We start from the raw sequence: 72,089 nt of genomic DNA on the forward strand, positions 1-72,089 counted from the left end.
GGCCATCGCACCTGCACAAACCAGCCGCAAGTGTGATCACACCAGAACCAGCAGCTTAGCAAAAGTCAAAAAGGTAATTAAATGATCTGATTCTCGTTCGAAACTCACCCAAGCCCCTCGGGACCCCGTCCAAACATGCCAACAAGTTCCATAACACAATACGAACCTACTCAAGGCCTCAACACACACATAACAACATCAAAATGATGAATCGCACCTCAAATTGAAATTTATGAACTTTGAACTTTACAACTTCAATAACTCGTGCCGAAATATAGCAAACCAACCCGGAATGAACTCAAATTCTGTACACAGGTCCCAAATGAAAAAACGAAGCTATTCCATTTCCCGGAATCACAATCCAAATCCAATATCAAAAAGTCCACTCCCGGTCAAACTTTTCAAAAATCCAACTTCCGCCATTTCAAGCCAAAAAGTCCGCCATTTCCATTACGGACCTCCAAATCACAATCCGGACGCACTCCTAACTCCAAAATCACCCAACGGACCTACCAGAACCATCAAAACTCCGTTCCGGGTTCGAATTCATAAAAAGTCAAACTTAGTCAACTCTCCCAATTTAAAGCTTCAATAATAAAATCCATTCTTCCAATTCGATTCCGAATAACCTGAAAACCAAAACCGACGATTCACAAAAGTCATAATATATCATACGGAGCTACTCATGCTCGTAAACTACCGAGCAAAGTGCAAATTCTCAAAATGACCGGTTGGGTGATTACATTCTACCCCACTTAAACATACGTTCATCCTCGAATGTGTACAGAGTTGTTCTCAAAGCCATCAAACTACTGTATAACCTTACCATGCACATACCCGGGGGTGATCCCATGTCATCCTATCCCATATAGGTTTGATAACACAACATAACTGAAATTTCTCAATTCAACCTAGCCCACAAGACTTAGAATCCAATTTCCAACATCCGAAATTTCTTATAAGATCTGAATCTTGCAACCTACACACCGTATAAGTCTGAACAAGTTGTACAAACCCGCAACCATAACCCAAGTTACAATCACAGGATATACCACATAACTCAAATATCCCTAGCAAAATTTACGATCATAGTAGCTGCTCAAAATAACCCAATTACGGTAATAAACCTCATATCTAACAAAACCTCACTCTAAAACCTTCGTACACTGCCGATAATGAAAGAACACACAGAAACTCATAACCATTCATTAAATCACAAGCCATGGAGCTCCATTTCCTTCAACAAGAACTATAGTCAATTCCTAAGCCGACTTCCAATATTATCCTTCCAAATATACCGCAATCAAATCCGATAGCACCCATCCTAGATCCGACGACTTCATCTTATCGAATACAAACTAATATACTGACACACAACAACAATACTACCTAGAGCCACAAACTGTGCAATCCATGCACCAATAAGCAACAATCCAGATGTACTCAATCGCAAAAATGACTCAATCAAGAGAACCGTCCTGCAAGCTCAACGGGTACCACCACAACGCAATGCTAAGAACCTATCACACACAGTAGAACCAAAACACACGAATCAAACACAAGGGTTCATATCTCAACATAACTCCGCTGCAATGCGTGACCCCATCCAAACACTGATCCATATGAAATACCTCAGCCATCATGCTCAAAATCAATAACCGCGCGCAATCCGACATCAAGTACTCAAAGTGAATTACCTTAACCATGGAGAAGCAGATGACACAATACCACACAAAACCCGAAAGAACATAACCCATATGCCATCAACCATGCAGTACCCAATTACTCATCTACCTCAAATTTCGCTATAAAACCCAAATAGAACTGCACCAGGTGTGCTTATAACCAACGGATCACAACTCCTTTTAGCATAGAAGAGTAACTCACAGATCATTTCAGAACACGAATAAGCTCAACAACAGCCAAATGGTATATCCCTCAACAATAGCGGTATGGAGCCAACCAATCCGGCTTGGTATAGAATACACATCCTAATTAGGCCTACCAATGGACCCCCAAATCAACTCCGGCTACCCACAAGGTCGAGTTTTTTTATCAGTCGTTGAAGTCAACTTTGTGAAATATTAAACATAACTAATCTAAGATGAAGTTAAAGAGAAGAGAAAATGCGAGAGAAGTTGAAGAAGATAGACCAACAAGGTAACTACTTGGGGTGTTATAAGGATGGACAAGTATAATGGTGGGCATGCGCTATACTCAGTAAACTTGGTCAAGAATCTGTTAGCTTGGGACGTTAGGCCACGAGAGCATAGCGCATGCCTAGATTATTATTCGTACACTTGTTCTTCTTATTTTAGTAATTCAAATTGTATTTTGCGTTACATTGATTCCGGTTCCATCCGTGTCATGCTACAACCCATTTAACAAGACCTTCTAGATTATTATCATTACTAGCTTTACGCGCGTGCACCTATATTAATGAGTACATAATTTTTTAAAAATTATGTAAATATTATCAGACTATGTATTTGTCTAATATAAATTATATAATAAAAGTTAAAGAAATAATCTTGAAAATGACTAAGGTTGAATTAATATCATAAAAATTAATATTGACAATGTAAAATCTAAAAATTGAATTAATATCATACAATAAATAATGTAATGTAGTGCGGTATAGTCATTTGGTGGAGTAAATGGAAGGAAAATAATGACAACTTATTCAGTAAGTAACAATAATAACTAAGGAACTAAAGATAATGACGAGCTACACAATTATAGTTCATTTTTAGTAATTCCAGCAGAGAGTAGACATGCTATCAATTCCAGCAGTTTAAGTCAAATCAGTTTTATACAGTTCAAGTTCATGCAATCCGGATGTAAAATCTTTCAGAGAATTTCACAACAATGGCAGATAGCAACTAAGTGCAACAATAAATGAAAAGCAAGTACAGCCGCTCAGGGCAACAGTCATTCAACTCGTCATAACAGCTCAACCACTCGGCTCTTAGCCCTTAGCACTCACACTCAATGGGTACCCGCGCTCACTGGGAGTGTACAGACTTCGGAGGGACTCCTACAGCCCAAGCACTATAATTCTCACGGACAACTCACGTGCTGCATGGACAACTCACGTGCTATAGTATCAATATCTGGATCCACACGGATAACTCACGTGCTACAGTATAATATCTGGATCCGCATGGACAACTCACGTGCTGCACGGACAACTCACGTGCTATAGTATAATATCTCATAATCAGGCCCTCGGCCTCGCTCAGTCATAAATCTCTCCAGTCTCTAGGGCTCTCAACAATCATGAAATCATCCCAAACAACAATAATATGATGCATCAATAATGAAAAATAGAGACTGGGATAAAATAATCAAGTAAACTGTGAGTGAGTACAAAACAACAATTAAACAGATAGTTCAATATGTATACGACCTCTGTGGGTCCCAGCAGTACCAACATATAGCCTAAATATGGTTTCTAACATGACTTACAGTCAAATTTCCACAACACATAGAGAGCACATAGCTAACAACAAGTTATTTAACTTTACAGTTTCCACGGGACGGACCAAGTCATAATCCCCTCGGTGCACGCCCACACGCCCATCACCTAGCATGTGCGTCACCTCCAAACTAATCACATGATACTAAAATCCGGGGTTTCATACCCTCAGAACCAGATTTATAACTGTTAGTTATCTCAAACCGTGAAATTCTTATTCCGCTAAGCCTTTGCCTCGTGAATTGGCCTCCAAACGCCTCGAATCTAGCCACAAATAATTCGATTAAGTCAATAAAATTGATTGGAATTAATTCCATAAGAAAATGATAATGTCTCGGAACCCGACAAAAGTTTCAAAATCTGAAAGCCTATTTAACCACGAGTCTAACCATACCAATTTTACCAAAATCCGACCTCAACTCAACCTCCAAATCTTCAAATCTATTTTTCAAATTCCTAAGTTCAAATCCCCGATTTACACCTCAAAAACATGTAATCTAGTTGGATTATTCAATGATAATTCAATATTATGGAGTAGAAATGATCACAAGGGACTTACCTCAAGATTTCCCATGATTTCTCGCTCAAAAATCGCCTCAACCACTTTTGAAAATGTCAAAAATGACAAAAATCACGGACTCCTCTATTTTTAACATTCTGTCCAGGATTTTCGCGCCCGCGATGATTTCTTCGCACCTGCGGTCTTCGCACCCGTGGCAAAACTCTCGCGCCTGCGGTGTCCACGTCTGGGATGGATTTCTTTGCGCCTGCGGTCTTCGCACCCGCGGCAAAAATCTCGCACCTGCGATGTCCGTGCCTGCGATGGATTTCTTCGCGCCTGCGGTCTTCGCACCCGCAAAAGTTTTTTTGCACCCGCGGTGCCTGGCCAACCCATGCATTTTCGCTTTTGTGACTCATGCCTCGCTTCCGCGAGCTCGCACCTGTAGCCCTTTTTCGTGCAGGTGCGATCATACCAGATGCCCAGCTGCTTCAGCTCCTTCTCCAAATCCAAATTAGATCCGCTAAGCATCCGAACTCACCCGAGGCCCCCCCGAGACCCCAACCAAATTCACCAACAAGTCCTAAAACATCATACGAACTTAGTCGAAGCCTCAAATCACATCAAACAACGCTAAAACCACGAATCATGCCCCAGTTCGAGCTTAATAAAACTAAGAAATTCCAACTTCTATATGCGATGGCGAAACCTATCGAATCAAGTCCGATTGACCTCAAATTTTGTACACAAGTCATAATTGACATAATGAAGCTATTCCAATTTCCAGAATTGGATTCCGACCCGAATATCAAAAATTCAACTCCCCGGTCAAACTTTCTAAAAATTCATCTTTCGCCATTTCAAGCCTAATTCCACTACAGACCTCCAAATAATTTTTCGGACATGCTCCTAGCCAAAATCACCATACGGAGCTATTGGAATCATCAAGATTCAAATTCGAGGTCATTTACACATAAGTCCACATCCGGTCAACTTTTCTAACTTAAAATTTTTAATTATGAGACTAAGTGTCTCATTTCACTACGAATTCCCTCCGGACCTGAACCAACTAACTCGGTAAGTCTTAAAATGATTGTGAAGCATAAATTGAGCAGTAAATGGGGGAATGGGGCTGTAATAATCAAAACGACCGATCGGGTCGTTACAGAGTTTTTGCATGTTTCTTTCATCATTGGTAGTGTACGAAGGTTAAGAACAAGATTTTATTTGATATGAGATTTGTTACCGATGTCGGGTTAGTTATCGAGCAGTTATTGCGGTCGGAAGTTATTGCTATGAGTATTTGAGTTATGTGGTATATCATGTGATTATGTCTTGAGATATGGTTACGGATTGATACATCTTGTTCAGAGTTATACGATGCATAGATGCAAGAATCGGGTCATATAATGAGTTCCGGATGGTGGGGATTGGGTTTTAAGGTTTTTAGACTAAGGTTAAAGTAAGGATCCTCTGTTAGGTGGTTTTGTCGGACTTATATAGATTAGGGTGACATGGGATCACCCATGGTTATGAGTACGGTGAGGGTATATGGTGATTTGATGGCTTTGGAATGACTTTTGGCACGTTTGAGGACAAATGTATGTTTAAGTGGGATAGAATGTAACGACCCGACCGGTCGTTTTGAGCTTTAGCATTCAATTTGATGGTTTGAGACTTTGAGTAGCTTCATATTATGTATTATGACTTGTGTGTATGATTGGTTTTGATTTTCAAGCGGTTCAAGATTGATTTAGAAGAATGATTCTCATTTTAAAAGCTTTAAGTTGGAAGAGTTGACTAAGGTTTGACTTTTGGGTAAGCGAACTCGGAATCGGATTTTAATTATTTTAATAAGTTTGTATGATGATTTTGAAAATGTCCACAAAGTTTGGTTAAATTCCGACGAGTTTTGGATAAGTTTGGGTTGTATGGTGATTGTTTTCGGTTTCGACATCGATTTGAGCATAAAGGTTACCATATTGAGAAAACGACCTTTGATTCGTGTTTTGACTAAATAATTATATCCGTATCATAATTTCAAAACCATAGCAACTGAAATCATCAAGTTTCGACATCGTATAAGGAATTTATGGTCATTTTACTAAGAATTGGGTTGACAGATTTTTCAGACTAATTACGAAATTGCCACTGCATTCGTATTTAAAAATCTACATATTTACAAATATTAAAACCAACATATCCCCTTCATTATAAGGTCAAATGGAGTGATTCAAAAACCTTACTTTACTGGAATTTTACGAGGAATCTATTAGAGGTATCAAAAGCGAGTTTCGGGATCATTTGGCACAAGAAAGAAGACAGAACAACTGGGCATTTTTTGCTATTAATGTTGTTGGAGTTTTTCTCATCTTGAAATTTTTGGATTGGGAGAATTCAAGGATGTTATTCAAGTTTCTTCCATGGGGTAAGGTCTAAACCATAACCTAAGTATTTTCCTTTGATTCATTCCCTTGGTTTAAGCTTTAATCCATGATTTTAATTGAAAACCCATTTAATTCTTTAAATAAAGACCTAGGGTTATGTCCTAAATTTTAAAAATTGAAAACGAGTTAGAGGCATTTATTTATCGATTCCTTTTGGAGTTTTGTTCTCCTATATTAGGAAAACAACATACTCAAATTTGGAGTATTTCAAAAGATATGGGACCCAACTAGTGTGGGATGGACTCTTGGGTTTTAAACACCTAAGAGCGATGTTCGGACTCCGATTGAGTCGGTTTTCATTCTTCTGAGCTTGTATTGGTTCAGGCTTCGCTCGGGTAAGCTTGGATTTAGAATTAAAGGCGGGCCCGATGTTGACTTTTATGAGTTTTTAGTTGACTTTGGGCTTTTGATTAAAGATTCGACCTTTATCGATTGGATTTGTTTCCTTTGGAATTAGTTGATGTTCTTAAGTTGCTTTTGGCTAGTTTCGAGCCGTTCAGAGGTCGGTACGTGCGAGATGGCATTTCTAGAGTATTGTTTGCTTGGTATTGGATTCGGCTTGTTCGAGGTAAGTTACACTTCTAAACTTGGAGCTGAGGGTATGAATTCCTGAACATACGTGTTATCTGTTTGGTATTGAGGTGACGCACATTCTAGGTGACGGGCGTGTGGGAGTGCACCATGTGAATTATGACTCGGTCGATTTTGTGATACTATGTAGTTACCTAATCTTATTTCCATCCATAAATTTTCTACGTGTTAGAGTAATTGAGTTGTGAATCATGTTAAAAATTATGTGTTGGGCAATATGCTTATTTTGTTGGGACCTACTGAGGTCATCTTTGTTGTTGAATTATTTGCTTAAATTGCAATTACATACTCAGTCATATTTATTATTTGCATATCATATCTTAGTCTTTCTTATCATTTGTTGTCACATCATATTATCATTGTTTGGGCTGATTGGCATGAGATTTGTGATCCCGAGAGACTAGAGAGATCGATAACTGAGTTGGGGCTTGAGGGGCAGGATTGTGAGTGATATTGATGGGATCGGGCTGCACGCCGCAGTAGGTTTTATTGATTCATGATGGGATTAGGCTGAACAACGCAACATGTTTTATTGATTTATGATGCGACCGTTTCACGCCGCAATAAGTTTTATTGATTCATGATGGGATCGGGTTACACGTCGCATCAGGTTTTATTGATTTATGATGGGATCGGGTTGCACGCCGCAGCAGGCCATGTTGGCTTATATTAGCTCTTGGGCTGGATTCGCTCTGCCGGAGTCTGACATACCAGCAGTGAGCGCAGGTACCGAGTGCCGAGTGATTGAGTGTGAGTACATGAGTTCATCACTGTGATGCATTACATTTTACATGCATACTTGACATGTAAGTATAGAGATGCATTTCCTCATGCTAAATGGTATTGTGGCATTCATGACTTCACATGCATATTGACATGTAGGCATAAAGATGTACTTTCCTTATGCTATCTGATAATAAAATATCTTATCTGTTATTGAAAGTTTTTGAGAAAAATCATAGTTTTCTGATATACTCATATTTTGGTGATTTCGGTGAAAGACTTGAGTTTTACTGTTATACCTGAAAAATATGCCTATTTTCTGTAACTATGAACGAGTTGGGCATCATATCTTTGAGATATTACTTGTACTGCTTTTATTATATTATTACGAGTTATTCTTGGCTATTGGTGTTGAACTTTGACCATTGTCTAAGCTCGTCACTACTTTCAACCTAAGGTTATGTTTGTTACTTATTGAGTACACATGGTCGGTTGTACTCATACTACACTTCTGCACCTTGCGTTCATATTTTGGAACCGATTTTGCTGTGTATGGTGGGAGCTGACATTGAAGATGTACCTACGTTCCGGCTATAGATGCCTCTTGTTCTTGGTTGCTTTAGATTTTTAAATCTGTTCATATATATATTTCGAACAGATGATGTATTTATTTCATACTAGCTTTGTAAACTCTAAATCTTAGAAGGTCATGATTTGTATTACCAGTCCTTGGGGAGTTGTATAAAATTCAGTTATTTCATTTTTGACTCTTATCATTATCATTATATTGTGATTTATTATTATTTGGCTTGCCTAACGGGTTGGGTTAGGTGTCATCATGACTAGTGGATGCTGGGTCATGACATGATAGCTTCACTATATTTATTTTTATATTAAACTATTTATCATAAATATTAACTGAACCGTAATTATTTTTTATACTATGTAATTTTAAGTTCACAATTATTGAAGTCTCCTATACACCGTAAACCAACCCTATAAACATATTAGGACGAGTAAAAATATTATCTATAACTAAGTTTACAAATGACAAGAATACATTTGAAAATAATATAATTATAGTAATAATAACTATAATGTACTTAAAGGTTTTTGTCGAACTTTTAAATGTTGTACTCATACTACACCCTACACTTCGTGTGCAGATTCAGGTTTTTCCGGACATAGTGGGTGCTAATTCTCTCGCACAGTTTATTTTTCAAAGATTCAGAAGTAGTTGTCGGGTTTCACAAACCTTGCCTCTCCTTCCCTACCTTCTTATTTACTGCATTTAGTAACAGACTATTATGGACCGTATTTCTAGATTTGTATTCATATTAGATGCTCATGTACTTAGTGACACCAGGTTTTGGGAGTTTTTATATATGTGATTGTGAATTTTCTTCCGCTGAATTTAATCATTATGTTTTTAAACTTAAAAGCTATGGGAGTTTATTGAGATTGTAGACTTGCCTAGTATTGAGATAGGCGTTATCACGACAGGTAAGATGTTGGGTCGTGACAAACTCATAACCACCCATCAGATTAACAAGTTGTGGAGCTTTGTTGCCCGATAAGAATCATACCCAAAATCTGAGCCGACTAGTGACACAATTCTTGCAAACATACCTTAATCAAATCCAATGGCACTAATTCAGGCCCAATAACCTCACCCCATCCAGTACAAGCTACTCGACTGACCTGTCACACAAATCCTACTTAGATCCACATACCATTCAATCCGCGCACCAACGAACAGTAACTCAAATATACCCAATGATGGAAAGAGAATGAAAATGAAGAAACCATTCCGCCAGCTCAACATATACCACCATAAAGCGCAATGCTATCAATCCACCACACAAGGGGAAACATAACACACAAAATAAGCACAAAGTATCATATCCTAGCATAACGTCGCTGTGATGCATGACCCAATCCGAACACTGGTCCATATGAAATACCTCAAGCCACAATGCTCAAAATCAACAATCACACGCAATTCGACATCAAGTACACGAAGTGCATGACCATAACTATGGAGAAGTGAATAACACAATATACTACAGCCCGAAAAGACCATAACCAAGGCGCAATCAACCATTTAACACCCCAATAACAATTTCGCTCGAATTTCACTATGAGGCCCAAACAGAAAGTCATCGGGTGTGCATATAACTAACAAATCACAACCGCTCGTAGCATAGAAGACTAATACATAGAACATATCAGAACACGAACGAGCTCAACTCTAATCGAATGACATATTTTTCAACAATAACGATGTTGAGTCAACAAATCCGACCCGGTGTAGAATACACATCCTCATTAGGCCTACCAATGGGCCCCCATATCAACTCCGGTCATCCCAAATAGATAAATGACCCTCATAAAATCCACAATGACCTAACCATAGCGCGTACTACCATCTAGCTAACTTTGGCCATATCTTCACAGTCTGCAACCCCGAACTAATCTGCTTTTGAGAACTCTCAGTCTCCAAATCCATAGAGCACATGAATCACCATAGCTGATCCCAACTCCACCACTCGAATTACTAACACATCTCTCATACATAATCATCCCCACGAGAAATACCTTTATAATTCTTCTATGCCACAAAGCAAAATCTAAAAATCAATAGTCGATCAACTAGGCGAGTACAGCAATACCAATGAAGAATTCGTAAGTCAAAACACAATGCGCCTTCTAAAAGGCGCACCCTTCTCAAGCAATACCAAGTAGTTATATCATTCATCTAAACATCTGAAACCATCCATATTGTTTAAAATTCATGACCTTCCCTCCAAACCTAAACCACCACCTTGTACGTGTGAATCTCAATCCCACAGGACGCACTGCATCTATCATGCCATCATGTGAAAAGAACGAGAATCTCATTATCAACTCTGAGTCACAAGTAGGATACATACTCAATTAGCTAGGAACCTTTCACTTGATCCCATCCAGGAGGAAATCACAATAAAAACATGCTCCTCGCGCTGGTAGGGAATATCCATCTCAAATCATGGTAGAAACCATAGATAACTCTTCGAAATCCATTTGCCCATAACCAAGCCATCAGAACTGAATCTCTCTAACTCAACCAAGCCGTGTAGGTCGCCAATCCTAAGAGTATTGCCACAAAACACATGTAGAAACTCACCACATAGTAAGAACCAAAAAAACTGATTACCACCATTACCATGATGATCCGATCTACCACCAAGCTGTCCTATTTCTCTGAGTACCTTCCGAATTACCCTCAAGTTGACACTTCTCCTTGCCAGAACGCCACGATCATTACCCAAAGCTTACCACAAGATATCTTAACCTAAAATCACACCGCCCTAAGGCCCATAAGCTGTTGTATTCCCTCTTAAGCACCCCAAAATTACCACAACCGAGACACCCACTCTGAAGAGACCTTCTGTGAATTTTAAAGTCGTTTCCTTCACCTTCTTGATACTGAAATGTAGAATCCATAATTATATAGAAATATCGCGAGTCTCGACACTATCCAATGTAAATCTTAGATTCTAGCCATATACAAATCTGAAAAATGCTCAATTGCTACACATATATCTTGAATCCATTAGAACCTTCTCGAGAGTCATCCACTCTGCATAAATCTCAATTGCACCGCCCAAATGAGCCGAACAACCTGTGCCCCATTAGCACGGCAACACCCAAAGAAGTAACCCCACCTTAACGCAACCGAGCAAATTCCTACTCCATGTGCACTCCATCCTTCACAAATAATAACTCAATCATTCCATGATTCCCATATACCCATAAAGTGTAATACACCATGCATCCAAAACTTTCCTTTCTTAAGTCATCCTCAAAACCAGCCTCTATAAGTCATAACCGATCCATAAGTATGCCTCAGAACGAAACCAATACAACACGTAACCATGCAAATAAATTGTCGATAGCAGACTCCCCCACTTGGCTCAACGCCATAGATCAAAACACTCGATAACTCACAATTCCCATACTCTATTACTGTCATAATATCGTAGTGAGATTCAACTAAATCATTCATAAGCTCATGTAACACAAACCATATAATACCTCAAATTATCTGCTAAGCCCTTATTCATCCTCGTGACGGTCAGGCCAACTTTCTCAACCAATCCAAACTCAAATCACAACAACTATACCCACTGCTAGAAAAGAAAGCCTCCACATAACATCATAAGGATTGCACATTTGTAGATCACCCCGCAGGTGATAACCCACCTGCTTAGCCTCAAATTGATATCTCTCTATACCCTTTCACAACCACAACTTCTACGTAATCACTTAATCTTCATGAGTCTGAACTCATCAACAAGACATGAAAATCTTCTTTATTCACAAATGAAATAACACGAAAGAATATCTCAAAAACCTTCATAACTCAAGACGGTATGACACATCCACAAAAATCGAGCATCCAATAGTCTTTTTCACATCTCAAGCAAACTTTTCCTGTCACATTCAACCCATTTGAACACATCCCGCAATCACATCTTACTCATCATATAGCCATCTAATCACTTACCGAGCCACCAATCTCACTCATAGGGACACAACTGGACATAAAAGTCCAAAAGCACATGCTCACACAACTGAAACTATCGAGCCTAAGTTGTGGTCCTAATCGAGCATCAAGTCCTCCAGACTAGCTTATCACCAAAACACAAAAAACACATCTCGCACCTCATCCATGGAATCCACAAGACGTCGATGTACAGCTGATACTGAGTGCTCATATGCACATATGAGTGAGTGGAATGAATTCAAAGAGATACGCTTCAAGCTGAATCAATGCTGCACAATAAGGAAAGAAAGATGGTAAGTTTATCCTAAATGCCCTATAGTATCTCGAAGATAGGTATGGACGTCATCATACCAATCCGCAAGACTTTTCTAGACACTTGCTCATGAGTCGTAGAACCTATGAACCTAGCTCTGATACCAACTTCTCACGACCCAACATCTATTAGTCACGATGGCACCTAACTCAACCCGCTAGGTAAGCCAAATAACAATAAACCACAATATAATGATAATGATAAGAGTCAAAAATAAAATAACTGAATTTTATACAACTCGCCAAGGACTGGTAATACAAATCATGAGCTTCTAAGATTTAGAGTTTACAAAGCTAGTATGAAATAAATACATCATCTGTTCGAAATATACATGAACGGATTTATAAATCTAAAGCTACCAAGAACAAGAGGCATCTATAGCCGAAACGCAGGTACATAATCTATGCTAGCTCCCGTCATACACAATAACATCGGCTCCAAAATCTGCACGCAAGGTGCAGAAGTGTAGTATGAGTACAACCGACCCCGTGTACTCAATAAGTAACAAACCTAACCTTAGGTTGAAAGTAGTGAAGAGCTTGGACAACGGTCAAAGTCCAACACCAATAGCTAAGAACAACTCGTAACAATATAATAAAAGCAGTACAAGTAATAACTCAAAGATATGATGCTCAGCTTGTTCACAGTTACGGAAAATAGGCATGCTTTTCAGGTATAATAGTAAAACCCAAAATTTTCACCAAAATAATCAAAATATGAGTATATTAGAAAACTGTGATTTTTTCCCATAAACTTTCAACAACAGATAAGATATTTCATTCTCAAATAGCATGAGAAAAGTACATCTCTATGCCTACATGTCAATGTGCATGTAAAGTCATGAATGTCACAATGCCGTTTAGCATGAGAAAATGCCTCTCTATGCCTACATGCCAAGTATACATGTCAAATGTAATGCATCACAGTGATGAACTTATGTACTCACACTCTCAGAGTACTTAATCTTATCGTCTCACACTCAATAACTCGGTACACTTAATCAATTGGCACTCGACACTCGGCACTCGGTACCTGCGCTCACTACTGGTATGTCACACTCCAAAGGGCGGATCCTGCCCAAGAGCTTATATAAGCTAACATGGCCTACTGCAGTGTGCATCCCGATCCCATCATGAATCAATAAAACCTGCTACGACGTGCAGCCCGATCCCATCATGAATCAATAAAACATGGTACGGTGTGCAGCCCGATCCCATCAATATCACTCACAATCTGACCCTCAGGCCCTAACTCAGTTATCAATCTCTCCAGTCTCTCGGGATCACAAATCTCATGCCAATCAGCCCAAACAATGATAATATGATGTGACAACAAATGATAACAGAGATTGAGATATGATATGCGAATGAATAAATATGACTGAGTATGTAATTTCAATTTAAGCAAATAACTCAACAATAAAGATGACCTCAGTGGGTCCCAATAGAATACGCATATAGCCTAAACATGATTTCTAACATGATTCACAGCTCAATTATTTTAACACGTAGAAATTTTATGGATGAAAATAAGATTAGGTAACTACACAGTATCACAGAATCAACCAAGTCATAATTCACACGGTGCACACTCACACGCCCATCACCTAGCATGTGCATCACCTCAACACCAAACACATAACAGGTATGTTCCGGGATTCATACCCTCAGCACCAAGTTTAGAAGTGTTACTTACCTTGAACAAGCCGAATCCAATACCGAGCAAGCCAAACAATACTCTAGAAATGCCATCATGTACGTACCGACCTCAGAACGGCTCGAAACTAGCCAAAATCAACTTAAGAATATCAACTAACATCAAAGGAAACAAACTCAATCGATAAAGATTGAATCTTTAATCAAAAGCCCAAAGTCAACCAAAAAATCAACAAAAGTCAATGTCGGGCTCGCCTTGAATTTCAAATCTAAGCTTACCCGAGTGAAGCCCGAACTAATACAAGATCACATGAACAAAAACCGACTCAATCGGAGTCCGATAGCTCAACCAATTCGCCAAAATATCGCTCTTGGGTGTTCATAACCCAAAAGTCCAACCCACACTACTTGGGTCCCATATCTCCCGAAATACTTCTCCAAAACTGGCAAAATTCGAGTATGTTATTCTCCTAATATAGGAGAACAAAATCCCAAAAGGAATAGAGAAATAAATGCCTCTAACTCATTTTCAATTTTTAAAATTTAGGACACAACCTTAGGTCTTGATTTAAAATATTAAATGGGTTTTTAATTAAAATCATGGATTAAAGCTTAAACCAAGGGAATGAATCAAAGGAAAATACTTAGGTTATGGTTTAGACCTTACCCCATGGAAGAAACTTGAAGAACATCCTTGAATTCTCCCAATCCCAAATTTTCAAGATGAGAAAAACTCTAACAACATTAATAGCAAAAAACGCCTAGTTGTTCTGCCTCATTTCTTGTGCCAAACGAGCCCAAAACTCGCTGTTGATGCCTCGAATGGATTTTTCGTGAAATTCCAGTCAAGTTAGGCTTTTGAATCACTCCATTTGACCTTAGAAGATATGTTGGTTTTAATATTTGGAAATAGTGCAGATTTTTAAATGCGAATTCAGTGGCAGTTTCGTAATTAGACTGAAAAAACCTGGCAACCCAATTCTTAGTAAAATGACCATAAATTCCTCATATGATGTCGAAACTTGATGATTTCAGTTGTTATGGTTCCAAAATTATGATACGGATATAATGGTTTAGTCGAAACACGAATCAAAGGCCGTTTGCTCAATATGGTAATTTTTATGCTCAAATCAACGTCGAAACCGAAAAGAATCACCATACAACCCAAACTTATCCAAAACTCATCGGAATTTAACCAAACTTTGTAGACATGTCCAAAATTATTATACAAACTTATTGAAATAATTAAAACCCTATTCTGAGTCCGTTTACCCATAAGTCAAACCTTAGTTAACTCTTCCATCTTAAAACTTCTAAAACGAGAATCATTCTGCCAAATCAATCGTGAACCGCTCGAAAATCGAAACCAACCATACACGCAAGTCATAATACATAATATGAAGTTACTCAAAGTCTCTGAATAGAATGCTAAAGCTCAAAATGACTGATCGAGTCGTTACACATCATTAGTAGGACTGAATGCCAAAAAAGAGAAACATTAAAAATGACGACTTATTTATAATATATTATATTTTCTACTATTTCATACTTAAATTTCTTATAAAGAAATACGTGCAATTTATTACTATTAATTTGGATATATAAATTCGGTATCTTATTTATGCTTCAATTATCTAATTGGATTTGTGTTTTAAAATGTATAAGTTTAAAAAAAAATATAATACTTTTATTATTACTATAATATAATTATAATTATTTTAATAATTATAATCTTGTCCTTTGTAAACTTATTTATAGGTATTTTTATTAGGTTTATATATTTGATTTATGATGTATAGGAAACTTTAATAGTTTTGGATTTAAAATTAAATCTATTCTTTTATTGGTAAATTTTAATGCATGTGTCTCCTTTATTTATTTTAAGTTTTTTGTTGTTAAGTGGATAGCGGTAACCTTTGAAACATTCACACTACAAGAGTAACATCTTACATTTAAGAAAAAGAATAAGGAGTTCTAGCTGCCTGAGACTTTATTTGCTTCCTACTTATTCTCTTTCAATTATTTTTTATTTTATTTTACTAAAATAGTAAAATTCTAAAGAATTAACCGGCAGTAATTATATAACAAAGACAACATTCCTAAAGCTTATAGGAGTTCTAAATTTCTAAAAACACCCTAGTTTCCTACTTTGATTTTGCTAGTATTTATCTATATATATACTATATTAAAAGCACGAATGCCCTTAGCGAAATATCGTTCGCCTTTTTTACCCTTTAAAATAAAGTTCACACTACACAAAATAGTCATTTAATTATTATCCTAATATTTAGGACTTTAAAAGAAACTAAAATTTCGATTATTAGATTTTTTCTTATTGAATTAAGTAAGAAATCCTAATATTAAGTACTTTAAAATAGATACTATTTAAGAGAAGTAAGAGTATTACGTTTCTTTTCCTTATATATACTCACGGTAATTTTCATAGAAATATGTTCACATTGATCCCTCTTCTTAGGGAACCTATAATTCTAACATGTTTCTATATACTGTTAGCAAGAGGTTTGTACCTAATTAAATATTTATTCTAATTATTAAATGTAGTTTTCAACATTACATAAACCGATAAAGAGAATAATATTATCCTCGAGTACCAGAAAAGTTCGAAAATAATTTGTATCTTCTATAATATTATAAAAGTATGAAATCTCAATAAATGATTAAGTCTTTGAATTAATAAAGCAGCAAAAAATTTAATTCAATTTTGTTTCAAAATTATTATATAAGTAAACTTATTTGCCAAGTTGTGATGACCTAAAAGGTCATCTTATATTTTAGAACTCGAATCTGCACTCTGAAGCCTTAAAAATCTCATTTTTACCCTCCTCAATTTGCGTGCGCATTCTGGGCAGGTTTTCGAAAAGCATTTATGTTAAAAATTGATGAAAATAAGAATTTATGCCTTAAAAGTTGATTTTAATTGACTTCGGTCAATATTTTTGGTAAACGGGCCCGGATCCGTATTTTAACAATCCCGGTGGGTCCGTATCGAATTATGGGACCTGGGCGCATGTCCGGAATCGAATTCGGAGGTCCCTATCTCAAGTTATGAATTATTTATGCAAATTAAAAGTCTAAAAATTAATTATTTTTAAGAATTAATTGATGTTTGGCATTGTTAGTGTCGGGTTCGTATTCTAGTTACAGAGCCTGGTACAAGTTCATTATAATATTTAAGACTTGTCTGTGAAATTTGGTGAGAAATGGAATTGATTTGACATGATTCAGTCGTCCAGTTGAGAAGATATGAATTTTAAAGTGTTCTTGAGAATTTCATTTGATTTGGTACTAAATTCATAGTTCTAAGTGTTATTTTGGCGATTTGATCGCGCGAGCAAGTTCGTATGATATTTTTAGACTTGTGTGCATATTTGGTTTGGAGCCCTGTGGGCTCGGGTGAGTTTCGGATAGGTCACAGAATGTTTAGGACTTTGGAAATCTATTTTTTTCTGCAGAGTCTAGGTTCTGGCATGTCATTCTTCGCGTTCGCGAAGGTACTCTCGCAAACGCGAAGAGTAAACTGATGAGGCAGGGATTTCTTCTTCGCGAACGCGAAGGCTTGGTCGCGAACGCGAAGCGATGGGGGCGTTACCCTTCGCGAACGCGTAGTATTAGGCACTGGGGAGGGGGAGCCAGCCTTTTCTTCATCGCAAACGTGAACACTGTCTCGCGAACGCGAAGACCAGGGAAGGGTAGCCTACGCGAACGCGAGCACTGCCTCGCGAAGGCTTGGCAGCCTATACTCTTCGCGAACGCGATGAACACTGTCGCCCAGCATTTAACAGAATCCAAACATGGAATTTAGCAAAAAAATTCATTTTTCTCAAAAACCAAATGGTGTGAGGCGATTTTTCAAAAGTCATTTCTTCCCCAAAGTGTTGGCAAGTGATTCTAAACTATTTTCTTTCAATTACCCATTATATTTCTTGAATTTTCAACCTAAAATCTAGAGTTTTCATGGTAGAATTAGGGGTTATGGTAGAAACTAGGGATTTCGGGAATTTGGGGATTTAGACCTCAATTTAAGGTCGGATTCAAAAACCAATTATATATTCGGGCTCGAGGATGAATGGGTAAATGGATTTTGGTCCGAACCTCGGGTTTTGACCAAGCAGGCCCGGGGTCGATTTTTTGACTTTTTGGAGGAAATTTTGGAAAATTTAACTTATGCAATATAATTGATTCCTTTAGCAATATTTGATATTATTGAGTCATTTTTGAATAGATACGAGTGGTTTGGAGGTGAATTCCAAAGGAAAAGCTGTGATTGAGAATTAAGTGGCCTTCGGAGCGAGGTAAGTATCGTGTCTAACTTTGGCTTGAGAGAATAGGTATTATGTGTTTATTTGCAATGTGTTTGGTTGTTAAATGCGATGTATAGGTGAGGTGACGAGCATCTATGCATCGTGTCGAGTCATAGCATGCGAGTGAAATTCTATTCTTGTCTATTTATAGCCTTAAATTCTACTATCCATGCTTAGCGGGTTATTTGAAATGTCGGGTGACTTATATCTGGTTTTACTGAGATTTGGTAGCTTTCGAATATTGGTTCAAGGTTGAGGTTACATCGTGATATTGATTATGGGTAAAATACTGGTTTCTTTGTGATACTCCTATCTATCCGTTATTATTGATTCTGTGATTTGTGAGGAGGAGTGTAAAGTACGAAAGGTGATGTCATGCATGCATTATTCATATTGTAAGGAAGAGTATAAAGCACGAAGGGTGATGCCATGTATATTATGAGAGGTTTAATGCACGAAGGGTGATGCTGTGCCGCATTCTATTTATTTGTTTGGTGAGTTTGAGAGTAAAAGCACGAAGGGTGATGCCTTGCTGCGTTCTATTTATTTATTTGGTGAGGTTGAGAGTAAAAGCACGAAGGGTGATGCCGTGCAGTTTTCCTTTGCTGTTTTATTTGCTCAATTCGTTTAAGGATTTTCGGTTTAATTCTATCTTTTTATTATTCTCACTTTTTATATTGTATTCCCCCACTGTATGTCCCTTCCCATTATGCTTGCGTTATTTTCTTTATTTACTGTTGTTGCCACTAGTATGATTATACAGTTCAGGTTATATGTGGGTGTCTTGTCCTAGCCTCGTCACTACTTCGCCGAGGTTGGGCTCGACACTTACCAGTACATGGAGTCGGTTGTACTGATGCTGCACTTTGCACTTTCTGTATAGATTTTTGAACCGTCTCAGGTTGATCGAGATTTTGCTATTGGTCCGCTGTCCGGAGACTCAAGATAGATCTGTCGGCGTCCACAGACCTTGAAGTCCCCATCTATCGTTTATGTCATACTGTTTTCTTTCATTCAAACAGTTGTATTTCTTTCAGATTATTTCTTGTAGTAAATTCTAGAATGCTCGTGAATTGTGACTCCAGATCTGGGTGGTAGTAATTAATAAAGTTTTATAAAATTTCACACCTCTTATATTTCATCTTAGTTAATTATTGTTATTTACTGAATGGAAATAAGGAATTGGTTTAATAATTCTCTAACGTTAGCTTGCCTAGCAAGTAAAATGTTAGGCGCCATCACGGTGCCGTCGGTGGGATATTTCGGGTCGTGACAATTGGTATCAGAGCACTAGGTTGCCTAGGTCTCACGATTCACGAGAAAGCTTAGTAGAGTCTGGAGGATCGGTACGGAGACGTCTGTGCTTATCTTCCAGAGGCTATGAAGTTTAGGAACAAGTTTCACTTCTATTCTTCTCTGTCGTGCGAATTTTCTTTCTCATTACTGATTGAACTCTTATACTCTTATTCTCTCACAGATGGCGAGAACACGTACCGCTTCCTAAGCTAAGCAGTAGCTAGAGCCTCCAGTGACAGCTCCTACGCGGGGGCAGAGGTCTAGGCCGTGCTAGAGGCCGAGGTAAGGGCAGGGCTCAGCCTAGGGGCCGAGCATCAGCCCCAGCAGTGGAGCCTCAGATAGAGCTTGACGAGGAGGTTCCAGCCTAGACTGTTCCTGCCGGACTAGCTCAGGTTTCAAAGGGGTTCATTGCCACCCCAGTACTTTAGGACGCTTTGGTCTGTTTGTTGGGCCTTATGGAGAGTGTGGCCCAGACTGGCGCATTTCCCATGGCACCAGCAGTCTCTCACGCTGGAGGAGGAGTCCAGACTCCCACCACTCCTGCTCCGGAGCAGATAGCTCCACAGTATCAGGGTCCAGCAGCTCAGCCAGTCGGATTAGTTCAGCGGTTATTGCGGCACAGGTCGGAGATGGGCCAGCTATGTCTTCTGAGGCTTTATGAAGATTGGACATCTTTATCAAGCTCTTTCCTATACACTTCAGTGGTGCTCCTTCAGAGGATCCCCAGGAGTATCTTGACAATTGTCATGAGGGTCTACGGAACATGGGTATAGTGGAGACCAATGGGGTCAATTTTGCTGCATTTCAGATGACTGGTTCCGCCAAGAAATGGTGGAGAGATTACTTGTTGACCAGACCAGCTGGGCCGCCTGCTCTTACTTGGGACCAGTTCTCTCAGCTCTTCATAGAGAAGTTTCTACCTATCACATTGAGAGAGGAGTGTCGCCGTCAGTTTGAGCGTCTCCAGTAGAGCAGTATGATTGTTACTCAGTATGAGACCCGTTTTGTGGATTTGTCCCGTCATGCTATTCTTCTGCTTCCCACCGAGAGAGAGAGGGTGAGGAGTTTTATTGATGGACTTGCTCAGCCTATCAGATTGCAGATGGCTAAGGAGAGTGGGAGTGAGATTTCTTTTCAGGTGGCTGCTAATGTCTCTAGACGGGTCGAAATGGTTCTTACTCAGGGAGGTTAGGGGTCTGACAAGAGACCTCGTCATTCCGGTGAGTTCAGCGGTGCCTCACCTAGATGCAGGAGTACTTTTGGTAGAGGCCATCCTCCCAGGCCGTTTCATTCAACGCTCCAGGCATCATACAGTGTCTCATGTGGTTGTGGCTCTCAAATGCATTATTCCGACTAGCTAGCCTACAGTGCACCACCAGCTCCTATTAGTGCACCTCCACTCCAGAGTTATCAGGGTGGTTATTCAGGTCGACAGGGTCAGTTTCAGGGTCAGCAGTCACAACAGCCGAGGTTATGTTATACTTGTGGTGATCCGAGGCACATTGCTAGATTTTGCCCTCGGGCAACGGGAAGCTCACAACATTAGAGTTCTCGTGCCATGGTTCTGGCACCAGTTGTTGCAACACCTGCTCAGCCAGCCAGAGGCAGGGGTCAGGCAACTAGAGGTAGAGGCCAGACTGTTAGAGGTGGAGGTTAGGCCGTTAGAGGTGGAGACCAGCCAATTAGAGGCCGTCCCATGAACATAGTTCAGAGTGGTGGGGCCTAGCCCCGGTGTTATGCTTTCCCAGCCAGGCCTGAGGCTGAGTCATCTGACGTTGTTATCACAGGTACAGTTTCAGTTTGCAATAGAGATGCTTCAGTTCTATTTGATCCGAGATCTACTTACTCCTATGTGTCATCATATTTTGCTTCTTATTTGGTTGTGCCCCATGATTCTTTAAGTGCTCTTGTGTATGTGTCCACACCAGTGGGAGATGCTATTGTTGTAGATCGTGTTTATCGTTCGTGTGTGGTCACCATTGGGAGTCTTGAGACTCGTGTAGATCTTCTACTTCTTGACATGGTTGATTTTGATGTCATACTGGGTATGGATTGGCTGTCACCTTATCATGCTATATTAGATTGTTACTCCAAGATGGTGACCTTAGCCTTGCAGGGGTTGCCTCGATTAGAGTGGAGAGGGAATCTTGGCCATTCTACCGGCAGGGTTATCTCTTATGTGAAGGCTCGGCATATGGTCGAGAAGGAGTGTCTAGCTTATTTGGCTTATGTCCGCGATTCTAGTGCGGAGGATCCTTCCATAGATTCGGTGCCGGTTGTTCGTGAGTTTTCAGAGGTGTTTCCTGCAGACCTGCCGGGGATTCCACACGATAGGGATATTGATTTCTGCATTGATTTGGCTCTGGGCACTCAGCCCATTTCCATTCTACCATACCGCATGGCCCCGCCAGAGTTGAAAGAATTGAAGAAGCAGTTGCAAGATTTGCTTGATAAGGGCTTCATTAGACCTAGTGTCTCGCCATGGGGTGCACCTGTGTTGTTTGTGAAGAAGAAAGATGGATCAATGAGGATGTGTATAGATTATCGGTAGTTGAACAAAGTCACCATCAAGAACAAGTATCCATTGCCGAGGATTGATGATTTATTTGATCAGCTTCAGGATGCCAAGGTGCTTTCAAAGATTGATTTGAGATCTGGCTACCATCAGTTGAGGATTAGGGCATCCGATGTTCCTAAGATAGCTTTTCGGACTCGGTATGGGAATTATGAGTTTCTAGTGATGTCATTTGGGCTGACAAATTCCCCAGCAGCATTCATGGATTTGATAAACCGGGTGTTCAAACCCTACTTGGATTCCTTTGTGTTTATGTTTATTGATGATATCTTGATCTACTCCCGCAGTCGAGAGGAGTATGAGAAGCACCTTCGGATCGTTCTTCAGACTCTGAAAGACTGCCAGTTATATGCTAAGTTCTCAAAATACGAGTTTTGGTTGAGTTTAGTTGCTTTCTTGGGTCACATTGTATCAGCAGATGGTATTCAGGTGGATCCTAAGAAGATTGAGGCAGGTTAGAACTGGCCTAGACCCACATCAGCTACAAATATCCGTAGTTTACTTGGTTTGGCGGGCTATTACCGTCGATTTGTGGAGGGGTTTTCATCCATAGCAGCCCCGTTGACCAGATTGACCCAGAAGGATGCCCCATTCAGGTGGTCAGAGGAGTGTGAAGCGAGCTTTCAGAAGCTCAAGACTGCTTTGACCACAGCACCTGTATTGGTGTTACCCACAGGTTCAGGATCTTATACAGTATATTGTGATGCATCTCGTATTGGTCTGGGTTCGGTATTGATGCAGGGTGGTAAGGTTATTCCATATTCTTCGCGACAGCTGAAGGTTCACGAGAAGAATTACCATGTTCATGATCTAGAGATGGCAGGCATTGTTCACGCGCTGAAGATTTGGAGGCACTATCTTAACGGCGTGCCATGTGAGGTACTCACTGATCATCGGAGCTTGCAATATTTGTTCAAGCAGAAGGAACTCAATTTGAGGCAGAGGAGGTGGCTGGAGCTATTGAAAGACTATTATATCACCATATTGTATCATCCCAGGAAGGCCAATGTGGTGGACGAAGCCTTGAGCAGAAAGTTAGTCAGTATGGGTAGCCTTGCATATATTCCGGTTGGTGAGAGACCGCTTGCATTGGATGTTCAGACCTTGGACAACCAGTTCGTAAGGTTAGATTTTTCTAAGACCAGTCGTGTTCTAGCTTGTACAGTTACTAGGTCTTCTTTGTTTGAGCGCATCAGAGATCGGCAGGATGACGATCCTCATTTACTTATCCTTAGAGACACAGTGCGGCACGGTGGTGCCAAGTAGGTTACTGTTGGAGATGACAAAGTTTTGAGGATGCAGGGTCGTATTTGTGTGCATAATGTGGATGGACTTCATGAGTTGATCATTGAGGAGTCCCAAAGTTCCCTGTATTCTAATCATCCAGGCGCCGCCAAGATGTATCAGGACTTGAGGCAGCATTATTGGTGAAGGCGAATGAAGAAGGACATAGTTGCCTATGTAGCTCGGTGCCTAAATTGCCAGCAGGTAAAGTGTGAGCATCAGAGACCTGGTGGTTTACTTCAGAGGTTAGGTATTTCTGAGTGGAAGTGGGAGCGTATCACTATGAATTTTGTTGTTGGACTCCCACGGACTTAGAGGAAGTTCGATGCAGTTTGGGTTATTGTGGACTGGGTGACTAAGTCAGCGCATTTCATTCCTGTGGCAGTTACCTATTCCTCAGAGCGGTTGGTAGAGATTTACATTCGTGAGATCGTCCGTCTTCACGGTGTGCCCGTGTCTATCATTTCTGATCAAGGTACGCAGTTTACCTCGCACTTTTGGAGGGCAGTACAGCGTGAGTTGGGTACGCGGGTTGAGTTGAGCACAACATTCCATCCTCAGACGGACGGGCAGTCCGAGCGTACTATTCAGATCTTGAGGATATACTTCGCGCTTGTGTCATAGACTTTGGAGGTTCTTGGGATCAGTTCTTGCCCCTTGCAGAGTTCGCCTACAATAACAGTTACCAGTCGAGCATTCAGATGGCTCCCTATGAGGCATTATATGGTAGGCGGTGTCGGTCGCCAGTTAGGTTGTTCGATCCGGAAAAGGCTCGGTTATTGGGCACAGACTTAGTACAGGATGCCTTGGATAAGGTCAAGATTATTCAGGATCGACTTCGCACAGCTCAGTCCAGGCAAAAGAATTATGCCGACCGTAGAGTTCATGATGTTTCATTCATGGTCGGAGAGAGAGTGTTACTTCGGGTATCACCCATAAAGGGTGTAATGAGGTTCGAAAAGAAGGGCAAGTTGAGCCCTAGGTATATCGGACCTTTTGAGATTCTGGAGAGAGTGGGAGATGTGGCTTATAGGCTTGCGTTGCCACCTAGTTTAGCAGTTGTTCATCCGGTCTTCCATGTGTCTATGCTTCGAAAGTATCACGGTGATCCGTCCTATGAGTTAGATTTCAGATCTGTCCAGTTGGACAAGGATTTGACTTACGAGGAGAAGCCGGTGGCAATTCTAGCCCGGTAAGTTCGCCAGTTGAGATCAAAGAGTTACCCTTCAATTCGAGTACAGTAGAGAGGTCAGCCTATTGAGGCAACTACTTGGGAGTCCGGGTCCGATATGCAAAATAGATATCCCCACCTTTTCACCAGCCCAAGTACTTTTCTATGTCCATTCGAGGACGAACGGTTATTTTAGAGGTGGAGAATGTGATGACCAAAAAGGTTATCTTATATTTTAGAACTCGAATTTGCGCTCTTAAGACTTAAAAATCTCATTTTTACCCTTCTCGATTTGCGTGCGCAGTCCGAGAAGGTTTCCAGAAAGCTTTTATGTTGAAAATTGATAAACATAAGAATTTATGCCTTAAAAGTTAATTTTAGTTGACTTCGGTCAACATTTTTGGTAAACGGGTCCGGATCCGTGTTTTAACGGTCTCGGTGGGTCCGTATCGAATTATGGGACCTGGACGTATGCCCGGAATCGAATTCGAAAGTCCCTAGCTCAAGTTATGAATTTTTGATGAAAATAAAAAGTGTGAAAATTAATTATTTTTAAGAATTGATTAACGTTTGGCATTGTTAGTGCTGGGTCCATATTCTGGTTACGGAGCCCGGTACAAGTTCATTATGATATTTAAGACTTGTCTCTGAAATTTGGTGAGAAACGGAGTTGATTTGGCATGATTCAGACGTCCAGTTGAGAAGATATGAATTTTAAAGTGTTCTTGAGAATTTCATTTGATTTGGTGCTAAATTTGTAGTTCTAGGTGTTATTTTGGTGATTTGATCGCGCAAGCAAGTTCGTATGATGTTTTTAGACTTGTGTGCATGTTTGGTTTGGAACCCCGAGGGCTCGGGTGAGTTTCGGATAAGCCATAGGATGTTTTGGACTTTGGAAATCTGGTTTTTTCTGCATAGTCTGGGTTCTGGCATGTCCTTCTTCGCATTCGCGAAGGTCCTCTTGCGAATGCGAAGAGTAATCTGATGAGGCAGGGATTTCTTCTTCGCGAACACGAAGGCTTGGTCGCGAACGCGAAGCGATTGGAGCGTTACCCTTCGCGAGCGCGACAATCCCATCGCGAATGCGTAGTGTTAGGCACTGGGGATGGGGAGTCAGGCTTTTCTTCATCGCGAACACTGTCTCGCAAACGCGAAGACCAGGGAAAGGTAGCCTACGCGATCGCGAGCACTGTTTCGCGAACGCGAAGGCTTGATAGCCTATACTCTTCGCGAACGCGACAGTGCTCTCGCGAACGCGATGAACACTGTCGCCCAGCACTTAACAGAATCCAAACACGGGATTTAGCAAACAAATTCATTTTTCTCAAAAACTAAAAGGTGTGAGGCGATTTTTCAAGAGTCATTTCTTTCCCCAAAGTGTTGGTAAGTGATTCTAAACCATTTTCTTTCAATTACCCATTACATTTCTTGAATTATCAACCTAAAATCTAGAGTTTTCATGGTAGAATTAGGGGTTAGGGTAGAAACTAGGGATTTCGAGAATTTGGGGATTTAAACCTCAATTTGAGGTTGGATTCCAAAATCAATTATATATTCGGGCTCGGGGATGAATGGGTAAATGGATTTTGGTCCGAACTTCGGGTTTTGACCAATCGAGCTCGGGGTCGATTTTTTGACTTTTTGGAGGAAAATTTGGGAAATTTAACTTATGCAATATAATTGATTCCTTTAGCAATATTTGATATTATTAAGTCATTTTTGAATAGATACGAGTGGTTTGGAGGTAAATTCCAAAGGAAAAGCTGTGATTGAGAATTAAGTGGCCTTCGGAGAGAGGTAAGTGTCGTGTCAAACTTTGGCTTGAGGGAATAGGTATTATGTGTTTATTTGCTACGTGTTTGGTTGTTAAATATGATGTATAGGTGAGGTGACGAGCATCTATGCATCGTTTCGAGTCATAGCATGCGAGTGAAATTTTATTCTTGTCTATTTGTTGCCTTAAATTCTACTATCCATGCTTAGCGGGTTATTTGAAATGTCGGGTGACTTATATCTGGTTTCACTGAGATTTGGTAACTTTCAAATATTGGTTCAAGGTTGAGGTTACATCGTGCTATTGATTATGAGTAAAATATTGGTTTCTTTGTGATACTCCTATCTATCCGTTGTTATTGATTCTGTGATTTGTGAGGAGGAGTGTAAAGCACGAATGGTGATGCCGTGCATGCATTATTCATATTGTGAGGAAGGGTGTAAAGCACGAAGGGTGATGCCGTGTATATTATAAGAGGTTTAATGCACGAAGGGTGATGCCGTGTCGCGTTCTATTTATTTATTTGGTGAGGTTGAGAGTAAAAGCACGAAGGGTGATGTCGTGTCGCGTTCTATTTGTTTATCTGGTGAGGTTGAGAGTAAAAGAACGAAGGGTGATGCCGTTCAGTTTTCCTTTGCTGTTTTATTTGCTCAATTCATCTGAGGATTTTCAGCTTAATTCTATCTTTTCATTATTCTCACTCTTTATATTGTATTCCCCCACTGTGTGTCATCCTATGTGTCATCCTATTTTGCTTCTTATTTGGTTGTGCCTCGTGATTCTTTGAGTGCTCCTATGTATGTGTCCACACCAGTAGGAGATGTTATTGTTGTAGATCGTGTTTATCGTTTGTGTGTGGTCACCATTGGGAGTCTTGAGACTCGTGTAGATCTTCTACTTCTTGACATGATTGATTTTGATGTCATACTGGGTATGGATTGGTTGTCACCTTATCATGCTATATTAGATTGTCACGCTAAGACGGTGACCTTAGCCTTGTAAGGGTTGCCTTGATTAGAGTGGAGAGGGAATCTTTGCCATTCTGCCAGCAGGGTTATCTCTTATGTGAAGGCTCGGCATATGGTCGAGAAGGGGTGTCTAGCTTATTTGGCTTATGTCCGCGATTCTAGTGCGGAGGTTCCTTCTATAGATTCAGTGCCGGTTGTTCATGAGTTTCCATAGGTATTTCCTTCAGACCTGACGGGGATGCCACCCGACAGGGATATTGATTTCTGCATCAATTTGGCTCCGGGCACTCAGCCCATTTCCATTTTTCCATACCGCATAGCCCCGTCAGAGTTGAAAGAATTGAAGGAGCAGTTGCAAGATTTGCTTGATAAGGGCTTCATTAGACCTAGTGTCTCGCCCTGGGGTGCACTTGTGTTGTTTGTGAAGAAGAGAGATGGATCGATGAGGATGTGTATAGATTATCGGTAGTTGAACAAAGTCACCATCAAGAACAAGTATCCATTGCCGAGGATTAATGATTTATTTGATCAGCTTCAGGGTGCCAAGTTGTTTTCAAAGATTGATTTGAGATCTGGCTACCATCAGTTGAGGATTAAGGCATCTGATGTTCCTAAGACAGCTTTTCGGACTCGATATGGGCATTATGAGTTTCTAGTGATGTCATTTGGGCTGACAAATACCCCAGCAGCATTCATTGATTTGATGAACCGGGTGTTCAACCCCTACTTGGATTCCTTTGTGGTTGTGTTTATTGATGATATCTTGATCTACTCCCGCAGTCGAGAGGAGCATGAGCAGCACCTTCGGATCGTTCTTCAGACTCTGAACGACAGCCAGTTATATGCTAAGTTCTCAAAATGCGAGTTTTGGTTGAGTTCAGTTGCTTTCTTGGGTCACGTTGTATTAGCAGAGGGTATTCAGGTGGATCCTAAGAAGATTAAGGCAGTTCAGAACTGGCCTAGACCCACATTAGCTACAGAGATCCGTAGTTTCCTGGGTTTGGCGGGCTATTACCGTCAATTTGTGAAGAGGTTTTCATCCATAGCAGCCCCATTGACCAGATTGACCTAGAAGGGTGCCCCGTTAAGGTGGTCAGATGAGTGTCAAGCGAGCTTTCAGAAGCTCAAGACTGCTTTGACCACGACACCAGTATTGGTGTTACCCACAGGTTCAGGATCTTATACAGTATATTGTGACACATCTCGTATTGGTCTGGGTGCAGTATTGATGCAGGGTGGCAAGGTTATTGCATATTCTTCGCGGCAGCTAAAGGTTCACGAGAAGAATTACCCTGTTCATAATCTAGAGCTGGCAGCCATTGTTCACGCGCTGAAGATTTGGAGGCCCTATCTTTACGGCATGCCATGTGAGGTATTCACTGATCATCTGAGCTTGCAGTATTTGTTCAAGCAGAAGGAACTCAATTTAAGGCAGAAGAGGTGGCTGGAGCTATTGAAAGACTTTGATATCACCATATTGTATCATCCCGGAAAGGTCAATATGGTGGCCGATACCTTGAGTAGAAAGTCAATCAGTATGGGTAGCCTTGCATATATTCCAGTTGGTGAGAGACCGCTTGCATTGGATGTTCAGACCTTGGATAACCAGTTCGTAAGGTTAGATGTTTCTAAGCCCAGACATGTTCTAGCTTGTACAGTTTCTCGGTCTTCTTTGTTTGAGTGCATCAGAGATCAGCAGGATGACGATTCTCATTTACTTATCCTTAGAGACACAGTGCGGCATGGTGGTGCCAAGCAGGTTACTGTTGGAGATGATGGATTTTTAAGGATGCAGGGTCGTATTTGTGTGCCTAATGTGGATGGACTTCGTGAGTTGATACTTGAGGAGTCCCACAGTTCCCGGTATTCTATTCATCCGGGCGCTGCCAAGATGTATTAGGACTTGAGGCAGCATTATTGGTGGAGGCGAATGAAGAAGGACATAGTTGCCTATGTAGCTCGGTGCCTAAATTGCCAGCAGGTAAAGTGTGAGCATCAGAGACCTGGTGGTTTACTTCAGAGGTTAGATATTCCTGAGTGGAAGTGGGAGCGTATCACTATGGATTTTGTTGTTGGACTCCCACAGACTCAGAGGAAGTTCGATGCAATTTGGGTTACTGTGGACAGCCTGACTAAGTCAGCGCATTTCATTCCTATGGCAGTTACCTATTCCTCGGAGCGGTTGCCAGAGATTTACATTCGTGAGATCGTCCATCTTCACAGTGTACCCTTTTGTCTATCATTTTTGATCGAGGTACGCAGTTTACCTCTCACTTTTGGAGGGCAGTACAACGTGAGTTGGGTACGCGAGTTGAGTTGAGCACAACATTCCATCCTCAGACAGACGGGCAGTCCGAGCGTACTATTCAAATCTTGGAGGATATGCTCTGCGCTTGTATCATAGACTTTGGAGGTTCTTGGGATCAGTTCTTGCCCCTTGCAGAGTTCGCCTACAACAATAGTTACTAGTCGAGCATTCAGATAGCTCCCTATGAGGCATTATATGGTAGGCAATGTCGGTCGCCAGTTGGGTGGTTCAAGCCGAGAGAGGCTCGGTTGTTGGGCACAGACTTAGTACAGGATGCCTTGGATAACGTCAAGATTATTCAGGATCGACTTCGCACAGCTCAGTCCCGGCAGAAGAGTTATGCCGACCGTAGAGTTCGTGATGTTGCATTCATGGTCAGAGAGAGAGTGTTACTTCGGGTATCACCCATGAAGGGTGTAATGAGGTTAGGAAAGAAGGGAAAGTTGAGCCCTAGGTATATCAAATCTTTTGAGATTCTGGAGAGAGTGGGAGATGTGGCTTACAGGCTTGCATCGCCACCTAGTTTAGCAGTTGTTCATCCGGTATTCCATGTGTCCATGCTTCGAAAGTATCACGACGATCCGTCCCATGTGTTAGATTTCAGCTCTGTCCAGTTAGACAAGGATTTGACTTACGAGGAGGAGCTGGTGGCAATTCTAGCCCGGCAAGTTCGCCAGTTAAGATCAAAGAGTTACCCTTTAGTTCGAGTGTAGTGGAGAGGTCAGCCTATTGAGGCATCTACTTAGGAGTCCGAGTCCGATATGCAGAGTAGATATCCCCACCTTTTTACCAGCCCAAGTACTTTTCTATGTCCGTTCGAGGATAAACGGTTGTTTTAGAGGTGGAGAATGTGATGACCCAAAAGGTCATCTTATGTTTTAGAACTTGAATCTGCGCTCTTAAGCCTTAAAATCTCATTTTTACCCTCCTCGATTTGCGTGCACAATCCGGGCAGGTTTCAGGAAAGCTTTTATGTTAAAAATTGATGAAAATAAGAATTTATGCCTTAAAAGTTAATTTTAGTTGACTTCGGTCAACCTTTTTGGTAAACGGGCCCGAATTCGTGTTTTGACGGTCCCAGTGGGTCCGTATCAAATTATGGGACCTGGGCGTATGCCCGAAATCGAATTCGGAGGTCCCTAGCTCAAGTTATGAATTTTTGATAAAAATTAAAAGTCTGAAAATTAATTATTTTTAAGAATTGATTGATGTTTGTCATTGTTAGTTCCGGGTCCGTATTCTTGTTCTGGAGCCCCATACAGGTTCATTATGATATTTAAGACTTGTCTGTGAATTTTGGTGAGAAACGAAGTTGATTTGATGTGATTCGGACGTCTAGTTGATAAGATATGAATTTTAAAGTGTTCTTGAGAATTTCATTTGATTTGGTGCTAAATTCGTAGTTCTAGGTGTTATTTTGGCGATTTGAGCGTGCGAGCAAGTTTGTATGATGTTTTTAGACTTGTGTGCATGTTTGGTTTGGAGCCCCGAGGGCTCCGGTGAGTTTCGGATAGGCCACGAGATGTTTTGGACTTTGGAAATCTGGTTTTTTCTGCAGAGTCTGGGTTCTGGCATGTCCTTCTTTGCGTTCGCGAAGGTCCTTTCGCGAACGCGAAGAGTAACTGATGAGGCAGGGATTTCTTCTTCGCGAACACGAAGGCTTGGTCACGAATGCGACAATCCCATCACGAACGCGTAGTGTTAGGCACTGGGGAGGGGGAGTCAACCTTTTCTTCATTGCGAACACGAACACTGTCTCGCAAACGCGAAGACCAGGGAAGGGTAGCCTAGGCGAACGCGAGCACTGTCTCGCGAACGTGAAGGCTTGGCAGCCTATACTCTTCGCGAACGCGACAGTGCTCTCTCGAACGCGATGAACACTGTCGCCCAGCACTTAACAAAATCCAAACACGGGATTTAGCAAACAATTCATTTTTCTCAAAAACCAAAATGGTATGAGGCGATTTTTCAAGAGTCATTTCTTCCCCAAAGCATTGGTAAGTGATTCTAAACCATTTTCTTTCAATTACCCATTACATTTCTTGAATTTTCAAGCTAAAATCTAGAGTTTTCATGGTGAATTAGGGGTTAGGGTAGAAACTAGGGATTTCGGGAATTTGGGAATTTAGACCTCAATTTGAGGTCGGATTCCAAAACCAATTATATATTCGGGCTCGGGGATGAATGGGTAAATGGATTTTGGTCCGAACCTCGATTTTGACCAAGCGAGCCCGGGGTCGATTTTTTGACTTTTTGGAGGAAAATTTGAAAAATTTAACTTATGCAATATAATTGATTCATTTAGCAATATTTGATATTATTTAGTCATTTTTGAATAGATACGAGTGGTTTGGAGGTGAATTCCAAAGAAAAAGCTGTGATTGAGAATTAAGTGGCCTTCAGAGCGAGGTAAGTGTCATGTCAAACTTTGGCTTGAGGGAATAGGTATTATGTGTTTATTTGCTACGTGTTTGGTTGTTAAATGCAATGTATAGGTGAGGTGACGAGCATCTATGCATCATGTCGAGTCATAGCATGCGAGTGAAATTGTATTCTTGTCTATTTGTAGCCTTAAATTCTACTATCTATGCTTAGCGGGTTATTTGAAATGTCGGGTGACTTATATCTGGTTTCACTGAGATTTTGTAACTTTCGAATATTGGTTCAAGGTTGAGGTTACATCGTGCTATTGATTATGGGTAAAATATTGGTTTCTTTGTGATACTCCTATCTATCCGTTGTTATTGATTCTGTGATTTGTGAGGAGGAGTGTAAAACACGAATGGTGATGTCGTGCATGCATTATTCATATTGTGAGGAAGAGTGTAAAGCACGAAGGGTGATGCCGCGTATATTATGAGAGGTTTAATGCACGAAGGGTGATGCTGTGCCACGTTCTATTTATTTATTTGGTAAGGTTGAGAGTAAAAGCACGAAGGGTGATGCCGTGCCGCGTTCTATTTATTTATCTGGTGAGGTTGAGAGTAAAAGCACGAAGGGTGATGCCGTGCAGTTTTTCTTTGCTGTTTTATTTGCTCAATTCGTCTGAGGATTTTCGGCTTAATTCTATCTTTTCATTATTCTCACTCTTTATATTGTAACCCCCACTGTATGTCCCTTCCCATTATTCTTGCGTTATTTTCTTTATTTACTGTTGTTGCCACTAGCATGATTATACTGTTCAGGTTATATGTGGGTGTCTTGTCCTAGCCTCGTCACTACTTTGCCGAGGTTAGGCTCGACACTTACCAGTACATGCGGTCGGTTGTACTGATGCTGTACTTTGCACTTTCTGTGCAGATTTTGGTACCGGCTCAGGTTGATCGAGATTTTGCTATTGGTCCGCTGTCCGAAGACTCAAGGTAGATCTGTCGGCGTCCACAGACCTTGAAGTCCCCGTCTATCTTTTATGTCCTACTGTTTTCTTTCATTCAAACAGTTGTATTTCTTTTAGACTATTTCTTATAGTAAATTCTAGAATGCTCGTGAATTGTGACTTCAGATCCGGGTGGTAGTAATTAATACAGTTTTATAAAATTTTGCACCTCTTATATTTCATCTTAGTTAATTATTGTTATTTACTGAATGGAAATAAGGAATTGGTTTAATGATTCTCTAACATTGGCTTGCCTAGCAAGTGAAATATTTGGCTTGCCTAGCAAGTGAAATGTTAGGCGCCATCACGGTCCCGTCAGTGGAAAATTTTGGATCGTGACACAAGTTGATAAAATTTTTAAGGTACACAAATTATTTTACACAATAAGAGCATTTGCCGTGAAAGAAATAAGAAAATAGAGCAGAATTTATTATAATATAGTATTAGAAGTTACATTGCTAAAATGCTAAGTTGAAGCAATAAGAATATAACATAAGACAAAATATATTCAAAACAATTGCCATTATCATTTTTCTTTCTTTTTATATTCATTTCAATAAATGATAACTCCCTATATTTTTCATATCGTATTACATTATTTTTTGTAATTCAATATTAGCTATTAAGACTTTATATTGTTATTTATCAATATTTTTCTAAGAGTTATAGTTCTATCTCTTCACTCTCAAATTTCTAAAAGACCAAAAGATTCAAATACTTCAATTTGTTTTATTATCTTTGAATAATTATTGTAAAGTATTTTTTTTAAAATTTATTTATAGTATTTGGTAATAAAGATAATAATAATTTTCATAAGATATATATTCCACGTCTCATAAATCATAATAAGACATATAAAGACTTATATGGAGTAAGATTTATTTATTTAATGAGCTAGCTTAGTGAAATTAACATTCATTATATTTAGAAACTTACATTTTTTTCTTTAATATTTTTTCAATAACTCAAATACATTATTTAATAATATATATATAATTTTTAAAAATTATATATTTATTGATATAGGTACACACGCAAAGTGCGTACCCTAAGACTAGTTTTATAAATATGGTATTATATAGTTTAAATAAGAAAAAAGATAATATAAAAAAAATTAGGTGATTTTGAAGTTCTAAATTTGAGGAAAATAGTTAAATGACTATATCGTCTAGTGTGTACTCTATTTTTAAAAGGGTAAAAAAGGCGAACAATATTTCGCTATCAGAAATACAAATATGATATGCTTTCAATCTCAATTATAGTTTATTCAAAGCTTCAATTACACCTCATACATAAGAATACTAAAGAAGAAATAATGATATCTATATTTTTTAATTTTGATTTTTAAAATTAGTACTTTAATTGAACAAATATACTTAACTAAAAAGATATAAAACCGAAGTGCTTTGGTGAACCCAAGAGAAATTGCGTTGTGATTCCCTTTATTAAAGATCTATATTAGTATTAGGGGTGTGCATAGGTTAGATTGCTTCGGTTATTTCATTTAGGACAAAGATTTGAAACAAAAACTTGCATAACTATTCCTTACGTGTTTAAAATAAACTAAAAAAATCAGAAAGGTTCAAAAAGAATTTGTAGTTGATTTTAAAATCTTAAATATTCAAAAATAATTAAATTATAGCTTTTTAATATAATATTTATTTTTAAATAAAATAAAATTATTTTTAAATTATAAAAATACTTTTAACAATTTCTGACGTAAATAAAAAAGAAATACAGTAATTGCTTAGATGGTAGTAGTTCAAATAGGGAAGGACATAATAGATAAAATATTAGTTGATTTCAACGATCTAATTTAGTTATATTACATAGTCCAAAGACAACAACAACAACAATAACAACAACAACAACAATTCAGTAAAATTTCACTAATGGGGTCTGGGGAGGGTAATGTGTACACAGACCTTACCCCTACCCCGAAGGAGTAGAGAAGTTGTTTCCGAAAGACCCTCGGCTCAAGAAAATAAAAAGACAAAAGAAAACAATATTAGTATCACCACAACAATCATAGAAAAAATAAGAACACTGTGAAATCCAGAAGAAAGATGCAAAGCAAAAACGATAGCTAGTAAATAGGTCATGCACTGAAAAGAGAAATAGTAAGACACAATATTGCCACTAACTATCTTAGACAAAAACCTTACCTGGCTAGTCCCACAATGGTACGAAGTAAGGCAAGACTCAACTACCTCCTAACCTACAAGCCTAATACTCGCCCTCCACATCTTCCTATCAAGTGTCATGTCCTCGGAAATCTAGAGCCTCGCCATATCCTGTCTGATCATCTCTCCCCAATATTTCTTAGGCCGCCTCTACCTCTCCTCGTGCCCTCCACAACCAGCCGCTCACACCTCCGTACCGGAGTATCTGAGCTTCTCCTCTGAACATGTCCAAACCATCTAAGCCTCGCTTCCCGCATCTTGTCATCAATGGAAACCACGTGCACCTTCTCCCGAATATCATCATTCCTAATATTATCTATCATAGTGTGCCCGCACATCCACCTTAACATCTTCATTTCTGCTACTTTGGTCTTCTAGATATGTGAGTTTTTAACGGGTCAACACTCAGCCTCATACATCATGGCCGGTCTAACCGCCACTTTATAGAACTTACCTTTGAGTATCGGTGGCACTCTTTTGTCATACAGGACTCCAGATGTTAACCTCCACTTCATCCATCCTACCCCAATACGGTGTGTGACATATTCGTCGATCTCCCATCCCCCCTGGATATCGACGATGATGTCACACACCTTATTGGGGTAGGATGAATGAAGTTGAGGTTAGCATCTAGAATCCTGTATGACAAGAGAGTGCCACCGATACTTAAGGAAAGAATTTACGTAAGGTAATAGATTTTAAAGTCCTATAATTATAATTAGTTTATATAGTAATACAACCTAACTCTAAAAAATTTATATTATGCATAAAACTTGCAAATTGTTATGAAACCCTAAAATATTTGTTTACCAACTATCATCTCTTTTATTACCTAGAGGCTAGATTACTATACATGTAGCAATTAACTTAGCATAATCTTAAGATCATCAACGTGTCTATATTGGTCTATTGGGACGTCATCCAAAGAGTTCTAATATTGGTTTGCTTAGAATACCTTTCTAATAGATAGTTTACACGGGCCAAATGATAAAAAAGAGAATATTTCATATTAGGACTATAAACATAGTTCAATCAGGTAAAATTAATAATTAAAATTTTAGTTTGATTGTAGTATACAAATTTGTTCAATGTGAACTTAAATTTTAACGGGTAAAAAAGACGAAAGACATTTCGCTAAAGGTTTTTGTGCTTTTACTATTATATAGATAGATACAAATGGATATAAATATAGATATTTAGACCAATGAAATTTGAAAAAGTGTAGTACTTTCTTCTACGGGTGTTCGTCGGTCGGTACAATATTTAGATATTTTGGTTCGGTATTTTCTGTATTAAATTCGGTATGGTTCGGTTTTTCTTCTTTCGATTTCGGTTTATTCGGTTCGGTAACTTTGGTTTATTCAGTTTGAATACTAACTAGTGCATAGAGTCATAAATGGTAATATTCTTAATTAAAATACTCAAAAGTACAAACCTAAAAACCTTTGTTGATAAAAGTTTTGTCCAAAACTAGCATATACCAACCTAAAGAGAGAAAACTTAGAGAAATGTCTTGTTGATTGCTTAGAGTTAATTGATGAACTCCGAGAATAAAGCAAAGTAAAATTTTAGATTTCTTGTACTTATGTTATAATTAATAAAATGTGTATTGTATAATATAATATATATTTCGGTACGATATCGGTATTTCGGTATTTTATTTTAAAATACCAAATACCATACCTAATACTAATTTTTCTTAAAAACTAAACCAAATACCATATCGAATACTAAAATATCGAATACCGAATATCAAATTTTTTCTTTTCGCTATGATAATTCGGTATTTAACAAATTATGCAGAGCACTACTTTCTTCTAATACAAATACAATAATATTACCTTAACAAAACCTCAATCTTAAAATACAGTAAAGTACCCATTAGGTGCACAAATTTTCCCAGCTTACCTCTGCAAATCTCAATTTTATCCTTCTGACGAGCACCAATTTTCCTTCTGACTCACTATTTCACTCCATCACCCACCAATGCTTTCCACTTTACATACTTTTATAAATTCATAAACCCTAAGAAATTCCTCATAAAGAGCCCTTTTTTTTTTTTTGTTTCGTTTGATTTTCGGTGTAATTTTATTTTGTTATTATGTATAGATCGGGAGCTGTAATGGCATGGAACGTATTCAGATTTTGTACGGCCTTACGAGGGCTTGGTTCGATCATGATCCTTTTGGTTATGGGAGTTGTGGGAGTTACTTATTACGCCGTCGTTTTGACTAATTATGGGCCGTCCCTTGCTAGCAGTGGCGGTCTCCTTGATGCCCTCATCGCTTTTTTAGTACTCATCATATTCCATTGTCTGGTAAATTTCTTCCAAATTTTTGTACTTTAGGAATATTTGAGGGGGTTTAGTAATAAATTTTGATGATTTTTGGGTATTTAACGTATTTACATTTTTCTAACTTTTTTCCCCTCGGGTTTTGATGGGAGGTGCAGGCGAATATTTTATGGAATTTGGGAAATTAAAATTAAGTTTTTTTCTTAGTCATTCCTGAATTACAATCCCGCGGCTTATGTGCTTCTCCCTATAATAAGATGAGTAATTTTTGTAAGAGTAGATAAACTTTTGTGCTACTAAGTAGCTAAACTAGTACTTATTTGTGATGATTGCAGTTGTTGATGCTTCTGTGGTGTTATTTCTCGGTTGTTTTTACTGATCCTGGTAGTGTGCCTCCAAATTGGAGGCCGGAATTGGATGAAGAAAGAGGGGAAGCTGACCCGTTAACTGCATCAGAATTTGGGGCTTCGCCTGCTGACTCAGGGAATCCAAGAATACGTTTTTGTAGAAAGTGCAACCAATTAAAACCGCCTCGGTGCCATCACTGTTCTGTTTGTGAGTTCTTGTTGTTCACTGTATTGATGGTTTTTTTTCCTGTTATTTCGTTTGCGATTGAGTTGCGTCTGCTTGTTTTAGGTGGAAGGTGTGTGCTAAAGATGGATCATCATTGTGTGTGGGTTGTCAACTGTGTTGGAGCATTAAACTACAAGTATTTCCTTCTCTTCCTGGTAAGTAATCATAATTCATGAATGTTGAAAAGTTTATATATGGTTGGCTATTAGCTTCTAAAATTACTCCCTTGGCATGACTATGTTTGTTGACAACGTCAATAAAATATTGTCTTATAAAAAATTGATGATTTGTGTTGAGGAAGATAAAATTTCTTCGTTTACCAACTCGCTTCCTTGGTTGTTGGGCTTCTGCCCTAATAGTAACATAGGTAGTCTATGCCCTATTTTAATTAAAACAACATTGTATTTAAGTTCTGGACACTTTAATAGCATTCCAGTCACGCCCCAACCTAGGAAAGCAGACACGACAATCAATGCCTTACTTTGATCCAGCGAACCAACCTGTCATGGCCTAATAACCATAACCCATGCATGATTTAGACTTGTAAAACTGTAAATAACGAAAGAGTTATTCATACATGCCAAATGAGACCTCAATAGGAAATGACAAAAGACATAACATGACCCACTATGTCTATGGAGCCTCTATGACAATATGAATAAAGAATTGCCGGTGACAAGGCCCCGACTATATCAAAAAGAATATTAATGTCTGTGTCATCAATAGGATTACCCCGACCACCCGACCTTAGAATAGGGCTCACCAAAAGACGGAAGGAATGAGGGAGGTGCCTAGCGAGGGTCCACAAAAGAGATGCAGCGCCACAGCGAAGGTATGTGAGTACACAACAACAAGTACTCGTACCTCGTCGATTCCCTCACATGAAATGGGACAAGACATTTTAAAAGAGCATGAAGAGATAATATGCAAATGCAATTCAAAACAATATCATTTTCATTTCATAAACATCTTAGAGTTTGAGCTTTAAACAAATTTATAACTTTTAGTGGGAATTATAAGCCATCATGTGTACCCATGGAGTTCCGATCATAGCCTGACCAGCTTGGGTGTCTCACTACCAATGCCGTGTGGGTGTTGACAATTTTTTTAGCATTAATAACTTAACCAAAGGTGATTATTTAATCGTCCAAACCATTGGATACGACCATAGTCCTACACTGGCACGTGTAGCTTTGGGTATTTGGCCGTTTTTGCAAATACCTTCTTAGTCATCTAAGGATACTCCCAAAACCTTTTATTTTCATTTGGTACTTTTGGCCCTTAATCATGGTGTTTAAGTTTAGGCTAAGCCGCAGTTGGAAAAACAAAAAAAGTTTAGGCTCAATAGCCACATATAATTCTTATGCCATTTGCATATTCGTTTGCCTTCATTTGAAAAACCATAGAGTCATATTCATTTTTTTTGGGAAAAGCTTTAGCATCATATTCATTTTCATTTAAAACCTTGAAACATTCATAATCATATTCGTCATGTGAAGCATAGCATTTGAAACCACATCATTTGATGAAAACATGCATAGTGTATAATTGCTTATCACCCACAATTATACACTAACAATTTGAAATCCATTTAGTCGTGTAGCTAACATTTAGAAGACATGGAGTTTGGAGAAACGATTCTATGGAAGGGTTCAACTCAACATACCTTAAGTGTCTCGAAGCTAATGTAGCTCTTTGTGTTCCAACAACAACATACCCAGTGAAATCCCACAAGTGGGGTCTGGTGAGGGTAGTGCGTACGCAGACCTTACTCCTACCTTGTGTTCCAATCAACTTATTAAGAATTTACACAACACAATAGGTTCTAGACATAAATCACCACCAGATTCCCACAGTAGTCTTTACCCATTTACTATTCATTATAAACCCTAGTTCATAAGACCCATTAAAGAACTAGTGTATCTTCTCATTTTAATGGTGATTCTCAACCCATTATACTCCCCAAATATCTTTCTCATACTTGTATTTGAACATGGGGTAGAGATATTACCTTTTGGGTTCAAAACCCTAGCTCATGATCCTCGTATAGATTCTTGAAATTTGGTGGAATCCTGTGGATTTTAATCATAAATGTGTTAGGTCTTGCATCAATAATAAATGCTTATCTTGGGGTGTATTTATGGTGGAAGAGCTCCTTATTCTTTCTAGGATTCAAAAACTTGCTCAAATTTCCTCTTACTCTCTCACCCCGCTGTGTTCTTTAAATAGACCAAAGTGGTCTGCATAGGCCCGCCACCCACCTGTGTAGCTATGCATGGGCTGGGCCGTTTGGTCCTAGGTCATTTTGGCCACTCCCTGTAAATGGCTATGCATGGTGCGTAGCTACGCACCAAATGTGCTAGCAGTTGCTGGGTGTAGGAGATGGCTAGCGTGGAAGCTGCCTTGTGCGTGCGTAAGAGCCTCTTTGTGCGTAGCTTGTGGCCTCCATGCATAGGAGTTGGTCTCCCATGCGTATGATATGTCCTTCCATGCGTAGGACTTAGGAGGCCTCTCCCCTGAAGCCCTCTTGGTTCACCTTCTGTTTTTGGCTACGCAGACCATGCGTAGCTGAGCTTCCCTTTGTGCCTTTGTCTCCTTCCAACTTAGTTTCTTAAATCCCGGATTAATCCCTATCACGCGTAGTAATTTCGGGGCTTTACAACCCCCGCCATTGCTTACATGTCAAGTGGAGTGCTTTCGATGTTCTTGTATCACAAATGTCATTTTTTTGGGGGTTTTGGGTGTGTGTGTGTGTGTGTGTGTGTGTGTGTGTGTGTGATCTGAGTATTTCGATTGATTTGCTGTTTTACAAACCGTATTCACAAATCCGACCTTGGTTGGATTTGTTTTACAATAATTATGAGCTGTTGTAAGTTTTATGTTTCTTATATAAAAGCATAGCAGGAGTTTCATATATGACATGTTTCTCCTGAAGATGTTATCCTGCTAGATGTACGACCACCGGTAATATGCAGTATGGGGATATTAGCACTTATCCCTGCGTACGGATCCGAACATAGTGATCGTAGTTAATCTGTTAATGTTAATTTGTGAGGAACTTATTCTATTACTGTTTCCTGTAACATGCCATTTGCCAAAATTCGTCTGGCCATTTTGTTATAACAATGTGGTTTTCTTAGAGTATTGCAAGTGATAGTTGATATTGAGAGTTTATCCTTTTCCACATTCTTCCTCCATGCTGGTGCCTGTCAGTTGATATTTGTATGCTTCAACTTGCACGTAAAGATACATATTGGGGAATTGTCATAGCACTTCTTTGCATTGCAATATTATATTAACCATCTTTTTTCCAACTAAGTATAACCTTTCTTACTGCAGTTCTACACATTCCTGGAAACCACTGTTGTGACTTTATCATTATTGCCACAATTTATTGCTTTCTTTAGTGATGGAGAGATACCTGGGACTCCGGGCACCCTCGCAACCACATTTCTTGCTTTTGGTAAGGTTTAGCTGTTGTCTTTTGAAACTCCCAATCTATGATTTCTTTTTGAGATCCATCAGTCCTCTTAATTACGACATTAATTGTGCATTTCAGTCTTGAACCTTGCATTTGCTTTGAGTGTTCTGGGATTTCTAATTATGCACATATCTTTGGTGGCCGGTAATACCACAACTATTGAGGTACTTACACTCTTCATATTCATGTTTTAACTTGAAGTTTTTAGTTTTATTCTTCTATGAAAGGCCTAATAATCTGAAACATCCTTAATGCAGTGCACATAATTCTTTAGTTGTAAGGTCAAAACTAGTTTTATAATTTCTGTATTCGGTTTGGTAAAGTATCTGGTGCTAGATAAATTGTCGAATCATCTGTATTTGATTCTTTGTTCAATCACCTTGTAAAAACTAGGTTCCCACAACTACAAACCATGAAGATTGCTCTTGTATGTTCCCAGTCACTCCCAAAAGAGAAAAAAAAGATATTTAAGTATAGAAAGAATTCTCATTTCCTGTTGCTTTCCCTACATTAGGTCTCCTGTTTAAAGCCAGAGATGTACCCAGAGCCTATGATTTACCTGCGGATCTGGTGGCGGCCGTTCAAGTCAGAACATGACCCCCCACAAAATTAATAAACTCGATAACCCTTTATAGACTTGGGAACAGGGTTTCTGAAAGTCAACTGAAGTACTGAACATCCAACCAGCCTAGCTATCTACTTTGGTTTCATTAGTTCAATCATTGGTGGTGTTTAATCCCCGAGTTGGATGCAACAGAAATATTAGGATCATTTGTCTTAATAGAAACCAGTTTTTTTCTATAAGGCTTTCTGGGCCATTGTTATTGAAAGCCATCACTTTGTTGCTTAAAGTGATGACCTGATGTGAAGCGAGGGGTTATAGCTTCATGGGCAAAACTATGCGTTTTAGAGAAGCGCGAGCTTCAAATAATAACGGATCAAATTGATCCTAATGAAACCAGTTTTTTTCTATAAGGCTTTCTGGGCCATTGTTATTGAAAGCCATCACTTTTTTGCTTAAAGTGATGACCTGATGTGAAGCGAGGGGTTATAGCTTCATGGGCAAAACTATGCGTTTTAGAGAAGCGTGAGCTTCAAATAATAACGGATCAAATTGATCCTAATGAGAAGCGGCTGATTCTTGGAGTCTCAACTTTGATGAACTGGATAATTTGTTAGTTTATTGCAATTTTATTATTATAGTACTAAATTCATATATGTTTGTCACTTTAATTTTCTGTGACTTGTGCGCTTCACTTTAATGAAGTGTGTGCTTCACTTCTCGTTTTCGCTTCAGGCCCCATGGACCTTGTCGCTTCTTTGCACTTTTCGCTTTTAAACTACTGTTTTGGGCACATTTTGAAGGCTTGTCTTGCTTTCAGGCATATGAGAAGAAGACCACTCCAAAATGGCGTTATGATCTTGGTCGGAAGAGGAACTTTGAACAGGTTAGATGACTTTGCACAAGACTGCCATAGTTATTTTCTTAGTTCTGATAGAATGTTTGTTCTCTATGTGATAGAACAGATAGATGCTTTAGATGCTTCTCTAAACAATGTTGTGCTCTGATATTAAATTTAAGATATGGTTTGTATAATGAAGCACGAGATTCATGGAAATAATCTGGAAGTTATGGTTGGAATGTGAAAAACAACAGAAATTTAGAGAAGAAAGAACACTTTCAATTACACTGGATCTAAGTGCTCATTCTGAGGTATGTGGAAAGTGAATTTCTGGATCTGGATAGGACACGATAGGATACACACATGTGATGTCAATTAAGCACGTTGTACAAAAATGCTGTTATCTCATAGCGATGATACAATGACGGATTCAATTAGTTTAATGAATAATGATTGAGAAAGTATAACACAAGAATTGTGGGTAAACTTAACTGCAACTTCTGTGCTGTATCTTTACTTTCTAGTTTACCTCTTTTAACTTTTGAATATGGGGTCAACCTCCTTATGCTATCTGAATGATCATAGTCAACAAAGCTATCACCTACTTGTCGCCATGAGCGGATCCATGATTTCAAGATGTGTGAACTATGAATAGGCGGATTCAAGATTTAAATTTGACGGGTTCAACCTTTAGGTTCTTACATTGAACAAATTACAGTTTTTATTTTTGAAATTGTAATGATTTTTCTCTCTCACACACACACACTCTTTGTGTCCAAAGTGTGGGAACTAGTTGAACCCATTGACTTATGCCACATCCTCTAGTGCTGCTATAAAACTTTATTATTAGAAAAGGAGAATAGTAATTTCAATAGACTTGGGATTTTGAAAGAACATACCAAACAAAGAACTTGGTGAAAAAGAAAAAAAAAAAAGACAGACAGAAAAAAGTACTTAACTAAAACGCGTGGGAATTGAACCCTCAACCTCACTTATAGAGGTGCCCCCCAATAATGAATTAAAAAAATAGAGGTGCACCCGGTAACCATTGCATCATACACCTCTTTGAACTTGGGTGCATACATATGTATTTAAGTAGTTTTGAAGAGATATGACAGTGCTATCCATGATTTAGGAAGGGGAGCATGGGTTCACGTGAACCCACACACCTCTACTTAGATACGCTACTGCATCTCACTATTCTAGACAAAGCTATCACCTTCTGTATAAGACCTAGTGTCAGCTGGACTATGGCATCATTTTCTATTTGAATGCAATTATGTATGTTCATGAGATGCTCTTTTGGCAAGATCGGAGGCTCTATACACTTAGTATAGAAGAAAACTAACTTAAAAGCTGGAAGAGCAAAAAGCAGAGGGGAATGAGACTATTTGTTTTTGGATATTCAGCAGTTGAGAGGTACGGTTAAACTCATTTTTTGCAATTGCAACTAGTCTTGAATTAGAATCATAGGATCTATTAATTAGAACCTTGACAATAAAAGAAAAGAGCACAAGATTTATTATACACATTTTCTGGAAAATATATGCTATTTCCTATTACTCCCCGTGTTGCTTGAACAGGACATATTGGAATGCGTTAAGTGCCCCAAATGGTTGTTAAGGGCTGATTTTTGTGTTTTAGCGAAGTGTTGAACTCTGCATAAAAACTCATTGCGGAGGAAAGGCCTTGAATTCCAAGTCTTTTTGACATTATTGGCTTTATGCTTCTCTTTCTGCCTAAAATGACATAAAATGCTCTTTTTGATTTAATATTATTTCACCCATTTTAGTCACTACTTTTTATTAGTGTCTTATTAATTACTAGAAAGAGGTAAGAATTTCTTGAATGAACCGCACTATGCTTAAAAACCAATAAGACTCATAACTAAATATAGCTGCAATTCTTATCAAAAAGAGGGGCAAAAACTAACTAGATCTCCAATTTATTAAAAGGTAATCGATTTTATTGGAGATCTAGTTATTGGAGATCTCCAAAGCAAAAGAAGAAAGAAAAGAATTTCCTAGTCCTTTTAATCGATCACCTTTTAATAAAATCCATCTTACGTTTTTTAAGCTTATAAGCACTTTTGGTTTACAAACTGGTTGGGCTCTAACTTACTCAAGTCAAAATTAGCTTCTGTAGTCTAATCCAAACTGGTCCCGACTAGGTATTGGGTCAAAGAACTAGGAAATTCTTTTCTTTCTTCTTTTGCTTTTTTGTGGGGGACGTATTAAAGGAAGGTTTCAACCTGGCATAAGCTAAGGTACCCCGCTCATCAGTCACTTCCCCTGCATGGTCAGCCCCTTAATCGAGTTTTGTTGGTTCTCGCCTTCATCGTGTTACATGTTATGTGTATGTTTCAAATTTAGAAAGAGAAGTTCGCTTTTATTTTTATTTGGTATAATGACGACATGAATTGAGCTTGAATGGAGACGTGAGGATTCATATAATAGGCCACCCAACTTGTTTGGGACTAAGGCGTAGTTGTATATTTATAAAGAAACCCTAGATATGTGTCATTTTACCGTTCTAAGATTGTATTATATGGATCAGGTGTTTGGTATGGACAAGCGATATTGGTTCATTCCAGCTTACTCTGAAGAAGATTTAAGACGGATACCTGCTCTTCATGGTTTTGAATACCCGTCAAAACCTGACCTTGATGCCCAAGAATAATAGGGGATGTGCATGCCAAACTGAAGTTTCCTTCTTTGTAAGAAAATATAGAGGTCTCAGGCTTTCAACTGATCAACCGGCTTAACTAAATGGAACTGGACCTTTGCATCTTCTCAAATTATGCAGAGCAACATCACAAGATTATAACAGGGTCTGAGCAGATGAACAACCTACAGATTGGAGCTAAGGCTGGGGGAAGATGATGCGATGATATGTCCATTTCATGATTTAGATATTTATGTGATTATGATTCTGTAACATAAAATATGCTGATTTTTCGCGTCTCACAACAATGTTGTAATTGATTACTTGATAAGAAATGCAGATTAAATTTCTGAACGCAAACATGGATAACTTGACCAGGAAAAATTGCAGATCAGATATGTGGTAACCATTGAAGTTTTAACTACAATTCTTTTGCTTCTAGCCGTGCAAAAGATCAGATATGTGGTAACCCTTGAAGTTTTAGCTACAATTCTTTTGCTTCTAGCCGTGCAAAGTGGTTCTATAGTTTAGTTTTCTTGAAATGGTGATTCTGACATATCAGTATTTGTCCACAGTGATGGTACTTTCTGGTGGAGTTAATTTGTTTTGTCTCGCATACACTGGAAGAAAATATACTATCTGAAATTTTAGAAGATAAAAGTAGACCATAAAAGTATTAACAAGATTATTGAACCCAGGATTGGAAAGTTGAAGATAGAAAGTAGACCAGAAAAGGGTTAACAAGATTATTGAACCTAGGATAGGATAGCTGAAGGATCAACTATACGTAAAATTAGTGGAATCTCTTGTTTACCGTGCTAAGAAGACTACTTGAGATGATTTAAGAGCAATATTCCAACAGAATGGAAACAGTGATTACCATAGACAGTGTAGTGATAAAATACCACTCATCATTCGAAAACCAAATAAAGAGTTTGAACTTCATGTCGGACTTTAGTAAGGGTGGCAGGTGGGTCGGGCTGTCTCGATCTCGTCCCAGCCCGACCTGGTATCGATTTGGCCCGGTTAGCAGACCGGAGTGAGATGGCCCGGTTAGCAGATCGGAGGGAGATGACATAAAGGGTAGGGGGACGGGTATCGGGGTGTGACGGCTGGTTGATCCCGTCTGGACCGGCCTGTTTGGCCTGCTAGAAATCCCAGCCCTGACCGACCCGGTTTAATTTTTTTTTTTTTTTTTTAAACTGTTTTATGCAAAACTAGTCGTTACCCAACGACTCTTTTGCAGAAATGACCGTTGGGCAACAGTTGGCCTCCCAAACCCCCCGAATTCACCCCTACCCCGTCTTAATATATTTTTAACACTTAAGTCTATAAAATTACACTTTTACCCTATTCTAAACTAAAAGTATCTCTTCTCTTCTTTATTTTTTCACACAAAATCTTTGTACTTTATTTGGTTGTTATTCATTATTTGAAAATTGAGACTGAAGTTGGCAACTAGCTTCGGGATTGAGCAAGTTTCAACTATCAACCTCATTTATATGTGGTATTTATATCGGTGTTTGGTACACTCTTCATCTCTATCTCTTGTTTTTTATTATTTTATTTTACTTGTCAGAATTAATTTATTTATATTGGAATTATAAATTATCAGTTGCATAAATTACAATGCCTAGAATTTTTCGTGGATTTAGAGGTAACCATCGTAATGGAAGGGTTGGCGAATGTAGTAATCTTGTACATGATTCCTCTCACGTAGATGAAATACCTTATTACAATATTAATTCGAATGAGCAATCACTAGATCGTGAATTACTTTTCAACTAGTCCAAATCTAATAACAACTTCAACTCAGAGTCAATCTCAGTTTGGAGATCAAATACTTTCCACTAAGAGTTGAACCTTAGTAGAACGGAAATCAACATCACTTGTATGAAATGTCTTTACTAATATAAGCCAAATCAAATAGCTATTCGCACTTATTATAAAGAAGTGTATTCGTTTAAAACTGAAAAAAGTTAAGGCGGGACATAATGTTTAATAAGACACTTGGTGAAAGATCTCACAAGCAAATATGGTTGGCATACAAGGCTTCCCAGGAGGGGGAAAGGGGCTATTCCTACTTAGTGGGCGTTTGGACATAAGAATGGTAAAATTTCAAAATAGTGGGAAAATTTTTTTCAACTGAAAATGATATTTGAAATTTAGAGTGATTTGAGTGATAAATTTGAAAAACAGTTTTTTGGAGTTTTTCAAATTTTCGAAAATTTTCAAAATGCATTATCAAATGAAAATTGAAAATTTTATGAAAAAACGTTGATTTCGAAAAAAAGTGATTTTTTTTTTTGAAAAAACGAAAAAATTTCTATACAGGGTTCTCATAGTATACAATCAAGAATTAACCCTTTGACCGGAGGACTTTGGTATATGACGAAAAGAAAGATAGTAAAATTTAGCAAAATTAGTAGCTGTTGAAGGATTACCTTTTAGTTTTTCTTCTTCGCCGGATTTTGTTCATTACATGCAAGATCAATACAATCCAACTTGTAAGGGTATTCCATAATCAAATGTTAGAAGTGATGTTTTTAGATTGCTAATGAATATAAATAATATTTACGTTATTTGTTTTATTATTTGGATTTTAAAATTTCTATCACTTCTGTCGTAGGGCGTAGTGCTAATTATCACAATTACTTAATACTTACTTGTCATTGGACAGATAGAAATTGGATAATATAAAAATGTATTTTAATGTATAGATATATTGACGAAAGGCTGTGACGACCCGACATGCCGTTTTGAGTACTAGCCTTTATTTATGTGTTCCGAGACCTCTATCAGCTTCATTTGATATTTCTTGATTTGCGTGCGTGATCCGTGTCTTTTTTCGGAAAGTTTTTACGTAAAAATTTGAAGAAAAAGAGATTTTTGACTTAAAATGATATTTGAGTTGACTACGGTCAATATTCTTGGTTAACGAATTCGGATCGGTGTTTTAATAATTCCGGTAGGTTCGTAATATAATTTTAGACTTGGGCGTATGTCACGACCCCACTTTTCTTCCGAAGGATGTCGTGATGGCAATTAGTCTCTACGACTAGGTAAGCTTAACAAATAACAACAACTGAATAGATATATAATAACAAGTTACTAAAAACGACTGAATAATGGATAAAACCTCCTGAAAATAGAATCTCACAAATACACACCCCAAAAACCTGTGGAACTGAGTCGTAAGCTCTATAGAATGCAAAGAGAGTACTACTACATCACTGTCCGAAAGAAAATACAACAGTAATGAAAATAAGGGAAGGTGACTCCGTGGCCTGCGGATGCCGAGCAAGCATACCTTGAAGTCTCCGATAAAAGCAGCTAGCAGGGAAATCTCTATCGACCGTTATGAGCGGACGTACCTGGATCTGCATAAAAAGATGTGCAGAAGCATAGTATGAGTACACCACAACGGTACACAGTAAGTATCAAGCATAACCTCAGTAGAGTAGTGACGAGACCAGGTCAAGACACTTATTAGGATATAAAATAGACATTATAAAAATGTAATACGTATAAGTAATGAAAAGTGAAGAATAGCTGATACGGAACAAGATAATAGCAAGAACTAGTACCAGAAGTGAACAATAGAAATAGCATAAAAGAAGCAACTAAAGTGCTACAATGATCATGTACGGACTATAACGGCTAGAATAATAAAGAATGAAGCAACAAGAAATATTCCTTCCACAACACTTTACAACATGAAACAAACAGCAAGAAACACAACGAGGTACCGCCTTGTGTATAATAAAATCAAACCGAGGTACTGCCTCGCATTCACATTTCTCAATTTCAATCACAATCTTTTCTTATACCGCCACGTAAGCCTTACATTTAAAAATAGGTTTTGAAAAATAGTTTTTTCTGAAATAGCTACACGCACTTTAGCCCACCTTATGACGCTGTATGGCTTCACGTAGTTCCCCTACAAGCAATCACGCACATAAGTCCCACCTTATACCGCCGCATGCGCATCAATATCATATCACAATAACAACTCGCCACAAGTGCCCACATATCACAACTTGCCAACAACAACAATATCAATACTTTCACAACAATAGCCCATGGCTCCACCACAACGTATACAAGAATATCAACAATAATAATGTATAGAAAATGCTCAATAAGATAGATGTTTCAACAATAACCAAGATCGCCTCAACGTATTAAAGACTTTCACAACTTCAACACCAAATAACTCAACAATGAGAAAATAATGTATAACCATGTTATTAGATAAGACTAATTCACAATAAAGGAAATAATATTCATGTGATGACCCAAAGTGTCATCTTTAAATTTAATAAGTAATTCTGTATTCTAATACCTCGAAAAGCACTATTTATCACCCTCGACTTGCGTGCGCAGTCCATATATTTTTTCGGAAAGTTTTTGTGTGAAAAATAGATTAAAATGTGAAATAGAGCTTTAAAACTCAACTGAGTTGACTTTGGTCAACATTTTGAGCAAACAAACTCGGATTAGTATTTTGATAATTTTGTATGTCCATATCGTGATTTGGGATTTGGGCGTATGCTCGGAATCGAATTCCGAGGTCCCTAGCTCGAGATATGGAATTTTGATGAAATATTAAAAGTTTGAAAGGTTAATGATTTTTAAGAAGTTACTGTTGTTGGATTTATTGACACCGGGCCCGTATTTTGGTTCCAGAGCTCGGCATAGGTCCACTATAATATTTATGACTTGTCTGCCAAATTTGGCGAGAAACGGAGTTGATTCGACGTGATTCGGACGTCCGGTTGTAAAAATATAAGTTTTAAAGTTTTCTTGAAATTTCATTCGATTTGGGATTCAATTCGTAGTTCTAGGTGTTATTTTGGCGATTTGAATATGCGAGCAAGTTCGTATGATATTTTAGGACTTGTATACATATTTGGTTTGGAGCCCCGAGGGCTCGGGTGAGTTTCAGATAGGATACAGGATGATTTTGAACTTAGAAAATCGGGTTTTTGAGTTTGAGCTGTCATCTGGTTTCCTTCTATGCGATCGCGTGGCTACATCCGCAATCGCGAAGGCTTGTTGAACACTGATGAAAATTTGTACTATGCGATCACATAGTATTGTACGCGATCGCATAGTTGGAGAAGCTAAGGCATCATGAACGCGTGAGCAAAGCCACGTTCGCGTAGAAAGAATGAGGCAGAAGCTGAAGCACAAAGTTTGTGCTATGCAATTGCACAAGGTGGTCCACGATCGCGGAAGGCTGAGAAGCTTTGCTTTGCGTTCGCATAAGCCCTTCCGCGTTCGCGTAGAGCAAAAATATGGGCAGCCAAAAAAAATTGTGCTTCGCGATCGCAAAACTGGTACGCGATTGCATAAGGTAAAAATCCGAGAAACAGAACTTAAGTTCTAGAAAATGGGATTCGTCCCATTTTCAACCATTTCCAATTTTTGAGTTCGGGTAAGACGATTATTGGGCGATTTTCACAGAAAAATATTGGGATAAGTGTTTCTTTTCCTATATTGATTATATTTCATGATTCCATACTCATTTATATCATGAATCCATGAAATATTGGGAGAAAAACCAGATTTTTATAAAATCTCCCAAAAACAAAAATTTAAGATTTGAAGGTCCATTTGAAATCGGAATTGGATAATTTTTATATGGTTGAACTCGTAGAGGAACGGGTGTTCGGATTTCGCGAGTTTTTCAGGATTTGAGACGTGGGTCCCACTATCGAATATTTAAATAAATTTTAGATTTTTATTCGAAAAATATAAAAATTCATATGGAATTAATTCCTATGATTCGTATTGAGTATATCAAATTGTTTGTGAATAGATTTGACGCTTTTGGAGACAAATTCAAAAGGAAAAGCTGTGGTCGAATAATTTATTGGAATTTGCAAAGCGAGGTAAGTGTCGTGATTAACCTTTACTTGAGGGAATAGAACCCTTCAATTATTTGTTATGTGAAATGCATGTGAACGATGTATGGGTGAGGTGACGAGTGTCTATACGTCGTCAAATTAATTATTTGCATAATTATTTGAAAATCATAAATCATTTTAAATCACAGATTAATTGTTATAATAATTATTTTCCTCCTATTCTTTGTCAAATATTAATTCTTGAATTCTTGCAATAATTGTTACATGCTATTTGATTTATGTGTCTTAATTGTTATTTGACATTTAGCATACTAAATATTAAACTGTCTATTTTCTCCCTGATTTCCATAATAAATTGCTATTTGTCATTGTTTATTTCATAATTAAATCATAATTATTGTATGCTTGTTGTCTTAAAGATTTTATATTAATTGTTGCATTTATTGGGGCAATTTCTTTTATAAGAATTGGTAAATGGATATATTGGAGGAGCGGGTTGCACGCCGCAACAGAATTGATTGAAATGAATATTGGAGGATCGGATTGCACGCCGCAACGTAAATAAAAGTAATTATATATATATTGGGGGATCAGATTGTACACCGCAATAGACTTATTTAAAAGTTAATATTGGGGGATCGGATTGCACGCCGCAACAGACTTATTTAAAAGTCTATATATATATATTTGATTAAAATAAATATATGAAAGGATTGAAAATGAATATATTGTGGGAGCGGTTTGTACGCTGCAACGGAAATTGGTTGAAATAATAATGGGTTATGACTGCTGAGTTGGCTTCAATTAGTGTAAATGAGTTAACCAATTTATTTCTATTATTTGTTGTTGTTATTAATATTGCGTACAGGTTAATGTAAGTGACCCGCCTTAGCCTCATCACTACTTCGTTGAGGTTAGGCTCCGCACTTACTAGTACATGGGGTCGGTTGTACTGATACTATACTCTGCACTTCTTGTGCAGATTTCGGAGTTGGTCCCAGTAGAGTACCATAGACTTGCTCGGATTTCAGCTACCAGAGGAGACTTGAGGTATAACTGCACGACGTCCGCAGTTCTGAAGTACCCGTCTATTTTATTTTTGCTGTGTGTTTATTTCTAGACTGCTTTATTTATTTAGACCTTTATTTGTATTTATTCTAGAAGCTCGTGCACTTGTGACACCAATTCTGGGATAGTATTTAGACTTCGTTATTTTTATGAATTATTCACTATATTTCAGACTTTACTTTCGCAAATTGTTTCTTTGTTATTAATAAATATAAAAATTATTTTAAAATGGATTATATTATTCTAACGTTGGCTTGCCTAACAAGTGAAATGTTAGGCGCCATCACTGTCCTAATTGTGGGAATTTCGGGTCGTGACAGTTGGTATCAGAGCACTAGGTTACATAGGTCTCACGAGTCACGAGCAAACTTAGAAGAGTTTGAAGGATCGATACGGAGACGTCTGTACTTATCTCTCAGAGGTTATGAAGTTTAGGAATAATATCACTTTTTTCTTATTCTGTCGTAAGAATTTATTCTATCATCGATGATTGAACCATTCTACTCTTATTCTTTCGTAGATGGTGAGAACACGTAATACATCTACTGATGGATAGGGACCAGAGCCCCCGGTGGCAACTATGGCCAGGGGTAGAGGTCGAGACCGAGTTCGTGCTAGAGTCGAGGCAGAGGCCGAGGTAGAGATCAGTCCAGAGCTCGAGCAGCTGCATATGTTGTAGAACCTCAGGTGGACCTTCAGGAGGAGGTTCAGTTCAGAATGTGCCAGTTGGACCAGTTCTGGTCCCGAAAGGATTCATAGACACTCTAGTACTTCAGGACGCTCTAGTCCATTTGGTATGTCTTATGGAGGGCGTAGCCCAGAATGGTATATTTTCGGTGGCACCAACCGTCTCACAGGACGGGGGAGGAGCACAAACTCCCACTACTCCCGCTTCGGAGCAGATGGCTCCCTAGAATCAGGCTCCAGCAGCCTCGCCAGTTGGGGTAGTTCAGCCAGTTGTTGCGGCACAGATCGGTGATAGGCCCGCCATGTCTTTTGAGGCTGTATTGAGACTGGATAAGTTTACTATGCTCTTTCCAATTCACTTCAGTGGTACACTTCCTGAGGACCCACATGATTATCTTGACCGCTGCCATGAGATACTGCGGAACATGGGTATAGTTGAGACCAATGGGGTTGATTTTGCTATATTTCAGATGACGGGTTCTGCCAAAAGGTGGTGGAGAGATTATACATTGGCCAGACCAGTTGGATCGCCTGCACTTACTTGGGAGCAGTTCTCTCAGCTATTTCTGGAAAAGTTCCTTCCTATCACACTGGGGGAGGATTACCGCAAGCAATTTGAGGGTCTACAGCAGGGCAGTATGACTGTTACTCAATATGAGTCCCATTTTGTGGATTTGGCCCGTCATGCTCTCCTTTTACTACCTACTGAGGGAGAGAGAGTGGGGAGGTTTATTTAGGGACTCACTCACCCTATCAGACTTTAGATGGCCAAAGAGACCGGAAGTGAGATTTCTTTTCATACAGCTGCTAATGTCGTGAGGAGGATCGAGATGGTTCTTGCACAGGAGAGAGGGCAGAGGTCTGATAAGAGGCCTCGTCAATTCGGTGGTTTCAGTGTTGCCTTGTCTGGAGGAAGGGGTAATTTTGGTAGGGGTCATCCTCCCAGACCGTTTTATTCAGCACTTCATGCATCTCACGGTGCTTCAGGGAGTCACGGTCCTATTATGCCTTACTATGGCAGCCAACATTTAGTGCACATTCAACTCCTATCAGTGCACCACCACTCCAGAGTTACTACAGTGGTTATCCAGCCCATTCGGGTCAACTTCAGCTTCAGCAGCTACGGCATCAGGATGGGCCTTATGAGTGTGGAAACGTTGGTCACATCAGGAGGTATTGCCCTAGGTTGGCGAGTAACAGATCTCAGCAGGATTATCGTGCCATCATACCGGCACCAGTTGCTTCACCCCCTGCTCAGCCAGCTACAGGTAGGGGTCAGGCAGCTAGAGGTGGAGGTCAGGCCATTAGAGGTGGAGGTCAGACCGTTAGAGGTGGAGGCCAGCCAGTTAGAGGCCGTCCCAGAGACACAGTTCAGAGTGGTGGGGCTCAGTCCCGATTTTATGCTTTTCTAGCTAGGCATGAGGCCGAGTCATCTGATGATGTGATCATAGGTATTATTCCAGTTTGCCATAAAGATTCTTCGGTTCTATTTGATCCAGGATCTACTTATTCCTATGTGTCCTCCTATTTTGCTTCATATTTGGTTGTGCCTTGTGATTCTCTGAGTGCTTCTGTGTGTGTATCTACACTGGTGGGAGACTCTGTTATAGTATATCATGTCTATCGTTCATGTGTGGTTACTATTGGTAGTCTTGAGACTAGATGGATCTTCCACTCTTTGATATGGTAGATTTTGATGTCATCTTGGGTATGGATTGGCTGTCCCCTTATCATGCTATATTGGATTGTCATGCCAAGACAGTGACCCTAGCCATGCTAGGGTTACCTCAGTTAGAGTGGAAAGGAACTCCTGGTCATTCTGCCAGTAGGGTTATTTCTTATATGAAAGCTCGGCGTATGGTAGAGAAAGGATGTCTAGCCTATTTGGCTTATATTCGCGATCCCAGTGCGGATGTCCCTTCTATGGACTTAGTACCAGTTGTTCGTGAATTTCCAGAAGTATTTCCTGCAGATCTGCCGGGGATGCCACCCGACAGATATATCAACTTCTATATTGATTTGGCTCCGGGCACTCAGACCATTTCTATTCCACCATACCGTATGGCCCCGCCGAAGTTGAAAGAATTGAAAGAGCAGTTGCAAGACTTTCTTGATCAGGGATTCATTAGACCTAGTGTCTCGCCCTGGGGTGCACAGTACTATTTGTAAAAAAGAAAGATGGCTCTATGCGGATGTGTATAGATGCAGTTGAATAAGGCCACTATCAAAAATAAATATCCGCTGCCAAGAATTGATGACTTATTTGATAAGCTTCAGGGTGCCAAGATATTTTCGAAGATTGATTTGAGGTCTGGTTACCATCAGTTGAAGATTAGGGCATTTGATGTCCCTAAGACATCTTTTCGGACTCGGTATGGGCATTACGAATTCCTAGCGATGTCATTTGGGTTGACAAATGCCCCAGCAGCATTTATGAATTTGATGAATCGAGTGTTCAAGCCCTATTTGGATTCTTTTGTTGTTGTATTTATTGATGATATCTTGATTTACTCCAGCAGTCGAGAGGAGCATGAGCAACATCTTCGGAGTGTGCTTCAGACTTCGAAAAATAATTAGTTATATGCCAAATTTTCAAAATGTGAGTTTTGGTTAGACTCAGTTGCCTTTTTGGGGCATGTTGTATCCGCAGAAGGCATAAAGGTGGATCCTAAGAAGATTGAGGCTGTTCAGAATTGGCCTAGACCTACTTCAGTTATAGAGATCTGGATTTTCCTGGGTTTGGCAGGTTATTATCGTCAGTTCGTGGAAGGGTTTTTATCTATAGCAAGCACATTGAACAGACTGACCCAGAAATGTGTCCCATTCAGATGGTCAGACGAGTGTGAGTTAAGCTTTCAGAAGCTCAAGACTGCTTTGACTACGATGCCAGTGTTAGTATTACCCACATGTTCAGGATCGTATACAGTATATTGTGACTCATCTTACCTTGGCTTGGTGCAGTATTAATGCAAGATGGCAGGGTGATTGCATATGCATCACGACAGTTCAAAGTTCACGAGAAGAATTATCCTGTTCATGACTTAGAACTGGCAGCCGTTGTTTATGCGCTAAAGATTTGGAGGCATTACCTCTACGGTGTCTCGTGTGAGGTATTTACTGATCATTGTAGCTTTCGGTATTTGTTCAAACAAAAAGATCTTAATTTGAGGCAGATAAGATGGTTGGAGTTGTTGAAAGACTATGATATCGCCATTTTGTATCACCCCGGAAAGGCCAATATGGTGGCTGATGCTTTGAGTAGAAAAGCTGTGAGTATGGGCAGTCTTGAGTATATTCCGGTTGGTGAGAGGCCATTAGCTGCAGATGTTCATACTTTGGCTAATCAGTTTGTGAGGTTAGATGTTTCAGAACCCAGTCGGGTTCTAGCTTGCACAGTCGCTCGGTCTTTTTTATACGAGCGCATTAGGGAGAGGCAGTATGATGATCCTCATTTACTTGTCCTTAAGGACACGGTGCGGCACGGTGATGCCAAACATGTTGCTGTGGGGGAAGATAGAGTTCTATGAATGCAGGGTCTTATTTGTGTGCCTAATGTTGACGGGCTTCGTGAATTAATACTGGAAGAGGCACACAGTTCCAGATATTCTATTCATCCAGGTACCGTCAAAATATATCAAGATTTGCGGCAACATTACCAGTAGAGGAAAATGAAGAAGGATATAGTTGCATATGTAGCTCGGTGTCTAAATTGTCAGCAAGTCAAGTACGAGCATCATAGACCTGGTGGTTTGCTTTAGAAGTTAGAAATTCCTGAGTGGAAGTGGGAGCGTATCATTATGGATTTTGTTGTTGCGCTCCCACGGACTCAAAGAAAATTTGACACAGTTTGGGTCATTGTGGATAGGTTGACCAAGTCAGCACATTTCATTCCAGTGGCAGTTACCTATTCTTCAGAGAGGTTAGCTGAAATTTACATTCGTGAGATTGTCCGCCTTCACGGTGTGCCCGTGTCTATTATTTCAGATCGAGGTACGCAATTTACCTCACATTTCTGGAGGGATGTACAATGTGAGTTAGGCACGTGGGTTGAGTTGCATATAACATTTCATCCACAGACAGACGGATAGTCAGAGCGCATTATACAAATATTGGAAGATATGTTTCGCGCTTCTGTTATAGACTTTGGAGTTTCTTGGGATCAATTCTTGTTACTTGCTGAGTTTGCTTATAATAATAGCTACCAGTCGAGCATTCAGATGGCTCCATATGAGGCATTATACGGAAGGCGATGCCATTCGCCAGTTGGCTGGTTTGAACCAGGAGAGGCTCGGTTATTGGGTACCGATTTGGTACAGCATGCCTTGGATAAGGTCAAGATTATTCAGGATCGACTTCGCACAGCTCAGTCTAGGCAAAAGAGTTATGCCAACCGTAAAGTTCGTGATATTGCATTCATGGTTGGAGAAAGAATATTGCTCCGGGTTTCACTTATGAAAGGTGTAATGAGGTTCGGAAAGAAGGGCAAGTTGAGCCCTAGGTATATCGGACCCTTTGAAATTCTTGAAAGGGTGGGTGAAGTAGCCTACATGCTTGCATTACCACCTAGTTTATCAGCGGTTCATCCAGTGTTCCATGTGTCTATGATCCGGAAATATCATGGTGATCCGTCTCATGTTTTAGATTTCAGCTTAGTCCAATTGGATAAAGATTTGACTTATGAGGAGGAGCCGATAGCTATTCTAGCCCTGCAGGTCCGGCAATTGAGGTCTAAGAGTTATCCTTCAGTTCAGATGCAATGGAGAGGTTAGACGGCAGAGGCATCTACCAGGGAGTCCGAGTAGGACATGCGGAGTAAATATCCATACCTTTTCTCCAGCTCAGATACTTTTTCTAACTCCGTTCGAGGACGAACGCTTGTTTTAGAGGTGGAGAATGTGATGACCCAGTGTCATCTTTAAATTTAGTAAGTAATTCTGTATTCTATGACCTCGAAAAGAATTATTTATCACCCTCAACTTGCGTGCGCAGTCCGTATAAGTTTTCGAAAAGTTTTTATGTGAAAAATTTATTAAAATGTGAAATAGAGCTTTAAAACTCAACAAAGTTGACTTTGGTAAACATATTGAGCAAACGGACTCGGATCAATATTTTGACAATTTCGGTAGGTTCGTATCGTGATTTGGGACTTGGGCGTATGCCCGGAATCGAATTCCGAGGTCCCTAGCCCGAGATATAGAATTTTGATGAAACATTAAAAGTTTGAAAGCTTAATTATTTTTAAGAAGTTACTGATGTTGGATTTATTGACACTGGGCCCGTATTTTGGTCCCGGAGCTCGGCATAGGTCCACTATAATATTTATGACTTTCCTACCGAATTTGGCGAGAAACGGAGTTGATTTGACTTGATTCGGACATCCGGTTCAATTCATAGTTCTACGTGTTATTTTGGCGATTTGATAGCGCGAGCAAGTTTGTATGATATTTTAGGACTTGTGTGCATGTTTGGTTTGGAGCCCCGAGAGCTCGGGTGAGTTTCGGATAGGCTATGGGATCATTTTGAACTTACAAAATCTAGTTTTTGAGCTTCAGCTGTCATTTGGTTTCCTTCTATGCGATCGTGTGGCTACATCCGCGATCGCAAGGGCTTGTTGAACACTGATGGAAATTTGTACTATGCGATCACATAGTATTATACGCGATCGCACAGTTGGAGAATCTAAGGCATCGCGAACGTGTGGGCAAAGCCGCGTTCACGTAGAAGGAATGAGGCAGAAGCTGAAGCACAAAGATTGTGCTATGCGATCGCACAAGGTGGTCCGCAATCGCGGAAGGCTGAGAAGCTGTGCTTCGCGTTCGTATAAGCCCTTCCGCGTTCGCGTAGAGCAAAAAGTTGGGCAGCCAAAAAACAATATGCTTCGCGATCGCGAAGCATTGTACGCGATCGCATAAGGTAAAAATCCGAGAAAAAGATTTAAGTTCTGGAAAATGGGATTCGTCCCATTTTCAACCATTTCTAATTTTTGAACTCCGATAAGGCGATTCTTGGGCGAATTTTACGGGAAAACATTGGGGTAAGTGTTCCTTATCCTATAATGATTATATTTCATGATTCCATACTCATTTATATCATGAATCCGTAAAATTTTGGGAGAAAAATCAGATTTTTTTAAAATCTCCCAAAAACGGAAATTTAAGATTTGAAGGTCCATTTGAAATCGAAATTGGATAATTTTTGTATGGTTGAACTCGTAGAGGAACGGGTGTTCGGATTTCGTGAGTTTTTTCAGGATTTGAGACGTGGGTCCCACTGTCGAATATTTATCTGTCGAATATTTAAATAAATTTTAGATTTTTATCCGAAAAATTAGTAAATTCATATGGTATTAATTCCTATGATTCGTATTGAGTATATCGAATTATTTATGAATAGATTTGACGCTTTTGGAGACAAATTCAAAAGGAAAAGTTGTGGTCGAATAATTTATTAAAATTTACAAAGCGAGGTAAGTATCATGATTAACCTTGACTTGAGGGAATAGAACCCTTAAATTATTTGTTATGCGAAATGCATGTGAACGACGTATAGGCGAGGTGACGAGTGTCTATACGTCGTCAAATTAATTGTTTACATAATTATTTGAAAATCATAAATCATTTTAAATCACAGATTAATTGTTATAATAATTGTTTTCCTCCTATTCTTTGTCAAATATTGATTTTTGAAATCCTGCAATAATTGTTACATGCTATTTGATTTATGTGTCTTAATTGTTATTTGACATTTAGCATACTAAATATTAAACTGTCTATTTTTTCCTTGATTTTCACAATAAATTGCTATTTGTCATTGTTTGTTTTATAATTAATTCACGATTATTGTATGCTTGTTGTCTTACAGATTTTATATTAATTGTTGCATTTATTAGGGCAATTTCTTTTATAAGAATTGGTAAATGAATATATTAGAGGAGCGGGTTGCACGCCGCAACAAAATTGATTGAAATGAATATTGGGGGATCAGGTTGAACACCGCAACGTAAATGAAAGTAATTATACATATATTGGGGGATCGGATTACACGCCGCAATAGACTTATTTAAAAGTCAATATTACGGGATCGGATTACACGCCGCAACAGACTTATTTAAAAGTCTATATATATTTGATTAAAATAAATATATGAGAGGATTGAAAATGAATATATTGTGGAAGTGGTTTGTACGCTGCAATAGAAATTGGTTGAAATAATAATGGGTTATGACTGCTGAGTTGGCTTCAATTAGTGTAAATGAGTTAACCGATTTATTTCTATTATTTATTGTTGTTATTAATATTGCATACAGGTTAATGTAAGTGACCCTCCTTAGCCCCGTCACTACTTCATTGAGGTTAGGTTCAACACTTACCAGTACATGGGGTCGGTTCTAGTGATACTACACTTTGCACTTCTTGTGCAGATTTCGGAGTTGGTCCTAGCGATGTACCATAGACTTGCTCGGATTTCAGCTACCAGAGGAGACTTGAGGTATAACTGCATAGCGTCCGCAGATTTGAAGTCCCCGTCTATTTTATTTTTGTTGTGTGTTTATTTCTAGACAACTTTATTTATTCGGACCTTTATTTGTATTTATTCTAGAAGCTCGTGCACTTGTGACACCAATTCTGGGATGGTATTTAGACTTTGTTATTTTTATGAATTATTCACTACATTTAAGACTTTACTTCCGCAAATTGTTTCTTTGTTATTACTAAATTTAAAAATTGTTTTAAAATGGATTATATTATTCTAACGTTGGTTTGCCTAGCAAGTGAAATGTTAGGCGCCATCACGGTCCCGAAGGTGGGTATTTCGGGTCGTGATAATTCAAGAATGCGTTTCAAATAATGGAAGTCAACAAGTAAAGGAGTAACACGAGCAATTAATTCAAACAATAATAATTAACAATGAAGAGATAGCATGTAACAATAAAGGGGACAACAAGTGCAACTAAAGCATGGGAGCAATTTAGCAAGTAGGATGTAGAACAAACACTAAACAAGTCAACTAAGGCATTTAAAGATGGTCTAACATAATTAAGGATGATTTGACCATGAGAATTTAGAACATAATATGGCATTTCAATTAAAGCATGGAAATAGTCTAAGTAGCCTAAATCGGTCAAATACTACGTACAACCCGTGTACCCACTCGTCACCTTGCGTACAAGAATTTCACTTAGCACAATTGAATCAAACGATACAAATCCTAAGGGGTAGTTCCCCCACACGAAGTTAGGCAAGACACTTACCTCAACTAGGCCAATTCAACACTCGGAAATAGCTTTTCCCTTATAATCTGCCTCCACACGACTCAAATCTAATTAAAATCAACTCAATATCATCAAACAATGCTAGAGAATTTAATTACAATAGATAAAGTTAAGTTTTTTACACTTTTTCCAAAAAGTCAACAAAAATCAGCCCTGGACCCGCTGGTCAAAACCTGGGTCCAATGGTATATTTCGTCTACCCATGACCCCACGAGTTCATATATGTGATTAGTTTCAAAATCCGAGTCCAAATTGATTCTCAAAGCTCAATTTCTTATTTTTCAAAAACTTAACAAAGTTTCACAAATTTCTACTTTGATTCACATGATTTTGATGTTAAAATCTAAGATATGTTGATGAAATATGATTAGAAATAGATTAGAATCAAGTACCCAAGGTTTGTAGGCGAAAATCCCCTCTCCAAATCGCCTCCTATCGAGTCTAGGGTTCAAAAATGAGAGAATGAACTCAAAAATCCCATCTCCCAGCTATTTGATAAGTTGCAGATGTCACAAATGCGAATATAGCTTGCAATTGCGGCACTAAAGGCTTGGGGAAACTCTTCGCAAATGCAAAGTCGGGATCGCATTTGCGACCCCTGTTGCCCTCGAAATTGCGACAAGATCATCGCATTTGCAAACCTAGCCCATCCCAGAAGACCTTTGCTAATGCGAACACTGGGTTCGCAATTGCAAACCCAAAAGACTTGGCCTACCTTTGCAATTGCGATCAAGAATCTCGCAAATGCGAGATCTGAGGGCTTGTGCAGAAAAACCAGCAATTCAATTCTAATAACACCTCGCTAAGCGTCCAAAACTCACCCGAGCCCTCAGGACTCCAAACCAAACATCCACACAAGTCTAGAAATATCATACAAACTCGCTCATGTGATCAAAATACAAAAATAACATCTAAAACTACAAATTGAACTCTAAAACGCATGATTTTCAAAGAGATTTTCAAGTTCTTCTAAAATTTCAACTAAGCGTCCGAATCCTATCAAATCAACTCCGAACGATGCCAAATTTTTCAAACAAGTTCTAAATACCATAACGGACCTATTCCATGTCCCAAAATTAAATTTTGAGCTCAATAGCAAAAAGTCAACCTACGGTCAAACTTTTCAACTTAAAATTGCCAAATTTCGGCAAATCAACACACATTAACCTACGGACTTCCAAAATCAATTTCGGGAATACTCCCAAGTCCGAAAGCACGATACGAAACTATTGAATTCATAAAAACACAGTTCTGGAGTCATTTTCACAAAAGTCAAAGTTTGGTCAACATTTTTAAATTTAAACTTCTAATCTAGAATCAAGGGTCCAAATCAACCCAAAAACTTTACGGAATGTAACCAATCAACCCCTCAAGTCATATATATACATAAAAACACAAGTGTGAAGAGATAAAAAGGGGTAACAGGGCGCAATTACATAAAATGATCGATCAGGTCGTTACATTCTCCCTCTCTAAAAATGAACGCTCGTCCTCGAACGTGCATAAGGACCTTCACAAAAGCAATATCCTTTAATCTCAACTTTCGGACTAGCCAGTCCAAGATAGCCACTGGCTCCTCAATGTAAGTCAAATCGTCGTCCAACTGGACTGTGCTAAAGTCTAGAACATGAGACGGATCACCATAATACTTCTGGAGCACAGAGAAATGGAACACCAGATGAATTGCAGATAAACTAGGTAGCAAGGCAAGCTTGTAGGCCACCTCTCCAATCCTCTCAAGGATCTCAAAAGGTCCGATATACCTAGGGCTCAAATTGCCCATCTTCCCATACCTCATCACACCCTTCATGGGTGAAACCCAGAGCAAGACTCGCCCTTCAACCATGAATGAAATATCATGAACCTTCCGATCAACATAGCTCTTCTGTCTTGATTAGGATGTATGAAGCCGATCCTGGATAATCTTGACCTTCTCCAAAGCATCTCGAACGAGATCTGTGCCTAATAACTTAGCCTCTACCGGCTCAAACCACCCAACTGGAGAACGACAACGTCTCCCATATAGAGCCTCATACGGAGCCATCTGGACACTCGAATGGTAGCTGTTGTTGTAGGCAAACTCTGCAAGTGGCAAGAACTGATCCCAAGCGCCTCCGAAATCCATAACACAGGCGCGAAGCATATCCTCCAATATCTGAATAGTGCGCTCGGACTGTCCGTCCGCATGAGGATGAAATGTTGTACTCAACTCAACCCGTGTGCCTAGCTCACATTGTACAGCCTTCCATAAATGCAAGGTGAACTGCTTACCCCGGTCAGAGATGATAAATATCGGTATTCCATGAAGTCGGACAATCTCGCGAATGTAAACCTGAGCCCGCTAATCTGAAGAATAGGTAGTCACTACCGGAATGAAATGAGCCGACTTCGTCAACCTGCACACAATCACCCATATTGCATCAAACTTCCTCTAAGTCCGTGGGAGCCCAACAACGAAGTCCATGATGATGCGCTCCAATTTCCACTCAGGAATCTCAAGCCGTTGAAGCAAACCACCCAGTCGCTGATGCTCATACTTCACCTGCTGACAATTTAGGAACCAAGCTACATACTTCACTATGTCCTTCTTCATCCTTATCCACCAATAGTGCTGCCTCAGGTCCTGATACATCTTAGCGATACCAGTATGAATGGATTACCGCAAACTGTGGGCCTCCTGAAGAATCAACTCATGCAAACCATCCACATTGGGCACACATAGCCGGCCCTACATCTGTAACACACCGTCATCCCCAATAGTAACCTCCTTGGAATCACCATGCTGAACTGTGTCCTTGAGGACAAAAAGATGGGGGTCGTCATACTGACGCTCTCTGATACGGTCATATAAAGAAGACCGGGAAACCATGCAGGCAAGAACTCGACTGGGCTCCGATACATCCAATCTAACAAACTGGTTGGATAAACTACCCAAACTCTCCGCCTTTCGACTCAAGGCATCGGCCACCACATTGGCCTTCCTGGGATGATATAGAATGGTGATATCATAGTCCTTAAGTAACTCTAACAACCTCCACTTCCGCAAGTTAAGATCCTTCTGTTTGAACAAATGTTGTAGACTCAGGTGGTCGGTAAAGATCTCACAAGGAACACCATACAAATAATGCCGCCAAATCTTCAATGCATGAACAATGACTGCCAACTCCAAATCATGGACTGGATAATTCTTCTAGTGAGTCTTCAACTGTCGAGATGCATAGGTAATCACCCTACCGTCTTGTATCAACACCGCGCCAAGGCCAACACGTGACGCATCAAAATACACAGTATAAGACCTCGATCCTGTAGGCAACATCAATACCAATATTGGGGGGTTGTGGTCAAAGCAGTCTTGAGCTTTTGAAAGCTCACCTCAACCTTCTCGGTCCATCTGAAAGGAGCACCCTTCTGGATGTCAATCTAGTCATAAGTGCAACAATAGATGAGAAACCATATATGAAACGACGATAATACCCGGCCAAACCAAGGAAACTCCGGATCTCAGTAGCTGAAGACGATCTAGGCCAATTCTGCACCGCCTTAATATTCTTCGGATCTACCTTGATCCCCTCACTCGACAACACATGACCCAAAAATGCCACCAAATCAAGCCAGAATTCACACTTTGAAAACTTTGCATATAACTTCGTCTCCCTCAAGGTCTAGACCACAATTCTCAAATGCTGCTCATGATCTTCCCGACTGCGGGAGTACACCAAGATGTCATCAATAAACACAATGACCAATGAATCAAGATAAGGCTGAAATACACTGTTCATCAGGTGCATGAATGTTGTTGGGGCATTGGTCAGCCCAAATGACATCACAAGGAACTCGTAGTGACCATACCGAGTCCTAAAGGCAGTCTTCGGAATATCAGAATCCCGAATCTTTAACTGATGATAACCTGACCACAAATCAATCTTGGAGAACACTTTGGCACCCTATAGTTGATCAAATAGGTCATCAATGTGTGGCAATGGATACCTGTTCTTCACTGTAACCTTATTCAACTGACGATAATCAATACATATGCACATAGATCCATCCTTCTTCTTCACAAACAAGACTAGAGCACCCCACGGTGACACACTAGGCCAAATGAATCCCTAATCAAGCAACTCTTGTAACTACTCCTTTAACTCCTTCAGATCTGCTGGGGCCATACAATATGGTGGAATAGAAATGGGCTGAGTGCCGGCAATAAGTTAATACCGAAATCGATATCCCTATCGAGCGGCATGCCTAAAAGATTTGCTGGAAATACATCTGGAAATTTTCTTACTACCGGAACTGACTCAACGGTAGGAGTATAAGCACTGACACCCTGCACAAAGGCTAGATAAGCATTACACCCCTTCTCAACCATTCGCCGAGCCTTTAGAAATGATATAACCCTGCTAGGAACATAATATAATGCACCCCTCTACTCTAACCGTGGTAAACTTGGCATAGCCAGCGTCACAGTCTTGGCATGACAATCAAGAATAGCATGATATGGCGATAACCAGTATGCCCAAGATAACATCAGAATCTACCATACTAAGTAACAACAGATCAACTCTGGTCTCAAAACCACCAATAACAACTAGACACGACCGATACACACAGTCTACAATAATAGAATCTCCCACAGGTGTAGACACATAAATAGGAGAACTCAAGGAATCATACGATATATCCAAATACAGAGAAAAGTAGGATGACACATATGAATAAGGGGATCCCGGATCAAATAAGACTAATGCATCTCTATGGCAAACCGGAACCATACCTGTAATTACTGAGTTTGAAGCAACTGCCTCTGTCATACTCGGAAGAGCATAGAATCTGGCCTGGCCTCCCCCTCTAGGGCGACCTCTACCCGCCCGTCCCCCCACCCCTAGCTAGATGAGTGGGTGGAGTGGCAACTGGGGCAAAAAATCATGTCCTGAGAAGTCTGCGGACCTCACTAAATCCGTGGAGCCTGAGTAGTCTAAGAAGGTGCACCCCTACTGTGTCTGGGGCAGTCTCTGACCATATGGCGGGTATCACCACACTCAAAACAAGCTCTCAATGGGTGTGGCAGTTAGGACTGACTCGGGCCTGGTCAGTTGGACTGACCAATGAAGGCACACCGAGCAGGAGGTGCACTAGAAAGTGGCTGAGCAAAGTGTGCAACCTGGGACCTCGCTACAACTGGAGAACCAATAGAAGCTGGAAGTGCGGAATGAACTGGATGGCTCCCATAGCCCCTACCATGACAAGTTCTAGCTACGATATGACCACCACTAAATCCCCCTATACTATGTGATCACATAGTACAAAGTTCTAGCCTCTTGGCCTCCCTATTATCTCTATCACGGTCTCGCATACCCTCTAACCTCCGTGCAATCTCAGCCACCTGCTGATACGGAGTGTATGACTCCAACTCCCTAGCCATGCTGAATTAAATACTCTAATTGAGCCCCTCGATGAATCGACAGACTCACTCTCTGACCGTAGCAACCAAGGCTGGTGCATGCCTGGACAAATCACTGAATCAGACAATATACTCCGACATAGACATAGTACCCTAGCGCAGCAGCTCAAAATCCACGCGCCAAGCATCCCGAAGGATTTGAGGAACAAATTCTCTCAAGAAAAACTCTAAAAACTGATCCCATGTAAGTGAAGCTGCCTCAGCTGGGCTACCCACCTCGTACGCCACCCACCACTGATATGCCGCTCCCTTTAGCTGAAACGTAGTAAAATCAACCCCACTTGTCTCCACAATACCCATAGTGTGGAGAATACGGTGACTGTCATAACCCAAACCCAATGTAGGTCGTGATGGCACCCAACGTCGCTGTTAGGCAAGCCAACAGTGAACTACTAACTTAATTATTCATTTTATTATTTTTGAAATCATGAATCTTATTAGATAGGTAGGTCAATGCATTAAACAAATCGTAGATACGTACAATTTAATTACAATATAAAGTAATAGTGTGTCAATGTAAAGCAAACCATAAATAAATTCTAGAACACCCCAAAATCCGGTGTCACAAGTGCATGAGCATCTACTAGAAAGTACAATAACAATACAACGTCTGTCAGGAATACAAGATAGACAGGATAAAGTAAATAATTATGATGGAAACTCTATGTGCTGCGAATCATAGCATGGAATGCCTTAGCAACTGTGCCTACTCGCCCAAATGACCACCAAATGAACCTGTCAGATCCTGCACATTTATTGCAGAAGTGCAGTATGAGTACTTAAATCAACGTATACCCAGTAAGTATCTAGCCTAACCCTAAAGAGGTAGTGACGAGGGGTCGCAATTGACACTTACTAGTGGTCCAGTAAATAAAATATAATAAAGTAGACAAGTATAAAACATGGCAAGTAAACAATGAGTACAAATATAGGCAAATAATACGACCTACCGCTAAACAATGAACACAAAAGTCCTCAATTATCGGATACCTCCTTAAATGGAATACGTAATGGTCAATACCAAATCAACAGTCACATCTCAAGTCAGAAAACTCATGAGTAAATGGACTCCTTATCAAGTATATCGCACGATTCTGCCGAGGCGAGCATCCCGATCCCATAAGAGTGTTTTATAGAACTGCCGAGGCGAACAACCCGATCCCATAAGAGTGATACATAATTCTGCCGAGGCAAATGGCTCAATCCCATAAGAATATGATACGTGATACTACCGAGGCGAATGACCCGATCCCATAAGAATATGATACGTGATACTGCCGAGGCGAACGACTCGATCCCATAAGAGTGTGTTACAATATCATGCTGAGGCGAACGACACGATCCCATAAGAGCGTGTTACAATATCCCACCGAGGTGAGCGGCCCGATTCCATAAGAGTATGAAGCTTTTACGGGTCTATGACCCCACTCATGAATATACGTTTGAGTTATGGAATTCAAGAGAAACTTTCTGATGAATACGCACAACACGGGAGAAATCTGAAAGATAAGTATAATTCTTACGGCTAATCAAGTAGCTCGTCAAATATCTAAAATAGCGAGTCTAGTCTCAGGTCATAATGCGAATTAAAGTAATTAAACAGGCAAGGTTAACTCAATTAGTGCAATTAAACCATGGCGTGAATCTAAGTCTACCCGGACATAATCAGGAACTCTAGAATACGCACAGACACTCATCACCTCATATGTGCGTAGCTCCCATAACATGTAGCATATAATAAGTATAACACCTACGGGATAAATTCCCCCTCACAAGGTTAGACATGCGACTTACCTCGCTCCGAAGTTCCATAACCGACTCCAACGCCTCTCTAACACCCCAAACCGATGTCTATCAATTCGAAACTAGTCAAACAATGTGCAACCAATAAACATATACTCCAATACTCATAATTTAACATATCATAATAATTCCCAACTCCTCTCGAAAAGTCAACAAAGTCAACTCCCAGGCCCACATGCCCAGATTCCAATTGTTTTGAAGATAAACATTACCCATAGATGCACCATGAACTCAAATACATTATTTAAGTTTTCTTCCAAAAAGTCTACAATTTCTATCAAATTCCATGTTGAAATCTATATATAACTCATGTATTTAACTCGAAACAATTAGGAATCACTTACCCTTATGATATATGGCGAAAATGATCTTCAAGAATCACCCCGAATCGCCCCACATGATCTCCAAGAACTTAAAAGTGAAGAAATGAGCTCAAAATCCCGAAATTAGATGTTAAATACACCTGCCAGGCCTTCTTCATGGTCTTTAGCCATGTGATCGAGGTTAACAAATGTTCCAGCATTGTTTTCTTCATTGCGATCGCAGCCAAAATCCCACGATCGCGATGTACAAATTTTGTTTTCTTCTTCACAGACACCCTTCGGTATAATGGACATAACCTTTTGAAAAAAATTCCAAATGACAAATGGTTTAATTTTCAGAAAATTACATTCAAAGAGCTACAACTTGCATTTTTGGATCATCCCCAAATTCCTTATAGGTTGCAAGATACAATCTCCCGAAGTCAGACCACTAACAGCACAAAATCCTTCTATGCGATCGTGACCTTCCCTCGGCGATCGCGATTCACAAAGGCTTGAATTGCAATTTTCTCTTCGCGACCGCGACCCAGACCTCCGCGATCGCGAAGAACACCCCTGACATCTGATAACAACAATTCAGAATGGTTTAAAAGTTGTCCGAAACCACCCCAAAAATTACCCAAGGTCCGAGGAACCCTGTCCAATCATTCTAACAAGTTTATATATCCTATGTAAACTTTTTCAAAGGCTCGGAACATAAATTACAACATCAAAACCAAGAATTAAAGATCAAACTCAATTTCTTAAACTCTCTTAACTTTCAAACCTTCATTCTTCGCCGAGCGCGTCTGAATCACACTTAAACATTTTGGAATGATGCCAAATTTTGCGTACAAGTCACAAATCATAATACGAACCTATTCCAAGGCTCGGAATCCTAAATGGACATCGATAACACTAAAGTCCACTTCAAATCAAACTTAGGAAATTTTAAAACCTTCAAAATTCCAACTTTCCACATTAGGCGCCGAAACGCTCCCGGACCATCCGATACTCAACCTGAACATACGCCCACGTCCAAAATCATCATACGAACCTATTGAAACCTTCAAATCCCGATTCCTAGGTCGTTTACTCAAAAGTCAAACCTTTGTCAACTCTTTTAACTTAAAGCTTACGATTTGAGAATTTTCCTTCCAAATAAATTCCGAACTTCCCAAAATTCAAATTCGACTACATGCATAAGTCATAATACATGAAGTGAAGCTACTCAAGACCTCAAATCGCTGAACGACGTGCTAGAGTTCAAAATAACTGGTCGGGTTATTACATTCTCCCCCACTTAAAACTTACGTTCATCCTCGAATGTGCCAAGAACCATTTTGGAGTTGCCCCAAAATAATTGTTTGACACCACACATACCTACCCGTGCTACCACAACCCATATGAGCACATCGGTTCAAACCAGACTGAACTTCCTTCCTGCGACCTTAGCCCCCAAGCTAGAACCAAATTCTAACATCCTGAATTCTCTACTAGATCTGATTCTAACATACAAACACTATATCAACCTCAACTCGCTATACCAAAATGTGATCATGCACCCATGCTAAAATCACACAATGCACCGCATAATTCGTATGCCCATAATAACGTCCTCCAACCATAGAAGCTGCAAATTCACTAACCTGATGCCCGTAGTATACCTCACAACATATGTAAGCCTTGTCCCATCCCTCGCAATACTGCGACGATGAAATAGATGTGTAGAATCTCATAACCACCCGCCAAATCAATAATTCTTGGAATTCCTCTACTCAACAAGAACCCTTGCCTCATTCTGAACTCAATAGTGACATTTTACCTCTAATATACCTTATATAAATCCGATTGCACTGATTTTTGGTCCAACAACCTCATCTCACCCAGTACAAGCCGGTCGGGAAATAAGCCACCTCAAACACTGTCTAAAATCTCATACGGCGCCATCAATGCTCTAACAAGCTACAACTCAAATATGACCAATAAGGAAAATGAACTCGGGTAAAGAACTACCCAGCTCGCATAACACTCAAATCAACCAGACCAACGCTACGAACCTATCCCAAGGTAAGAAACAACACACATGAAATAAGTATAAGGAACCGTACACAACATCTCACTATTGCGGCATGCAACCCAATCTACACCTCATACCCGTGGTAGTGTGCCACCCGATCCACACGTAACAATCAATAAGGAAATACCCATCGAGCCAAAATGCTCATACCCACGAAATGCCTGAATATCGACCACAAACACGCTAAGTGCATAAACACAAACCCTAGGGAGAAATATAGCACCATGAGCTACAAAATGCCAAGCACGACTAAGGTGCAATAAATGTCCTACATCTCGAGAACTATCTCGCTTATATAACACCACAAGCTACATAGGACCACAATATACGTGTGAATAATAAAGCCGTCTCACAACCCATGTGGCATAAAAGAGTAGCACCTAAAATAGACTAAGGAAAGAATATCATCCACCACGCCCGAAGATTCATCCATAAGCAATGCTATGCTGAATAAGCATATCTGATCTGGTATAAAATATACATTCACATAAGGCCTACCCATAGACCTCAAAGCCGATTCCGATCATCCCAAAATAGGTCAATAACCTTCCAAAGATCCACAATGACCCTATCCATGACACATACGATCAACCGTCAAATCAGGAACAAACTTCCAC

General features: G+C 39.4%; 1 protein-coding gene across 1 annotated transcript; it reads left to right on the forward strand.

Moving 5' to 3' along the window:
• The first annotated feature begins 37,367 nt into the window (after positions 1-37,367).
• Positions 37,368-46,286, forward strand: LOC104104250 (probable protein S-acyltransferase 14). The gene is made up of 7 exons (XM_009612277.4): positions 37,368-37,829; positions 38,141-38,360; positions 38,442-38,533; positions 41,718-41,841; positions 41,938-42,023; positions 43,242-43,307; positions 45,819-46,286. Exons 1-7 carry the CDS (start codon positions 37,614-37,616, stop codon positions 45,939-45,941), a joined length of 927 nt encoding a protein of 308 aa, XP_009610572.1. The 5' UTR covers positions 37,368-37,613; the 3' UTR covers positions 45,942-46,286.
• Positions 46,287-72,089: the final 25,803 nt, after the last annotated feature.

The sequence above is a fragment of the Nicotiana tomentosiformis genome, chromosome 8, assembly GCF_000390325.3.
Source record: "Nicotiana tomentosiformis chromosome 8, ASM39032v3, whole genome shotgun sequence".
Lineage (NCBI taxonomy): Eukaryota > Viridiplantae > Streptophyta > Magnoliopsida > Solanales > Solanaceae > Nicotiana > Nicotiana tomentosiformis.

What these genes read in the sequence shown, in the direction of transcription:
- LOC104104250 (XM_009612277.4), top strand. Translation starts at nt 37,614, where the DNA reads ATGTATAGATCGGGAGCTGTAATGGCATGGAACGTATTCAGATTTTGT. An exon ending in TCATCATATTCCATTGTCTG is followed by an intron (nt 37,830 to 38,140) that starts GTAAATTTCTTC and finishes TGATGATTGCAG; the next exon opens with TTGTTGATGCTTCTGTGGTG. An exon ending in AACCACATTTCTTGCTTTTG is followed by an intron (nt 41,842 to 41,937) that starts GTAAGGTTTAGC and finishes TGTGCATTTCAG; the next exon opens with TCTTGAACCTTGCATTTGCT.